This window comes from Oncorhynchus tshawytscha, linkage group LG21, assembly GCF_018296145.1.
Source record: "Oncorhynchus tshawytscha isolate Ot180627B linkage group LG21, Otsh_v2.0, whole genome shotgun sequence".
Lineage (NCBI taxonomy): Eukaryota > Metazoa > Chordata > Actinopteri > Salmoniformes > Salmonidae > Oncorhynchus > Oncorhynchus tshawytscha.
In genome coordinates this window covers 25,367,007-25,439,095 of record NC_056449.1, presented here as the reverse complement: position 1 = coordinate 25,439,095, position 72,089 = coordinate 25,367,007, and the positions used below count along the sequence as shown (strand labels likewise).

Here is a 72,089-nt window from a genome sequence, read left to right as displayed (position 1 = left end):
AAACTGACTATCCTACCGATCCTCGACTTCGGCGATGTCATCTACAAAATTGCTTCCAACACTCTACTCAGCAAACTGGATGCAGCTTATCACAGTGCCATCCGTTTTGTCACTAAAGCACCTTATACCACCCACCACTCCGACTTGTATGCTCTAGTCGGCTGGCCCTCGCTACATATTTGTCGCCAGACCCACTGGCTCCAGGTCATCTACAAGTCCATGCTAGGTAAAGCTCCGCCTTATCTCAGTTCACTGGTCACGATGGCAACACCCATCCGTAGCACGCGCTCCAGCAGGTGTATCTCACTGATCATCCCTAAAGCCAACACCTCATTTGGCCGCCTTTCGTTCCAGTTCTCTGCTGCCTGTGACTGGAACGAATTGCAAAAATCGCTGAAGTTGGAGACTTTTATCTCCCTCACCAACTTCAAACATCTGCTATCTGAGCAGTTAACTGATCGCTGCAGCTGTACATAGTCTATCGGTAAATAGCCCACCCATTTTTACGTACCTCATCCCCATACTGTTTTTATTTATTTACTTTTCTGCTCTTTTGCACACCAATATCTCTACCTGTACATGTGATCATTTATCACTCCAGTGTTATTAATCTACAAAATTGTAATTATTCGCCTACCTCCTCATGCCTTTTGCACACAATGTATATAGACTCCCCTTTTTTTCTACTGTGTTATTGACTTGTTAATTGTTTACTCCATGTGTAACTCTGTGTTGTCTGTTCACACTGCTATGCTTTATCTTGGCCAGGTCGCAGTTGCAAATGAGAACTTGTTCTCAACTAGCCTACCTGGTTAAATAAAGGTGAAATAAAATAAATAAAAATAAATAAAATAAAATGATTGATGCCAGGTGTGCGTAATAATGGATCCCAGGACCGGTGTTATGTATACCAGCGACGGCGAACACAGGAGTAGACGTGACAGAAAGAGCTTAGTCCATGACTAGGCTTAATCTACATTCGGAAACTATTCAGACCCCTTGACTTTTATTCCATTCTAAAAATGGATTAAATAGTTTTTCCCCCTCATCAATCTACACACAATACCCCATAATGACAAAGCAAAAACAGGTTTTCAGACATTTTTGCAGATGTATAAAAAATGTAAAAGTATTCAGACCTTGTACTCAGTACTTTGTAGAAGCACCTTTTGCAGCGATTACAGCCTTGAGTCTTCTTGGTACGACGCTACAACCTTGTCACACCTGTATTTGGGGAGTTTCTCCCACTCTTCTCTACATATCCTCCCAAGCGTTGTCAGGTTGGATGACGAGCGTTGCTGCATAGCTATTTTCAGGTCTCCCAGAGATGTTCCATCAGGTTCAAGTCTTGGTCCTGGCTGGGCCATTCAAGGACATTCAGAGACTTGTCACGAAGCCACTCCTGCGTTTTCTTGTCTGTGTGCTTAGGGTCGTTGTCCTGTTGGAAGGTAAACCTTAACCCCAGTCTGAGATCCTGAGGGCTCTGGAGCAGGTTTTCATCAAGGATCTCTCTTTACTTTGCTCCTTTCATCTTTACCTCAAACCTGACCAGTCTATCAGTCCCTGCTGCTGAAAAACATCACCACAGCACGATGGTGCTACCACCGTGCTTCATTGTAGGGATGGTGCCAGGTTTCCTCCAGACTTGACAATTGGCATTCAGGCCAAAGAGTTCAGTCTTGGTTTCATCAGACCAGAGAATCTTGTTTCTCATGATCTGAGAGTCTTTAGGTGCCTTTTGGCAAACTCCAAGCAGGCTGTCTTTTGCCTTTTACTGAGGAGTGGCTGCATAGAGGAGAAGGTATGGTGGGATTCTAAATGTTCGGTAATCTGTATGTTAACTTGGCTTTCAAAGATCTTTGAAAAGCAGGGTAGAATAGATATAGGTCTGTAGCCGTTTGGGTATAGAGTGTCTCACCCTTTAAAGAAGGGGATGACCACGGCAGCTTTACAGTCTGTGGGAACCACAGATGATACGAAAGAGAGGTTGAACATTTTAGTAATAGGGGCTGCAACAATTTCGGCAGATATTGTTAAGAAAGAGTGGGTCCAGATTGTCTAGCCCGGCTGATTTGTAGGGGTCAATATTTTGCAGCTCTTTCAGAGCATCAGCTGTCTGGATTTGGGTGAAGGAGAAGTGGGAGAGGCTTAGGCGAGTTGCTGTGGGGGGTGAAGGGCTTTTGATCGGGGTAGGGATAGCCAGGTGGAAAGCATGGCCAGCCGTAGAAAAATTATTATTGAAATTCTCAATTATAGTGGATTTATTGGTGGTGACTGTGTTGCCCAGCCTCAGTGCAGTGGGCAGCTGGGAGGAGGTGCTCTTATTCTCCATGGACTTTACAGTGTCCCAGAACTTTTTTGAGTTTGTGATACTGGATGCAAATTTCTGCTTGAAAAAGTTAGCCTTTGCTTTCCTAACTGCCTGTGAATATTTGTTCCTAACTTCCCTGAAAAATTGCATATCACAGGGGCTGTTCAATGCTAATGCAGAATGCCACAGGATGTTTTTGTGCTGGATAAGGGCAGTCAGGTCTGGAGAGAATCAAGACCTATATCTGTTCCTGGTTCTACAGTTTTTGAACAGGGCACGCTTATTTAAGATGGTGAGGAAGGCACTTTTGAAGAATAACCAGGCATCCTGTACTGACGGAATGAGGACAATATCCTTCCAGGATATCCGGGCCAGGTCGATTAGAAAGGCCTGCTCGCTGAAGTGTTTCAGGTAGTGTTTGACAGTGATGAGGGGTGATCATTTGACCGCAGACCCATTACAGATGCAGGGAATGAGGCAGTGATCGCTGAGATCTTGTTTGAAAACAGAAGAGGTGTATTTGGAGGACAAGTTGGTTAGGATGATATCTATGAGGGTGCCCGTGTTTACGGATTTGGGGTTGTACCTGGTGGATTCATTGATAATTTGTGTGAGATTGAGGGCATCAATCTTAGTTTGTAGCATGGCCAGGGTGTTAAGCATGTCACAGTTTAGTTCACCTAGCAGCATGAGCTCTGAAGATAGATGGGGGGCAATCAATTCACGTATGGGGTCCAGGGCACAGCTGGGGGCAGAGGATGGTCTATAGCAAGCGGCAACGATGAGAGACTTGTTTCTGGAAAGGTGGATTTTTAAAAGTAGAAGCCCGAATTGTTTGGGTACAGACCTGTATAGTAAGACAGAACTACTGCATGCTATCTCTGCAGTAAATTGCAACACCGCCCCCTTTGGCAGTTCTATCTTGTCGGAAAATGTTAATGTTAGGGATGGAATTTTCTGGGGTTTTGGTGGTATTCCTAATCCAGGATTCAGACATAGCTAGAACATCAGGGTTGGCAGAGTGTGCTAAAGCAGTGAATAAAACAAACTTGGGGAGGAGGCTTATAATGTTAACATGCATGAAACCAAGGCTTTTACAGTTAAAGAAGTTTAAAAATGAGAGCACCTGAGGAGTAGGAGTGGAGCTGCAGGGCCTGGATTAACCTCTGCATCACCATCATCAACAGAGGAGGAGTAGGATAAGGGTACGGCTAAAGGCTATCAGGACTGGTCGTCTAGTGCGTTCAGAGCAGAGAGTAAAAGGAGCAGGATAGACCCGTCTTCAATTTGATCGATTATTAACATTTAAAAATGTGATTTTCATATAATTTTATTTGAATTTGCCGCGCTGCATTTTCCCTGGCTTTTGGCCAAGCTACTTTTCAAGTCTTGGCCAACTCTCAACAGCGTTACCCTTTTCCAGGATGGCCCTACTTCTTCATTGCACAAATGAATAACCTCAACCAAATTCCAAAGACTGGTGACATCCAGTGGAAGCGGTAGGAACTGAAAACAAGTTTCTAAGAAATATTGTTTGCAAATGAGAACTCACTGCACAGACAGAGACCTAAAATAAAAAATCTGAATGGTTAGTCTTCGGGGTTTTGCCTGCTACATAAGTTCTGTTATACTCACAGACATGGTTCAAACAATTTTAGAAACTTCAGTGTTTTCTATCCAAATCGACTAATATGCATATCTTATATTCTTGGCAGGAGTAGCAGGAAGTTGAAATTGGGCACGCTATTCATCCAAAAGTGAAAATGCTGCCCCCTATACCTTAAGAAGTTAAGCAATGCCACTGTATATAATGTTTACATACACTACATTACTCATCTCATCTACTGCATCTTTCCTATGCCTTTCGGCCATCGCTCATTAATATATTTATATGTACATATTCTTATTCATTCCTTTACACTTGTGTGTATAAGGTAATTGTTGTGAAATTGTTAGATTACTTGTTAGATATTACTGCACGGTCGGAACTAGAAGCACAAGCATTTCGCTACACTTGCATTAACATCTGCTAACCATGTGTATGTGACCAATAAAATTAGATTTGATTTGATTAATCAGAAATTTGGTGCCCAACAATTGGCAATATTATAGACCTCCCCTTTACAATGTTCACATTCTGGCTCTGTATTTCTGTTGCAGATGATAATGATCACAATCACACAGACACACAAACTTATGTCACTCCCAGTGCAATGACTACAGGATGTGCCGGCACTGATGTTTTATATTATACAAAATAAAATAATTAAATATTGATGATATAGTTTTAACAGGGCAATCCAGGATTAGAAAAAAAAACAAATCAACCACCCCACCACCACTTATGTTGATAAACTGTAAGTTTATCATGTAAGCCGGAGTGCATAAAAAGCCTTGGTTACGAAATGATCATTAGACCAGAAAAGCATGGAGCAGTCACTACACTTGAAATTGTTGGAACTTTGAAACTCGACACGAGGGGAAGAAAATTAACCCACCTACTACACCAGGAAACATGACGCGGAGAACTACATGTTTGAAATGGTTGAAACTTTGAACGACAACACGAGGTGAAAAAGATAACCTCACCATTTGGACCAGGACATTGCCAGTCTGCAGCTGCTTGTGTAAAGTGGTTTGGAACTTTGAATACCAACACAAGGTGGAAGAAGAAAACTCCCCTCTCAGATAATCACTGGTACAGCTAAGTAGATGTTCTGAGGAAACACCCCATTGGAGACCGGACAACAAAGAGGAAGGACATTGTGACCTCTGGTGGACAATCAGAACATGTACAAGTGGGCCACGGAAAGGCCCAACAAAACCCTTTCAAAAAAGGCTTGGTGCCGACAGAGATTAATGGTGAACAAAGGCATTCACACCTAAATACTTACTCCAAATTTCTTACTCCAAATGGCCGGTGGTTCATGTGCAAAGTATTATGATTACTGTGAGGGTAGTTCCCAAATGTATCAATGATAAGTGTTTCTTTCCCTCCCCTGCCCTCTCTCTCTACCCCTCCCTCTTTTGGTAACAAGCCATCATATTTTGTCAGACCACTAGGGACCGTTGTCTCATGTAGAGACATGTAGAGACATGTAGAGGTGTATGCTTATTCTGTGTTATTACTTAGTTAGCTAGTCAATAAAGAATTAAACCAATTTGTGTAGTACTGAATTATGAGCAAGGCTGGGGATTTTGCAGATCCAAGAAGGTTACGACTGGTCAGAATGATGATATGATAAGATGTCACGATTAATATGTTGACTGTTTTATGGATGTTATACTATTGTTATATAAATATTAATTTGGGAGATGGTAACTCTTTAAACAACTTATTCTGTGGTGCCCCAAATCTAAATTTGGGGTTAATTGTTACATTGTTTATTTTATCGGGTAACAATTAAACATAGTTAGTGGATTAAATAAATACAGTCATAAGAATAATGAAAGTAAAGTCACAACACCATATTTTGAGTCTAAGAAGTGTGTGTTTACAATAACACTATTTACAAACAATGGAGTAAAACAAGCTCATGTTACTTCTATAAGCTACAAAATGTTATTTAATAATCCATTTCTATATATCATTAACTTGAATTGAATTCCAGACTGTCCCCTTTAACACAATGTGTTTCTGTATGCTATAAGCACTCTCCTACATGAGACATAATTATTTGAATATAACAACTCACAATATAATATTCAGGAACTACCAATATCCATTTTTTTTCCTTTGCCAAACAGGATCTCTGTGGAAACAGTTAAACATGTCCTATTCCATTTCCAACTAATAAGCAGTTAGCGCAATCAAAAGACCAGTGATGTGTATCTGGGCCAACAGTTATATAATGTTTCCCAGTCTGTCTGTTGAATGCTTTAGGCCTACTAATTGATAAATTATTATCTATTCGACCGATACATATCTCTATTTGACCATAATGCCCTTTACATGGTTTACTAGACCTACCTCTATGAGGAGTAGCCCACTCATCCTAGTTGCCTCTCCACAGTAAGAGTTTAGCATAATCTCATATGTAAATTGACTTCATAGAGTTAAATTATTACCTTAAAGAGATATTATACAAAAATATGAATGTACATGATGGTACAAAAATGCTTCTTATGACTTGAAAAGCTTGAATAATCATGAATGAAATGGTTATGTCCATAATTTAACTATGACAGACAGTAAGAATTTGACCTCTTGTGAAATGAATAACAAACCAAAGACACTATACTAGAAATATTCAGTGATATTAAATGACAATGATAATTCTACAACATTCATTTATTGCTATAATTAGATACGTGATAATGTATGGAACAAAAACTATTCTGCACATATCAACCCAATATGATATTGTTCCATTCGACATTTTACACAATGTTATGAACATATGTGCAAAGGTTTCATCAAAGCAAAGGGTGGCTATTTGAAGAATCTCAAATCTCAAATATATTTTGATTTGTTTAACACTTCTTTGTTTACTACATGATTCCATATGCTTTATTTCATAGTTTTGATGACTTCACTATTATTCTACAATGTAAAATGTTATTTTACAAATAAAGTCAAACCCTTGAATGAGTAAGTTTCTAAAACTTTTTACCAATAGTGTACATAGACATTTAAAGATGAAAACCCAGCTAGCTCAGAATAAGTTGACCACTCCAGAAGATATTTTGAGCAGAAACATGGTTGTAATTCCATTGTCTATGGTATTGTATTTGGATATTGTATTGTACTATTGTGAAAGTTAATCCGAAAGCAATGTCCTGCGATTGTTTTACCAAAACGCTTAAATTGTGTCTAAATAGAGACACTTGACTGAGATAATTTTGTCAATGCTGTATCTGAAACAAAGTTCAATCCCAGTCTGAGGACCTGACATCAGAGTACACACTCTCCTGTGGTGTCTCTCTCTTCTTTCTTCCTCTTTTAGTTTTCTTCTCAGAGAAATGCAATGCAGCATAATTCAAAATATCTGTGTTTGGCACCTAAGGAATAGAGTACAGTAAATAATAACTCCACTGTGCACAACAACAGAGAAGTCAAATAATAACATTAACGATAATACGGTAAGGGGAATGTTCATGCGGAAGCTAGGATTCAAATCTTAGCAGAGGGCGCAGGACTGCCAACACTGCAGCTTTTAAAGTCATTTTCTCTGAGATTTAAGGATATCGCATTCATGGTAAACACTCCAGATGTCAGCTCAGAAACTATTATTTTTTAATTTCAAGCTTGCTATAACACGGATCTAACTTGGATCAGATTGAATCGTGGTCTTAGTGTCAGATTTTTTCATACTAGTTCATTTCAGGCTACGGCATTAAAGACAAATGAAACAAAAACATTTCTAAATCATTTACTTTGTAATAACCAAAACCTAAACTGATGTTCAAAGCATGTTGAAATTGTTAAATATAATATTTACACTACAGATTTACACTACAGATTTCTGAACAATAAATAAGCTAGCGGATATGAGGGTAATTTAATATCTTAAAGCCCGACATCTAAAATGTAACTAAACATTTTATTAAAACTATCAACAACATTTTTGATCAACTGAGAGCTTGCCAAATTATAGCTGCAGGTTATAATTAACTATATTTAAATACAGGTTTTCTCTATGACAAACAACTCTGACGCAACATCTCATGGGGTACTGCTGTACTTAGTGATTTATTCACAAATATACACATATACACTAATATACACACTCCTGTGTAACAGGCAATGTACCTCTTGTTTCACACATTGGATAATATAGATGTTACATACCTGACCACTTGACTGCTCTGATGAGAGGTTTTCATCATGGTGAATATGCTGAGAGACACTTGCTGTATGAACATATAGAAACCCAAGCATGAAAATGGAGACGGAATATACAGTATACCATTCAACGGTGTCAGCCCATGAGGTGAGATTTTACTTTTAAATGATCATTGCTAGCACATTTGACACAAAACAATAGATATGTTCTGCATGTCTAAAATGACTTACCTTTACAATTATCACATGTTTGTCTCTTGTTTTTGGTACAAGCGAGAATAAAAATGACAATCACACACACAGCCACTGCTGCTCCCAAGCTGAGGACAATGGGGTCCACTGTGTTTCCTGGTATTAAAATACATTCAACATGCTTGCTATGTTTTATGTTAAGGATGCATAGTTGACAACACATTTTTTTCTACTAAATAATCATATCATTAAAATATGCTTAAATGTTTAGATAAAGAAGTGTAAGGTGCTTTATCAATTTAACAAGAAGTTGTACCTTTAATGGTGTTAAGTTTGGTTCCGTCTCCAAACAGGATCTCTCTGCATGTGACCACAGCACAGTAGTAAATCCCAGCATCAGAAGGGCTGAGGTTGTTCTTGGATAGGCTGTAGACACAGCTCTGTGTAGGAGAGGGAGTCTCAGGGCTCTTCTCACACTCATCACTCCTGTTCCCAGGGGTGTAAATTACTCCTGGATGAGATTCTCCTGATCCAGCTCTGAACCAGTACACATTGTGTTCTCCTGTACAGGTCTCAGAGAGTACAGTACACTGCAGAGTCACAGAGTCTCCTGGATGGACTGGGTCAGACTCTGGCTGCTGTTCCACTATCTGGTTGTCAGACCTCTGACCGTTTCCTAAATTAATCAGAACATAGAGTAATTATCAGACATTCAAATAATTTCAGATTAACATATTTTTCTGCGCTAATTTTTTTGTCTTATTACTTATTAAAAAGTTATTGTCCAATTGACATAACTTAAAAATAGAAAGTACAATTACTTTACCTTTTAAAGACAGAAATGTGCCATCTCTAAACTTCACAGTCATCACTCTTCCAATTGCACAATAGTACATGGCTTCATCTTCTGGGATCGACTTCATGATAGTAAGGCGAAACATCCTTTGAGCCAAAGTTACGCTGAAGTGTGAATTGTTAAATCCAGAGTGAAACACAGGCTCTGTTAAATATTTATGCATCGATGAGACAAGTTGTGGAATACCTCCCATAGTTTGCTTGTACCAGTGCATTTGCTCATCGTTGAATTCCTCTTCTGGGAAAACACATAGCAGGGTTACAGGATCACCAAGTTGAACAGTGGTTATTGGACTTAGCAGGTTAACATGGTCAACATCTAAATCAAATGGAAACAGAAACACAAGCATACTGTAGTCATCACACAGACAAGGACAAATGTTAAGAGAAAACAAGTCTGTGAAAATATTTCAAATAATTGAAAATCAAGTTGTGAAAATCATTCCAGATGTTTTACTTTTCTTCTGCTTACTTTGTTTATAATTTATTTTTAGATGGTATGTGTGTTGTTGAACGTTCTAAATGTCAATTTATCCTACCCTTCAAGAAGCTTGAACTATATTGAATTGCACAGCACAGGAAAAACAATATTTTTAATGTATTATGATGAAGTGATGAAATTGTACTTACACACTGCACTGAGAATAATCACAGCAACCCCTAATCTGACCATCATGGTATGTATCCTCTAGACTGGTAGTGTTGATTTGGTCTGTGCTTAAATGAGAACCCAAGACCAAGTATTCAAACTTGAAAACATACCTCATTGGCTGGAACATAGTGTTTAATACTTCCTGTAAAATGTTCCAACCTGTGACCCATTTCTTCTGTGAACCTGACATGTCTGTTATGTCATAAGGTCACAACCTTAGCTTTCATGTTACTGTATACTACAGTGCCTCATATGTTGTATGTTTTGAACTGTTTAATTGTCCTTTTATCCACTGTACTTTTTTGTTGTATGAATACATGTGTATAGATGCCGTAATGTGCTATAGATGTTGCTTGTACCATGTTTGACCATGATTGTTTTTAGTATCTCAAATGTGGTCTCAATGTGATTTGCAAAATCTGAATTGTGCATTATTGTATTATTGTGGACAGACACAAATACATTTGTCTAACTAACTATATCAATGCATTTCTGTCTGCACAGTACAATTGCTATATTTTGCCTGTCCTTTTTACTTGTCCTGTTTCATTTAATTATTTTTGGCATGAAAAGATCTCACTGAAAATGCACTTAGACTTTAACATTACGTTTTTGTTAACCTTACGAGTCTAAGCTCTATCTAAACTGTGGAGTGGGGCTAAGTAGTACCAAGCCTTATGGCATATTTTTAAGACCCTTTGAAGTATCCCAAAATATGTTTAAAAAAATATATATATATATATATATATATTTGATGAAAATTTATTTTTGGCCTCTGCTATTAGCCCATACAAATGCATTGAAAGGTGTTTATCCTACATCTGAGGGATATAAGAACGCTTTATACATTGATTTTACCCCTTGTTCTTGTCCATAAACAGTCTCCTCCACAGGAGGTTGGTGGCTCCTTAATAACTGGGGAAGATGGACTCGTGGAGAGGAAGCAGTGGAATGGTATCAAATATATCAAACACATGGTTTGATGCCCTTCCAGTCGCTCCATTCCAGCCATTTAAATGAGCCGTCCTCCCTCAGCACCCTCCACTGGTCTCAACATATAGTTCCATACATTTTTTCAAATGGTACCAGGGAAGCTTCAGACAAGTCTTGTGAGGCCTGTAGGCATCCTATAGCAAAACAACTGAATTGTATGAGTTCGTGAGAGTCTTATCTTTAAACAGAGGGGTCAAACCAGTATGTAGCCCAAACTACAGACAGAAGTTGTCAGATCGGCTGTACTGACTTCAGACAAGTCCCCAGATGCTTGTGGGGGTCGTAGAGCAAAACGGAGAACACCATAGTGTTTGTGAGAATCTCATCATTTCATAATAGTTAATATAGGCCAAACCGTTCGGATGCTACAGACAATTTTGTGAGAAGATGAATTTGCGGGATGTCTCGTGGTCTGACAAACACTGCTGTAGCTCTGTCACCTTTCACTGTAGATGCTGAAGTATTACATAGGCGGATGCGGTGGATTGAGATGCATTCAGTACAAAAAAAAAATATCTCTAGCTTAAATTGACAGATTTTTATGGGAACATTTTTATTGAGTTAATTAGATTTCCGTGAGGGCATGGACATCGTCCTTAGGATATTTTTGTTAAGTGGTTCTGTGAGGTCACGTAACAAAGGGGTCTGGGATCATTTACGTAGACTCGGTTGATTTTTTAAAGATCTCAAGTGCCAGGGTGAACAGGTAGTAACCAGGGGACTGCTCAGGAAACCACTCTCGAGACCATTTCTTAAACTTTTTTGTGATTATAAATACAGCATCGAGAAAGTTTAAGAAATGAGTAATTGACTACCAAGAGGAAATTCTCTCCCAGTGACCACCATGTACAGTAGGCAACAGGTAATACGTCCTCCATGTAGTACCCAAGTTAAGAAAAAATAGTTTGTGATTATAAATACAGTATATTGTCATAACTTGCGACCCACCTCTGACATGCCCAGCGCCCACTTTGGGTCCAGGCCTAAAGTTTAAGAAATCCTGCATTTGACCAAGAGGAAATTCTCTCCTATTCTGAGGGTGACATTGGGTTTAACAGATGCAGGCCTGTTCATCCACCATGTACAGTAGGCAACAGGTAATACGTTCCTCCTCCATGTACAGTAGGCTACAGGCAATACGTTCCTCCTCCATGTATAGTAGACTACAGGTAATACGTTCCTCCTCCATGTACAGTAGACTACAGGTAATACGTTCCTCCTCCATGTATAGTAGACTACAGGCAATACGTTCCTCCTCCATGTACAGTAGACTACAGGTAATATATTCCTCCTCCATGTACAGTAGGCTACAGGCAATACGTTCCTCCTCCATGTATAGTAGGCTACAGGCAATACGTTCCTCCTCCATGTACAGTAGACTACAGGTAATACATTCCTCCTCCATGTACAGTAGACTACAGGTAATACGTTCCTCCTCCATGTACAGTAGACTACAGGTAATATATTCCTCCTCCATGTACAGTAGACTACAGGCAATACGTTCCTCCTCCATGTACAGTAGACTACAGGTAATACGTTCCTCCTCCATGTACAGTAGGCAACAGACAATATATTCCTTAATCATGTACAGTAGGCTACAGGCAATATATTCCTTAATCATGTACAGTAGGCAACAGGCAATGTACAGTAGGCTCTATGTAGTTGGCTTGCTACGTGGCCAGCATTTGCTTGGGTATTCTAAACCTAATCATCTATCTAATCAGCTAGCTTTAACAGGTGATACATTTATTCCATCCATTTTTTATTATAAAGTGGCTAGAGATTTATATGGGAACAGCAAACTTGGATAGGGATTGATTGAATATGTCCGTAAACACACCAGCCAGCTGTTCTGCGCATGCTCTGGGGACGCGGCTAGGGATGCCGTCTGGGCGGCAGCCTTGCGAGGGTTAACATGTTTAAATATGCACTACCAAAATATGCACTATATATAAAAATGTAGGTGGAAAACCCTTAAAATTAGTGGATTCAGCTATTTCAGCCACACCCGTTGCTGACAAGTGTGTAAATAACGCACACAGCCATGCTATCTCCATAGACAAACATTGGCAGTAAAATGGCTTTACTGAAGAGCTCAGTGACTTTCAACATGGCACTGTCATAGGATTTCTGCCCTGCTAGAGCTGCCCCGGTAAACTGTAAGTGCTGTCATTTTAAAGTGGAAACGTCAAAGAACAACGGCTTAGCCTGCGAAATGGTAGGCTACACAAGGTCACAGAACGGGGCGCCGAGTGCTGAAGTGCATAGCGTAAAAATCGTCTTTCCTCGGTTGCAACACTGACTACCAAGTTCCAAACTGGATCTGGAAGCAATGTCAGCACTGTTAGTCGGGAGCTTCATGAAATGGGTTTCTATGGCCGAGCAGTCACACACAAGCCTAAGATCACCATGCGCAAAGCCAAGCGTCGGCTGGAGTGGTGTAAATCTCGCCACAATTGGACTCTAGCAGAGTGGAAACATGTTCTATGAAGTGATGAATCACGCTTCACCATCTTGCAGTCCGACAGACAAATCTGGGTTTGGGGGATAGCAAGACAATGCTACCTGCCCCAATGCGTAGTGCCAACTGTAAAGTTTGGTGGAAGAGGAATAATGGTCTGGGGCTGTTTTTCATGGTTTGGGCTGAGCCCATTAGTTCTAGTGATGGGAAGTCTTAACATTACTGCATACAATGGCATTCTAGACAATTCTGTGCTTCCAAACTTTGTGGCAACAGTTTGGGGAAGTCTCTTTCCTGTTTCAGCATGACAATTTCTTTATTTTTTATTTCACCTTTATTTAACCAGGTAAGCTAGTTGAGAACAAGTTCTCATTTACAACTGCGACCTGGCCAAGATAAAGCAAAGCAGTGCGACAGAAATAACACAGTTCCTACCGCTTCCACTGGATGTCGCCAGTCTTTGGAATATGGTTGAGGTTATTCCTTTGTGCTATGAATAAGTAGGCCAACTTGGAACTGGGGACACTTTTGTAAGTTGCGCAAGACGTGAAAAGCAATGCTGGTTTCTTATCTTTCCTGTATTGAATACAGATTGCCCCGTCTACAATTTGATTGATTATTAACGTTTAAAAATACCTAACGTTGTATTACAAAAGTAGTTTGAAATATTTTGGCAAAGTTTATAGGCATCTTCTGAAATATTTTGTAGTGACGTTGCGTTTTTGTAAGCTGTTTTTCTCTGGATCAAACGCGCTTTATAAATGGACATTTTTACATATATATGGATGGAATTAATTGAACAAAAGGACCAATTGTGATGTTTATGGGACATATTGGAGTGCCAACAAAAGAAGCTCGTCCAAGGTAATGCATATTTTATATTTTATTTCAGCGTTTTGTGTAGCGCCTGCTATTTTAGCTCCTTTGTTTACTGCTGGTGCAGATGATGCAGGCTATCAGATAATAGCTTCTTATGCCGAAAAGCAGTTAAAAAATCTGACATGTTGGCTGGATTCACAACGAGTGTAGCTTTAATTTAGTATCTTACATGTGTGATTTAATGAAAGTTTGAATTTTATAGCATTTTATTTGAAATCTGGCGCTCTGCATTTCCCCCAGCAATTGGCCAGTTGAGACGCTAGCGTCTCCCCTATCCATACGAGGTTAAATACATTTGTCTGACTCTAACTATATCAATTAAGCTTATTTCTCTCATATTTTGTACACAATATTTTTTCCATCCCTGTTAGTGAGCTTAATCTCCTTCGCCAAGATAATCCATCCACGTGACAGGTGTGGCATATCAAGATGCTTATGAAACAGCATGATCATTAAACAGGTGCACCTTATGCTGGGGACCAGAAAAGGCCATTCTAAAATGTGCAGTTTTGTCACACAACACAATGCCGCACATCTCAAGTTTGAGAGAGCGCACAATTGGCATGCTGACCGAAGGAATGTCCACGAGAGCTTTTGCCAGAGACTTGAATGTTCATTTCTCTACCATAAGCTGCCTCCAGTGCCGTTTTAGAGAATTTGGCAATACGTCCAACCGGCCTCACAACAAATCAAATCAAATGTATTTATATAGCCCTTCGTACATCAGCTGATATCTCAAAGTGCTGTACAGAAACCCAGCCTAAAACCCCAAACAGCAAGCAATGCAGGTGTAGAAGCACGGTGGCTAGGAAAAACTCCCTAGAAAGGTAAAACCTAGGAAGAAACCTAGAGAGGAACCAGGCTATGAGGGGTGGCCAGTCCTCTTCTGGCTGTGCCGGGTGGAGATCACAGTGGTTGTAGAGGGTGCAACAGGACAGCACCTCAAGAGTAAAAATGAACAGTTTAGGGTTCCATAGCCGCAGGCAGAACAGTTGAAACTGGAACAGCGGCAAGGCCAGGTGGAATGGGGACAGCAAGGAGTCATCATGTCAGGTAGTCCTGACGCATGGTCCTAGGGCTCAGGTCCTCCGAGAGAGAGAAAGAGAGAATTAGAGAGAGCATACTTAAATTCACAAAGGAAACCGGATAAGACTCACATTCGGAGTCAGTGTCACTGTGAAAGAAAATGTTCAGTTAGAATAGTTTCACATATGAGCCCTGTATCAACAGGTATAATAAACATAAATATAGAGAGAGTAAATGGAACATAAGGTTGAATATATTATTATGACCTGCTAGATCTACTGTCTCTTTTATATTATGACATTTCAGCTAGATCTACTGTCTCTATATTATATTTTGACAGACGAGCTAGATCTACTGTCTTTATTATATTACAACAGACCAGCTGTATCTACTGTCTCCATTTCACTTTGGCCATTGATGTGGTCCTGACCTCTCCTCAACAGCCTCAAATAGGCTATTTCATGTGGTTTGGGGTGGGGCGGCAGACACACGCATCTCACATTTCATGACAATACATGCTTATATATTGCTTCTAAAAAAAAAATTAAATCACAAATAATATTTTAGATTTTTAATTTCAAACAAGGGCATTAGCATGAGAAGAACTTACCAGTCCAAAACAATGTCCTCTCCCGTTCAAAAAATATTTCTCCACAATCGCTAAATGAATCGTCCTACAACAATCTCTGTCTCACCTTCCCAATCAATTTTTTCTAAAATTCTGTGTACATCTGTACATCTAGACTTAGATTTAGCTTTCCCTGACTTAGTCGCCATAATGATTGATATATAAAACAGCTGAATCTGCGCGTTCACCAAACAATGCAGTGCATAATATGTGCTTCTCCTTCCGGTATGAAACTTCAATAGCGAATGACTCACATTACGCTGGAGCTTACTACATGGGTTGGTCTTGCAACACATAAACATGGCGTATTGCCGTTTAGCTCAGCTCATTGGCTATCTACCCAGCTAGATTTCAAGACGATCAGTGGTCATTGGGTTAAAAGACAGTCAATCAACGAAACAGCGGGCAAATCATTGGTGCAAATCAATGATGTCATGACTTGTTGTCTTCAAATCGGTTTCTTTCAGTCAATACGTCCCACGAAATCGCCCATCAGGTTTGATTGTGTTACAAACGAACCAGTTGATGTAAGTGAAACAAAACATGACTGTAAAAGTCACGTTCTGTGTGGGTTATTTGCCTGGAATGTGTCGTCGAAAATGGAATGAGACGGAATTCACGACACAAGCGGTTCACAAAATGTTTCGTGTTAGGCTATAAAAATGGATTTTATCAAACAAAAGATCATTCATTATGTAACAATGAGCATTGGAATTGCAAACGGACGAAGATCATCAAAGGTAAACAATTTATTTTAATGCTGTTTGTGATTATGTTACGCCTGTGCTGGTTAAAATTGTTTTTTTTATGGGGCTCTATGCTCAGATAATCGCATCGTATTCTTTCGCAGTAAATCCTTTTTTAAATCTGAACGCAGTTGGATTAGCAAGATTCTAGGCTTTCGATACATGTGAGACACTTGTATTTTCATGAATGTTTAATATGACTATTTATGTAGCGATCACCGTATGTTGTGGAATTTCAGCCCACTAGCAGGTTCCGTGCGCAGGGGGGTTAACTTCTCGACCCTACCCATCCCTTAAGCGGGATGATTGTCATCAGCAAACGCTGAATAGCATAGCGCCACAGTCAAATAATATTACTAAAAAATATTCATATTCATGAAATCACAAGTGCAATATTGCAAAACACAGCTTAGCCTTTTGTTAAGTTATAAAACCGACCCAACTCCCCCTCCCCTCTCCTGTGGGAGACTGGGGGTTTGGGCTATCTGTCCGCCATGTGCCAATCTGATCTGGCACCTTTGAACCTCAACAAGGAGAGAGAGTCACGACACTAGCATACAAAAAATATGTGACTACTATTCAATTCAATTCAAGGGGCTTTATTGGCATGGTTAACATGTGTTAACATTGCCAAAGCAAGTGAGGTAGATAATATACAAAAGATATAGCATATACTATCTTACTTAATGATCAACATCAATGCTTTATTTTTCACTGAGACCAGCAATTTCAGATGTCTGCTATGCCACTCTGCTATTCTGTTACAAAGACTTGTGGAAAGGATTCGCTCATCTTGTGAATTGTTTTTTTTTCTCTCCATGTTTCTTCTCAGGGATTCAGTGGTGACTGGCCTCAATACACTGGAGTGACCTTTACCACCAAGACAACTGGAACCAGGAGAAAGAAATGAAAGAACGGGGAGCATCCAGTCAGTCAACCATTTTAAGTTGCAACCTGACAGAAACAAGCAATCTTTTTTATAGGCATCGATTACGGTTTGTCTTCTACAGTTTAAAGGTGTGCAATTTCCAGAGATACTAACCAATCCTATATACTGTATATTGTTTGGTTTGTGCTTTTTTATTTCTTTGATGATTTCTGAAATTAAGTGTGAATGCATGTGCAGTATGTTTATTTACTAGTCCATTTCAAAGAGTTGAACTTTGAGGACAGTTGTGTGAATCATCCTATGTACCATTATTAAAAGCTACATTTTAAATAATGTGATGAATCAGACAATGTTTTATTAATTTTTTTGGTTTGATGATTCGACACAGCCCTACTGGTACATGCTGGTACATTATAGCTATAATTACAGTACGCTGTTTGGAGAACGTAATAAACCTACATTATATACAATGTTTAAGAAGTCATGCTATCTTATTGGTGGTTTCATGGGTTACAATAAATACCACACCAATAATACATTTAGCAAAAATTATTTAAAAAAAATATTTTTTAACCATACTGCAATTATACATGATTGAAAATAGAGTAAAATTAATTATTGTCTGAGAAAAATGCCTCATAGTGGCAGGAGCCTATCTCCCGATTCTATAGCGTTATGCAGCTTGATGTACAAGTACACCTCCTGGATAGGATACTTAACCCAATCCATCTCCTTTATACTGAGTGCAAGGCAGAGAGGCATCCAGTCCCATTTTTAGAGTAATTGGTGTGACTCAACCAGGGATCAAACCCTCAACCATCTTATCTCAGGGAGGAAGGACACTAGCACAAGGCCAATGAGTTGTCTCACAGTTAAACAGTATGTCTAAACAATGGACTGAGATACAAGAGATACGATACAAGAGGAGGACTTAGAATCACTAAGCAAGTCTAAAATAACAATACACAGATTAAAGGTCAAACTTTTCAGGAGTGATTTAAAGACCTCAATGGTATTTGGCCCTCTACCTGACAGGACAAGCCGTCCCATAACCGTGTTGCTCTGATCAGCTAGATGCAGGCAAAAGTGTGCAATGTGTCCCTGTCTGTCCATGTGTCACTGTCTGTCACCTCAAATCTTTCTCTCGACCTGTGTGCACCTATATTGTAAACTTTCATTCATAGGCTAGGTTGTGGCAACCTCATGATGGGTATAGTGAAAATTTTGCCACTGTCTTACTTGATAGAAAATATCACTGTATCAGTAAGGCTAAAATGTCATGACTGTTTAAACACATTGTACAGTATATTAAGAACAGTTTATTTACCAAACTACATCCATTCCTCTGCACATAAACAATGTTCAGTCTCAATCTGAGTACCTGACATTAGAGCACACACTCTCCTGTTGTGTCTCTCTCTTCTTTGTTCCTCTTTTAGTTTTCCTCTCAGAGAAATGCAATGCAGCATAATTCAGAGTCTCTGGGTCTTGTTCCTGTGATTAATCATCATGGTGTTGGTTTTTGATACAAATGTAGTCATAATAATAGCCAGATAATTAGAGTATCTAGTATCATATTGGATATCACCTACCAACAGGCCAGTACTATAACAATTGTATTTATTTACCTGATCACATTCGGTGGTTGAGTTGTCATGTCCAATATGCTGAGCAACACTCACTGCTAACATGAATAAAAACAAGCATGAACATGACAAGTCAAGATAGGTAATAGACAGAGATATTTTACATTATAAAATAAGTATTGTGCAAAATGTATTAGGTGTTCATCTACAGTTTGTAATACCAGAGAGCTCACCTTTATAATGTTCACAAATTGTCTTTTTATTTCTGCTGAAAACGAGTATAATGATCACAATCACACAGAAAACTGATGTCACTCCCAGTCCAATGACAACATGATCCAGAGATCTTCCTAAAAGGAAGAAAAAATGTAATAAATAGAGTCGACATATTCCTTATATTAAAATAAAATGGTAGGACAGATATACAACCCTTATATTAAAATAATATAGTAAGGGAGATGTACCACCCTTATATTAAAATAAAATAGTAAGCAACATATATACCACACTTATATTAAAGTAAAAACATTTTTTTAAATATACCACCCGTACATTAAAATAACACATTAAGAGAGATATTTATACCACCTGTATATCAAAATAAAATAATAAGAGAGATATATACCACCATTATATTAAAATAAAATTGTAAAATAGATATACCACCCGTATATTAAAATAAAATATGAAGAAATATGTACTATCCTTATATTAAAATAAAATAGTAAGAGAGATATATACCACCCTTATATTAAAATAAAACAGTAAGAGGGATATATACCACCATGTATATTACAATAAAATAGTAAGAAATATATACATATATTCGTTTCTGGCTGCTGGCTGCTGGAGAGAGAGGTCATTAGCAGATGAGCTCCCGCATTTTTCAGCATGTTTTTACAAAAATATTTTATTTAGAGTTAGATAAACTTTGTCCTGCTAGGTGACCTAAGCTGGGACATGCTTAAACCACCTGACCAAGGCCTAAAGATGTGGGACTCCCTAAACCTTTCTCAGATTATCACCAATCCCACAAGGTATGACTCCAAACACCCAGAAAAGGCTTCTCTTATTGATGTTAACCTCACAAATAATCCTGATAGGTGTCAGTCTGGTGTTTTCGTGATCACTGTTTTACAGCCTTGTGTTCGTAATGGCTGCTCAGTAAAACGACCTGTCCTGATTTGTCATAGACGCTTGCTAAAAACATTTAATGAGCAAGCCTTCCTTCATGAACTGGCCTCTGTAAAATGGTATAGAATCAGCTTGATCCTCTCCATCAAAGACGCTTGGACCTTCTTTTTTTATATTTTCAGTGGTATTGTTAACAAACACAACCCCATAAAGAAAATAAATTAGAATTAAAAACTGTTTCAGCCACTGGTTCGACCGTGATCTTGCAGAGTTACTCCACCTCAAGAATTACATTTGGCGAAAGGCTCGACACATGCATACTCAGGCTGACTGGCTCTCGTTCAGGCAAATGAGAAATAAGTGCACTCAGGCTAGGTAGGCCAAAGTTAGTTACTTTAAGGAGCAGTTCTCTCTCTGTGGGTCTAACCCCAAGAAGTTCTGGAAAAAGGTTAAAGACCTGGAGAATAAACCCTCCTCCTCACAGCTGCCCATGTCCCTTAATATGGATAGGGGAGACGCTAGCATCTCAACTGGCCAATTGCCAGGGGAAATGCATAGCGCCAGATTCAAATAAAATGCTATAAAATTCAAACTTTCATTAAATCACACATGTAAGATACTCAATTAAAGCTACACTAGTTATGAATCCAGCTAACATGTCAGATTTAAAAAATGCTTTTCGGCGAAAGCATAAGAAGCTATTATCTGATAGCATGCATCGTCTGCACCAGCAGTAAACAAAGGAGCTAGCGTAGCAGGCGCTACACAAAACGCTGAAATGAAATGTAAAATATGCATTACCTTTGACGAGCTTCTTTTGTTGGCACTCCAATATGTCCCATAAACATCACAATTGGTTATTTTGTTCGATTAATTCTGTCCATATATATTGAAAATGTCCATTTATAAAGCGCGTTTGATCCAGAAAAAAACAGCTTACCAAAACACGTCACTACAAAATATTTCAAAAGTTGCCTATAAACTTTGCCAAAATATTTCTAACTACTTTTGTAATACAACGTTAGGTATTTTTAAACGTTAATAATCGATCAAATTGTAGACGGGCAATCTGTATTCAATACAGGAATGAAACCAAACCTGCACTGCTGTTCACGTCTTGCGCAACTCACAAATGTGTCCCCAGTTCCGGGTTGACCTACTTATTCAATGCACAAAGGAATAACCTCAACCATATTCCGAAGACTGGCGACATCGTGTGGAAGCGGTAGGAACTGAAAATGGGTGCCTATTAAATATCCAATGGCAAAGACAATGTTGTCAACAGAGAATGGAAAAAAATCTGAACAGTTAGTCCTCGGGGTTTTGCCTGCTACATAGGTTATGTTATACTCACAGACATGATTCAAACATATTTAGAAACTTCAGAGTGTTTTCTATCCAAATCTACTAATAATATGCATATAGAATATTCTTGGCATGAGTAGCAGGAAGTTGAAATTGGGCACGCTATGTATCCAAAAGTGAAAATTCTGCCCCCTATCCCCAAGAGGTTTTAAAGTTGATGATGTGGTTGTTACTGACAAGAAGCACATGGCTGAGCTCTTTAATCACCACGTCATTAACGTCTTTGGGACTGAAGGGCAGTATTGAGTAGCTTGGAAAAAAAGGTGCCCAGGGTAAACTGCCTGCTACTCAGTCCTAAAAGCCCAGAAGCTAAGATATGCATATACTTAGTAGAGATGGATAGAAAACACTCTGATGTTTCTAAAACTGTTTGAATGATGTCTGTGAGTATAACAGAACTCATATGGCAGGCAAAAACCTGAGAAAAAATCCAACCAGGAAGTGGGAAATCTGAGGTTTGTAGTTTTTCAAGTCAATGCCTATCGAATATATAGTGTCTATAGGGTCATATTGCACTTTCTAAGGTGCGTTTGATCCTAGGCTTCCACTAGATCCTTTTTTGATGCTTCTAATGTGAAGGAGGGGGGAACGAGAGCTGAATGCGTCATGGGTCTGGCAGAGTGGCATGAGCTGATCACGTGCGCTCACGTGAGAGTTAGCTGCGTTCCATCGTATTTCTACATACAAAGGAATTCTCCGGTTGAAACATTATTGAAGATTTATTTTAAAAACATCCTAAAGATTGATTCTATACTTCATTTGACATGTTTCTACGAACTGTAATATGATTTTTTGTCTGAACTTTCGCCTGGACTTGCCCACGCATTGTGAGTTTGGATTGTGTACTAAACGCGTGAACGAAAAGGAGGTATTTGGACATAAATGACGGACGTTATCAAACAAATCAAAAATGTATTGTGGAACTGGGATTCCTGGGAGTGCATTCTGATGAAGATCAAGCGTGTTCAGCCCAGTAATCCATCCTCATGAGGTGCGAGCACGACGGCCAGACAAAAACTCGAAAAGTTCCGTTACAGGTCGTAGAAACATTAAAAACGATGTATGCAATCAATCTTTAGGGTGTTTTTAACATAAATCATCAATAAGGCTCCAAACGGAGAATTCCATTGTCTGTAGAAAAGCACTGGAACGACAGCTAACTCTGTCGGGACCACACGTCACGAGCCTGAGACACTCTGCCAGACCCATGACTCATTCAGCTCCCATTCCCCCCTCCTTTATAGCAGAAGCCTGAAACAAGTTTCTATAGATGGTTGACATCTAGTGGAAGCCTTAGGAAGTGCAACTTGACCCCATAGACACTGTGTATTCAGTAGGCCAAGCTTTGAAAAACTACAAAACTCAGACATCAGGTTTTCGCCTGTCATATGAGTTCTGTTATTCTCAAAGACATCGTTCAAACTGTTTTAGAAGCTTCAGATTGTTTCTATGAAATGCTAATAATAATATGCATATATTAGCATCTGGGTCTGAGTAGGAGGCAGTTCACTCTGGGCACGCTATTTCATCCAAAAAATGCTGCCCCCTATCCCAAACAAGTTTTAAGTCAGGATTCCAATTTGAGTCTCCCACCCCTTCTAATGTGACTATCCCTGATGCTTCTCCCTATTTTTCCTCTGCCCCGCTACAAGGTTTCTCCCTGCAGGCAGTCACTGAGTCCGAGGTGCTTAATGCAAAAAAAACTGTACGGGAAAAACAAACCATGCAATAATCGGAAACGGTGCTCAAAAAATAAATAACATTTTCCACCATGTTGGAGTCAACAGAAACCACAAGTAACATTATGAATTTTCCCTTACCTTTGATGATCTTCATCAGAATGCTCTCCCAGGAATCCTAGTGCCACAATAAATGCTTGTTTATGTTCGATAATGTCCATTATTTATGTTCAAGTAGCTACTTTTGTTAGCGCGTTAGGTACACAAATCCAAACGCTCGTGCAGGTCCCGCATAACTTCGGACAAAAACTTCAGAAAGTTATATTACAGGCCGAAGTAACATTTCAAACTAACTATAGAATCAATCTTTAGGGTGTTGTTATGAATTTTTTTTATAAAGTTCCAACCGGAGAGTTCCTGTGTGCCTAGAAAAGCAATGGAACGTAGGTCGATATCATGTGAAATGCCCGTGACCAGGAAATGGCTCTCTGCCAGTAACCTGACTCATTCAGCTCTTATTCAGGCCCACAACACAGTAGAAGCCTCATTAAAGTTTTTAAAGATGCTTGACATCTAGTGGAAGCCCTAGAAAGTGCAACTTCATCCATATCCCACTGTGAATTCAATAGGGCCTGGGTTGAAAATCGACCAACCTCAGATTTCTCACTTCCTGTTTGGATTATGAGTTATGTTATACTCACCAACAACATTCAAACAGTTTTAGAAACTCCAGAGTGTTTTCCATCCAATACTAATAATAATATGCATATATTAGCAACTGAGACTGAGGAGCAGGCCGTTTACTCTAGGCACCTCTGGGCACCTTTCATCCAAGCTTCTCAATACTGCCCCTGCAGCCATAAGAAGTTAAATGCTCTACAACAAAGCTTTCTTAGTGTCCAACAAGCTTTCTCTACATTTAAACTTGTTCTGAACACCTCCAAAACAAAAGTAATGTGGTTTGGTAAGAAGAATACCCCTCTCCCCACAGGTGTGATTGCTACCTCTGAGGGTTTAGAGCTTCAGATAGTCACCTCATACAAGTACTTGGGAGTATGGCTAGACGGTACACTGTTCTTCTCTCAGCACATATCGAAGCTGCAGGCTAAAGTTAGAGGAATCCAATTCTAGATTTATCGTAATCGCTCCTCTTTCACCCCAGCTGCCAAACTAAGCCTGATTCAGATGACCATCCTACCCATGCTAGTTTACGGATACTAGATCCTACCCATGCTAGATTAGATCGCCAGGTAAGGGTGCTCTCGAGCAGCTAGGGCCATCAGATTTGCCACCATTGCTCCTTATAGGACACATCACTGCACTTTATTCTCCTCTGTAAACTGGTCACTCACATCCCCGGGTTGCTCGTCTTTTCAGTTCACTGCAGCTAGCGACTGGAATGAGCTGCAACAAACACTCAAACTGGACAGTTTTATCTCTTCTCTTCATTCAAAGACTCAATCATGGACACTCTTGCTGACAGTTGTGGCTGCTTTGCGTGATGTATTGTTGTCTCTGCCTTCTTGCCCTTTGTGCTGTTGTCTGTGCCCAATAATGTTTTGTGCTGCTACTGTGTTGTGCTGCTACCATGATGTTGTCATGTTGTGTTGCTACCATACTGTGTTGTCATGTGTTGCTGCCTAGCTATGTTATTGTCTTAGGTCTTTCTTTATGTAGTGTTGTGTTGTCTCTCTAAATCGTAATGTGTGTTTTGTCCTATATTTATATCTATATACATTATATATATATATATATATATTAAATATTTTTATTTGTCCCCGCAGGAGGCCTTTTGCCTTTTGGTAAGCCGTCATTGTAAGTCATTTTTTCTTAACTGACTTGCCTAATTAAATAAAGGTTAAACAAAAAATATTAAAATAAAAATATTAAAATAAGAAGAGCGTCTGGAAATCATAGAGGAGGATCAGGGACTGTTCCTGGCAACTGTTGATTTCTGGTGACTTTTCCTGCCCTTTCAGTAGCCGTGGCATCAACCAGGTGGTTGCTAAATTTTTGGTAATGTACGACCAGTACCTACAGAAAGGAGCGGCTTCTATGAAGGAATTGAATGCAGGAAAAGCAGCTGTAGTGCTATGATGAGGGGCTCTCTCTTTCGTCTCTATCCTGCCTTTTCAACCCAAACTTCCTCAACTCCCTTTCCTTAGTATGTCTAGAGACATTCAATATCCTTCTCCATCATCTCAATTCACATTTGTTGTGTTTGTCATTTTGTTTTGCTTTTTAAAGCGTTGAGATGATTTATTATCTAAGAATTTACAGCTGAATTTACAGCTCATTCATTTCTGGTCAATGATGTGAATATTGTTATTGGAAAAGGCACATAGACCTCAACCACTGTGCTGTACACTGACTGTACAAAACATTGTCCATGACAGACTGACCAGGTGAATCCAGGTGAACGCTATGATCCCTTGTTGATGTCACTTGCTTAATACACCAGTGTATATGAAGGGGAGGAGACAGGTTATAGAAGGATTTTTAAGCCTTGAGACAATTGAGACATGGATTGTGTATGTGTGACATTCAGAGGGTTAATGAACAAGACAAAATATTTAAGTGCCTTTGAACGGGGTATGGTAGTAGGTGCCAGGCGTACTGGTTTTAGTGTGTCAAGAACTGCAACGTAGCTGGGGTTTTCACGCTCAACAGTTTCACATGTGTATCAAGAATGGTCCACCACCCAAAGGACATCCAGACAACTCGACACAACTGTGGGAAGCATTGGAATCAACATGGGCCAGCATCCCTATGGAATGCTTTCGACACCTTGTATAGTTCATGCCCCAATGAATTGAGGCTGTTCTGGGGCAAAAGGGGGTGCAACTCAATATTAGGGAAATGTTCTTAATGTGTTGTACACTCTGTATACGCACCACATAAATATTACTAAACCTTCTATAATTTATACACTATAACACATAATATTCATTACTTACCAATATTTAGGTTTGTTCCATTGCCAAACAGGATCTCCCCACATGTGGCCACAGCACAGTAGTAAGTCCCAGCATCAGAGAGACTGAGGTTGTTCTTGGAGAGGCTGTAGACACAGCTCTGTGTAGGAGAGGGAGTCTCGGGGTTCTTCTTACACGCATCACTCCTGTTCCCAGGGGTGTAAATAACTCCTGGATGGGATTCTCCTGATCCGGCTCTGAACCAGTACACACTGCGTTCTCCTGTACAGGTCTGAGAGAGTACTGTACACTGTAGAATCACAGAGTCTCCTGGATGGACTGGATCAGAAACTAGTTGCTGCACCAATGTAGGGTGATTGTGTCCTATAATGTGTAATTGTATTTAGAAAATGATTCATATGCTTGTAAAGTGGAGATGTCATAGAATTTTAAATAGTAAACATTCTTTTAGGCACACGGCAGTTTTGGAAGCAGTGCTTTGCTTGCTAGAAAATAGTGATGCGGTTGCTAATTAACTGTAAACCTTTTTTTTATTTGTCAGTAATTATTCAAATGTATTCACCCCACAGTCAGCCAAGATGCTTAGCTAGGCATCTTAAGAGTTGTTTACAGTAAAAGTTAGTTAGCTACCGTTTCTACACTCTTTTGCTAGCTATACCGTAACATTGTCATTTCAAAAACCTGTCAAAAATGACAAGTGTCTTTACATTTGACCATTATGACACGCATCCATGAATATCCACTTTCTATGCATACTCCAGCAAGATTGTTAATACTTTCTCGGAACATCAACAGTATAAAGCAGTGTACATCTACTGTATGTATAACAATACACAAAAACCTTTGGTGAATATTGAAATATGTAATTTAAATCAAATTACCCTTCACAGCCAAAAATGTTGCATATCCATAGTTCATCCCATATATTGTCCCAATTCCACAAAAGTATGTTGCCTCATCTAATGTGCTGATATTTCTGATAATGAGATTATACACATATTCAGATTCCTCCACTTTGAAACGTGGGTTCTTAAACTCTCCTTTAAGTACAGGTTCTGATGCATAGGACACAGATGCGACAAGATGGGGCAGTTGGCCAACAGTTTGTCTGTACCAGTACAGGAATTGTTCAGATTCTGCTTTAGGACATGGCAAAGATATATTGTCTCCAAATAGACGAGTAGTCACTGGTATTGGTTGAGGAGCATCTTCAGTCTGAATCAGGTCTGCCAAAATGTGAATGTAATCAGATGTCAATTTTAAATGGAAATGGACCATGTTATACCTTTGAATAACAGTGTATATTCTAGATTAAGTCATCAAACTACTGCAATTCAAATTGTCTGAAGATATATCGGTCACATTGCTGTCCAAACTGAATATATTTAATTACCTTTAGATATGACTTTCCAATATGATATTGTTATTCTTTTAGATTTTCAATTTTACTGTTCAGTAAAGTACCATGTGAGATTAGGACATGCATTTACACACTTGAGAGAGAAGTCCCCAAAGAAGGCAGATTCTGATCATCCTGATATGGACTAACTGTAGCTTTAACTGTTTTTCTTTGTTACTATGAATGACTGACTGACAAAATGAAAAGAATTGTGGGATGTTTAAGATCTCAGAAATACTTGATTGGTTAGGGGAAAGACATGCATCACTTTCTGTGCAACATTTTCACCCATTTTCAGCCATGTTCTGTATGCAATGTAAAGATTTATGTTGTGCATAATTTTTGGGGGCCTATATAGAGCTATATAGTCCAGGACTAATCTGTGTCTGGAAAACAAATTCACGCTAAATTTAGCCACCGATAGCTAACTATCAATGGAAGTGATAAGTCAATTGTGCAGTGTTTTTTTATGGAACGATCACTTTTAAGTAACATCAAACCAAATATAGAGTTTTTTGGGGAATGAGAATTGCATGATTGCCCCTATCATTCCCATAGATTTTTAGATAGCTGTGGCTAAAGTTAGCTGAAGTCTGTAGTTCCTGTTTAGAGAAAACCGACCAATGGATTACATTTTGTCTTGGCTACTTTCACGGTGAGGAACCATCTTACATGAAGTTGTTAAATGCTGAGCTTCCCCTTTAATGCTGAGTGTGAAGCACACTGTGTAAGGTTGACCCAAAAAAAGAAAAGGTTTTAATATGCATTTTAATATTTTGCAACATTATAGGGTCAAATAAAATGCAGATTGTTTACAGTTTACTGACAAATGCGTGAGACACTTACCATATGCAAGAACAAAAAATAAATCATAATAATACATTGAGAACTACCAAATATTTGACCAAATATACATATTCACAGTGGTGGAAAAAGTATTCAATTGTTGTACTTGAGTAAATGTAAAGATTCCTTAGATTCCTTAGAAAATTACTCGAGTGTAATGAGTACGTTTGGGTGTCAGAGAAAATGTATGGAATAAAAAGTACATTATTATCTTTAGGAATGTAGTGAAGTAAATGTAAAGGTTGTCAAAAATATAAATAGTAAAGTAAAGTGCAGATACTAAAAAAACTACTTATGTAATACTTTAAAGTATTTTACTTAAGTGCTTTACACCACTGCATATTCACATATTTATGAAGTGTGTTCATTCTATGATACAAGTTCAAATTAAACTTAATGAACTAGAGTTATGAGTCTCTGTTTTTCAGTTAAAAACTCTATTTGAAATGGAAATAAGTTGTTATAAATGGTATATCAACAAAGTATTATAAAAAGAGACGAATTAACTCGATTATTAATTCTTCTGAACAGTACTGACACATACAGTTACTTTGTAAAGTATTCTGACCCATTCACTTTCTCCACATTTTGTTAGCTTACAGCCTTATTCTAAAATAGATTCAATGTTTTTTCCCTCATCAATCTTCACACAATGCTCCATAATGACAAAGCAAAAACAGGTTGTTTCTTTTTAGAAATGTTAGCAAATTTATTTACATAAGTATTCAGACACTTTGCTATGAGACTAGAAATTGAGCTCAGGTGCATTCTGTTTCCATTGATTGATTGATTCATTGATTCATCCTCGAGATGTTTCTACAACTTGATTGGAGTCCACCTTTGGTAAATTCAATTAATTAGACATGATTTGGAAAGGCAAAAACCTGTCTATATAAAGTCCCACAGTTTACAGTGCATGTCAGAGCAAAAACCAAGTCATGAGGTAAACGGAATTGTCCTTATAGCTCCATGATTTTGTCAAGGCACAGATCTGGGGAAGGGTACCAAACAAAAGTTTGTAACCACCAAGAACCTTCTTAAAGCTGTCTGCCCAGCCAAACTGAGCAATCAGGCCTTGGTCACTGACAGAGTTCCTCTGTGGAGATGGGAGAACCTTCCAGAAGGACAACCATTTCTGCATCACTCTACCAATCAGGCCTTTATGGTAGAGTGGCCAGACGGAAGCCAGTCCTCAGTAAAAGGCACATGACAGCCCGCTTGGACTTTGCCAAAAGGCACCTAAAGGACTCTCAGACCTTGAGAAACCAGATTCTCTGGTCTGATGAATCCAAGATTGAACTATTTGGCCTGAATGTCAAACGTCACATCTTGAGGAAACCTAGCACCATCCCTACGGTGAAGCATGGTTGTTGGAGCATCATGCTGTGGGAATATTTTTCAGTGGCAGGGACTGGGAGACTAGTCAGGATCGAGGGAAAGATGAACGGAGCAAAGTACTGTGATATCCTTGATGAAAACCTGCTCCAGATCGCTCAGGACCTCAGACTGGGGCAAAGGTTCACATTCCTACAGGACAACGACCATAAGCACACAGCCAAGACAATGCAGGAGTGGCTTCGGTACAAGTCTCTGAGTCTCCTTGCCATAGCCCGGACATGAACCCGAACGATCATCTCTGGAGAGACCTGAAAATATCTTTGCAGTGACGATCCCCATTCTACCTGACAGAGCTTGCAGAGAGGAATGGGAGAAAGTCGCCAAATACAGGTGCCACACCCAAGAAGACTCAAGGATGTAATCGCTGACAAAGGTACTTCAACAAAGTACTAAGTAAAGCATCTGAACACTTATTAAATGGTTGCTTTTTGATTTTTTAAAACAACTTCTACACATCTGTTTTTTCTTTGTCATTATGGGGTATTGTGTGTAGATTGATGAGGGGGGAAACTATTAAATCGATTATAGAATAAGGCTGTAACATAACACAATGTGGAAAAAGTCAAGAGGTCTGAATACTTTCTGAATGCACTGTACGTGGACATTTAAAGACTAATTCCCTACTGCTACTTGTTGACATCAGCTAGCTCAAAGTAAGTGGACCACTCCAGAAGACATTTTGAGCAGAAACATGGATGTAATTCCATTGTCTATGGTATTGCATCAGGATATTGTATTGTAATATTGTAAAAGTTCATTCGAAAGCAATGTCCTGAGATTATTTAACCAAAACGCTTACATTTTGTCAAAATAGAGATGCTTGACTGAGATAATTTTGTCTATGTTGTATCTGAAATGAAGTTCTCTCCAAATCAAATCAAATCAAATTTTATTTGTCACATACACATGGTTAGCAGATGTTAATGCGAGTGTAGCGAAATGCTTGTGCTTCTAGTTCCGACAATGCAGTAATAACGAACAAGTAATCTAACTAACAATTCCAAAAAACTACTGTCTTATACACAGTGTAAGGGGATAAAGAATATATACATAAGGATATATGAATGAGTGATGGTACAGAGCAGCATAGGCAAGATACAGTAGATGATATCGAGTACAGTATATACATATGAGATGAGTATGTAAACCAAGTGGCATAGTTAAAGTGGCTAGTGATACATGTATTACATAAGGATGCAGTCGATGATATAGAGTACAGTATCTACGTATGCATATGAGATGAATAATGTAGGGTAAGTAACATTATATAAGGTAGCATTGTTTAAAGTGGCTAGTGATATATTTACATCATTTCCCATCAATTCCCATTATTAAAGTGGCTGGAGTAGAGTCAGTGTCATTGACAGTGTGTTGGCAGTAGCCACTCAATGTTAGTGGTGGCTGTTTAACAGTCTGATGGCCTTGAGATAGAAGCTGTTTTTCAGTCTCTCGGTCCCAGCTTTGATGCACCTGTACTGACCTCGCCTTCTGGATGACAGCAGGGTGAACAGGCAGTGGCTCGGGTGGTTGATGTCCTTGATGATCTTTATGGCCTTCCTGTAGCATCGGGTGGTGTAGGTGTCCTGGAGGGCAGGTAGTTTGCCCCCGGTGATGCGTTGTGCAGACCTCACTACCCTCTGGAGAGCCTTACGGTTGAGGGCGGTGCAGTTGCCATACCAGGCGGTGATACAGCCCGCCAGGATGCTCTTGATTGTGCATCTGTAGAAGTTTGTGAGTGCTTTTGGTGACAAGCCAAATTTCTTCAGCCTCCTGAGGTTGAAGAGGCGCTGCTGCGCCTTCCTCACGATGCTGTCTGTGTGAGTGGACCAATTCAGTTTGTCTGTGATGTGTATGCCGAGGAACTTAAAACTTGCTACCCTCTCCACTACTGTTCCATCGATGTGGATGGGGGGGTGTTCCCTCTGCTGTTTCCTGAAGTCCACAATCATCTCCTTAGTTTTGTTGACGTTGAGTGTGAGGTTATTTTCCTGACACCACACTCCGAGGGCCCTCACCTCCTCCCTGTAGGCCGTCTCGTCGTTGTTGGTAATCAAGCCTACCACTGTTGTGTCGTCCGCAAACTTGATGATTGAGTTGGAGGCGTGCGTGGCCACGCAGTCGTGGGTGAACAGGGAGTACAGGAGAGGGCTCAGAACGCACCCTTGTGGGGCCCCAGTGTTGAGGATCAGCGGGGAGGAGATGTTGTTGCCTACCCTCACCACCTGGGGGCGGCCCGTCAGGAAGTCCAGTACCCAGTTGCACAGGGTGGGGTCGAGACCCAGGGTCTCGAGCTTGATGACGAGCTTGGAGGGTACTATGGTGTTGAATGCCGAGCTGTAGTCGATGAACAGCATTCTCACATAGGTATTCCTCTTGTCCAGATGGGTTAGGGCAGTGTGCAGTGTGGTTGAGATTGCATCGTCTGTGGACCTATTTGGGCGGTAAGCAAATTGGAGTGGGTCTAGGGTGTCAGGTAGGGTGGAGGTGATATGGTCCTTGACTAGTCTCTCAAAGCACTTCATGATGACGGATGTGAGTGCTACGGGGCAGTAGTCGTTTAGCTCAGTTACCTTAGCTTTCTTGGGAACAGGAACAATGGTGGCCCTCTTGAAGCATGTGGGAACAGCAGACTGGTATAGGGATTGATTGAATATGTCCGTAAACACACCGGCCAGCTGGTCTGCGCATGCTCTGAGGGCGCGGCTGGGGATGCCGTCTGGGCCTGCAGCCTTGCGAGGGTTAACACGTTTAAATGTCTTACTCACTTCGGCTGCAGTGAAGGAGAGACCGCATGTTATCGTTGCAGGCCGTGTCAGTGGCACTGTATTGTCCTCAAAGCGGGCAAAAAGTTATTTAGTCTGCCTGGGAGCAAGACATCCTGGTCCGTGACTGGGCTGGGTTTCTTCCTGTAGTCCGTGATTGACTGTAGACCCTGCCACATGCCTCTTGTGTCTGAGCCGTTGAATTGAGATTCTACTTTGTCTCTGTACTGGCGCTTAGCTTGTTTGATAGCCTTGCGGAGGGAATAGCTGCACTGTTTGTATTCAGTCATGTTACCAGACACCTTGCCCTGATTAAAAGCAGTGGTTCGCGCCTTCAGTTTCACACGAATGCTGCCATCAATCCACGGTTTCTGGTTAGGGAATGTTTTAATCGTTGCTATGGGAACGACATCTTCAACGCACGTTCTAATGAACTCGCACACCGAATCAGCGTATTCGTCAATGTTGTTGTCTGACGCAATACGAAACATCTCCCAGTCCACGTGATGGAAGCAGTCTTGGAGTGTGGAGTCAGCTTGGTCGGACCAGCGTTGGACAGACCTCAGCGTGGGAGCCTCTTGTTTTAGTTTCTGTCTGTAGTCAGGGATCAACAAAATGGAGTCGTGGTCAGCTTTTCCGAAAGGGGGGCGGGGCAGGGCCTTATATGCGTCGCGGAAGTTAGAGTAACAATGATCCAGGGTCTTTCCACCCCTGGTTGGGCAAACGATATGCTGATACAATTTAGGGAGTCTTGTTTTCAGATTAGCCTTGTTAAAATCCCCAGCTACAATGAATGCAGCCTCCGGATAAATCGTTTCCAGTTTGCAGAGAGTTAAATAAAGTTCGTTCACAGCCATCGATGTGTCTGCTTGGGGGGGGATATATACGGCTGTGATTATAATCGAAGAGAATTCTCTTGGTAGATAATGCGGTCTACATTTGATTGTGAGGAATTCTAAATCAGGTGAACAGAAGGATTTGAGTTCCTGTATGTTTCTTTCATCACACCATGTCACGTTGGCCATGAGGCATACGCCCCCGCCCCTCTTCTTACCAGAAAGATGTTTGTTTCTGTCGGCGCGATGCGTGGAGAAACCCGCTGGCTGCACCGCTTCGGATAGCGTCTCTCCAGTTAGCCATGTTTCCGTGAAGCAGAGAACGTTACAGTCTCTGATGTCCCTCTGGAATGCTACCCTTGCTCGGATTTCATCAACCTTGTTGTCAAGAGACTGGACATTGGCAAGAAGAATGCTAGGGAGTGGTGCACGGTGTGCCCGTCTCCGGAGTCTGACCAGAAGACCGCTTCGTTTCCCTCTTTTTCTGAGTCGTTTTTTTGGGTCGCTGCATGTAATCCACTCCGTTGTCCTGGTTGTAAGGCAGAACACAGGATCCGCGTCGCGAAAAACATATTCTTGGTCGTACTGATGGTGAGTTGACGCTGATCTTATATTCAGTAGTTCTTCTCGGCTGTATGTAATGAAACCTAAGATGACCTGGGGTACTAGTGTAAGAAATAACACGTAAAAAAAACTAAAAACTGCATAGTTTCCTAGGAACGCGAAGCGAGGCGGCCATCTCTGTCGGCGCCGGAAGTGTACTCTGATGTCAGGTACTGATGTCTCAGTACCTGACATCAGAGTACACACTCTCCTGTGGTGTCTCTCTCTTCTTTCTTCCTCTTTTAGTTTTCTTCTCAGAGAAATACAATGCAGCGTAATTTAACATATCTGTGTTTGGCACCTAAGTAAGAGAGTACAGTAAATAAAAACTCAATTGTGCACAATAACAGAAAAGTCTAAATAATAACATTATCAATAATATGTTCAAAGGAAATGTGCATTCTGAGTCTAAGATTCAATTACCTACATAGGGAGCTGGACTGCCAACAATGTAGCTTTTAGAGTTATTTTCCCTGACATTTGAGGATATCGCTTTCACGGTGAACACTGCAGACGTCAGCTCAGAAATTATCTTTGAAATTTCAAGCGTGCTATAACACCGATCTAACGTGGATCTGAGTGAATCCCGGTCGTAGTGTTATATTTTTTCTTACTAGTTAATGACAGGCTATGGCTATGCAAATTAATGTTTAACTAGCAATACAAGCAAATTGCCATAGCTAGCTAAAGTTAACCAATTGGTTCAATATTAGCTAGCTAACATTAGGCTATAACTAACAACGCAAAATGGCATTCTGAGAGAACATCACTAACGTTACACACACCTCATACACATAAGTTAACGTTAACTAGCAAGCCAGCCACCTAACATCAGATAATGTTATCTAGCTAACAATAAACTTTAACTTGGGATCTTTTTTTGTGCCTTCGTTTATGTTTTTTCAGGGCCTCCCCACTACACGAGGATCAGGAAGTGTTTTGCTGTTAGGGGTAAGTTTCTCAAAAACATGTGATATCACAAAAAGGTGTCTGGACCTTTCTGTAACATGCCATTTACATCAAAAATATAGATATGGTTTAAAAAAAGAAAACCTCTCCTTTAACAATCAGACTCTCTTGGGCCAAGGAGAGCAATTGGGCTGACAAGTCTCAGGCAGGGTTACCTCATCAGAGGACAAGATTCTAAATCGCCTCCGATACACCTGGAATCTACTTTAAAGTTCTCTTTGGAAGGCACTTCATTTGTATTTCTAAGATGACATGTAATGACATGTAGCAAAGTGTGGCCTCACCTGGGGAACCCTATCCAAGAAGGTAGCAAACTGGAAGAAGTAGTGCTCTCTTGTGGATATCTTATCTGCCTCAAAGCACGAAGAGGATTAAGTAAGTAAGTTCAGTAGCAAAATTGGCTTTCCATCTTGTTCATGTACAGCACCCCGGCTGACTGGGTGTTACCAGTAGCTTTTCTAGCATGTATGATGATTAGCTAGGTATTTTTTCACATGAAAGCAGCCAGATATAGCCTCTTTTGTCGTGCTAGGTATCTAGCATTAGCTTACGTTATCTAAATGTAATCACCTGTCTAATCAGCTAGCTAGAAATGTACCAATCAAAATTATTCTGTGACTTACTCAGAAAATGCATTGCAGAAATAGCTACCAAAGGGGACTCGATTCAGGGAACTAGGCATATGACCCACATCACTACTTCACAGGAGAGGCATTTGAATGTAATGCTTTTTTTCCCCAGAAATGCCTTCTGGAATAAGTGAACGTTCATGTGCCTTAATAACTAACTTGTATACCACCTGTAAATACAAATAAAATGGTTGTATTACGTTGGTTTAGCCACGTAAAAAGTCCAGAACGTTGCCGCTACCCATGATTGGCTGAGATAATGGATAGGTTGGACATGCCGAGAGACGAGTTTGGATTGGTCTACCATGTTGCATGCTTCTGTCTATAACATGAGCGGCTCAGTATATGATAGATAATCCTTTTTACTATGGCTTTTTTGAAAGATATCATGATGAACTCCAAAAGTGTTGCTACTGCTATCGACTTTCTGGAGAACGATTGTGCCATGCTGACTCTGAAAATGTGTTATTGACTTGTTAATTGTTCACTCCATGTGTAACTCTGTGTTGTCTGTTCACACTGCTATGCTTTATCTTGGCCAGGTTGCAGTTGCAAATGAGAACTTGTTCTCAACTAGTCTACCTGGTTAAATAAAGGTGAAATAAAAAATAGCTGCCATTTGATTGTAAATATGCAGAGGGAGTCTAAAAGAGAACATAGAAGGCTGTTGTATAAAACACCTGTCTCCGGATTACAGCTTCAAACTAAGGGCAACCATGGCGTCCGTGACAGAGAGGGACAAGCATTTATCCATGTATACAGGTAAGAGGCTAGCTAGGTACATTTTCAGATATTATAATTCTAATTTAGTCAGGAAGTCGCTCTCATAGCAAGCTATTGCGTATTGTTAGCTGTGTAGTACTATTATTCGTATCTCAGAAAGCCATTTGCATTGCTAGTTCTAGCCTAAAGTGAAGGGCTCCCGAGTGGCACAGTGGTCTAAGGTACTGCATCTCAGTGCTAGAGGTGTCACTACAGGCCCTGGTTCGATTCCAGGCTGTATCACAACTGGCCATGATTGGGAGTCCCATAGGGCGGTGCACAATTGGCTTAGCGTTGTCTATGTTAGAGTTTGGCCCATGTATGCAGTCATTGTAAATTAGAATGTGTTCTTAACTGGCTTGCCTAGTTAAATAAAAGTTTAAAAAATGATACCTAGTTGGTTAGCTTTAGCTACCTGCAGATTCATGCATGGTAGCTAGCTATGACAATTAATTTGGGTTGGCATTATTGCCGCATTGAAAAGAATTGGGAACTCGGGAAATCTTCCGACTTCAGTGCTTTCAAGACATCTGAAAACTGAAAAAACCTCTCTCTGACTGGCAAAATATGTTTGAACAGTCATCCAACTCGGAATTCCAACTTGGGAACACAGGCCTCTTTCTAGAGCACTGATTTTCTGACCTGAAGTGCACTGACATCATGACTTGGCCTCGTATTTTTCCAAGTTTCCAGTTGTCTTGGAGGCACCATTAGCTTCAGCTAAACAATTAACTTTTTTTCCAAAAGGTGGGGTTACAAGTTAATCAACTTTCAAAGCAGAATTAATTTCTCGTTGTTCCTAAACTGTAATGTATGATATACCATTTTTCTAGCTCTGAGTGTTTACTTTTATCCAATGTAAAAAACAACATTTCAAATGTTGCTACATATGACCAAATCGAGCTGATTGATCTACCTTTGTTGTCTATTGGCTATTGCCATGTTGTCAAGTACCTCAGTACACATTTTGGTCATGTACCCTACATAATTGATACATTGACATGTACAGTTGCTTTAACACTAAAAAATATTGACCTAAAGGAAACACTGTGTGTTTAGCACCAGATCGAAATTTACTGGGGGGTAGAGGTTTCGAAAATAGGGGAGGGTTGTCAAACTTTTTTTTTTGCTTTGGGGAGGGTCGTGGGTTTTTTGGAGGAGCACAGGGGAGGGTAGTGTGTTTTTTCTCTGGTTTACATTTGCTCTTCTGCTCGTTTTTTCCTTATAAACAATGGCTTGACTTACTTTTGAGATCACCCTAATAAAGTTTAGAATCGTTTGTGATGGTTTGGTATGGTGTGGCTATTATTAAGCTTTCGCTACTGCAGCCCTATGATATGAAGGCAGTGTGCCCCGATGCCCCAACTGTCTCCGACAGTTGAACTTGAGGTGAGGAAAACTGCCTACCAGCATTACTCCTATAATCTAACAATATAATGCTTATCTTTATACAAAATATTCTGATCGGAAATTTACAAATGACCCTCCCTCTGTATGTTTATATCTGTATAGCAGATACAGTAGCCATTTGACATAAAGAAATGCATGTCTGTGTCGTAGGATGCCACCAGCATATCTCTATATCTCTGAGGTTAGGCCAAAGCTTCTCTTCCTTTCATATATATATATATATATATATATATATATATATTACTCAAATCTCTGACAGCAGAACCGTTAGGTGGATCTGAATGCATATGGATGTCCATACAATTTATCAAGCAACCTCTGACATGGCATATTGTTTTTATGAAGATTTTAGAATATTCACTGAAAAATGAGGGAGTAAGAGCAGTCTGAATGAGTGGACCCTGCCGTGTCACAGAGCTTTTTCATGTACATGACCGAGAGAGTGCCTTTCTTGTTTACCTTTTATATTGACAACGTTATTGTCCGTTTGAAATATGATCAATTATTTAGGCTAAACACAACCTGATGGTTGAATATAAACATTGTTTGACATGTTTCTATGAACTTTACAGATACAATTTGGATTTGTTTTGTCTGCCTGTTGTGACTGCTGGATTACTGAAGGAAACGCACAAACAAAACGGAGATTTTCGGATATAAAGAGAGACTTTAAAAGAACAAAAGGAACATTTATTGAATAAATGAATGTCTTCTGAGTGCAAACATAGGAAGATCATCAAAGGTAAGTGATTCATTGTATCTCTATTTCTGAATTGTGTAACTCCTCTACTTGGCTGGTTACTGTTTGTAATGATTTGTCTGCTGGGCTATGTTCTCAAATAATTGTAAGGTATGCTTTCACCATAATGCATTTTTTAAATCTGACACCGTGGTTGAATTCACAAGAAGTGAATCTTTAAACCTATGTAAAATAGTTGTATCTTTTCTGAATTTTTCTAATGAGTATTTCTGTATTTGAAAATGGAGCTCTGCAATCTCACTGGATGTTGGCCAGGTGGGACCGAGTGTGCTCCGAGTGCACTCTGGGAGTTCATGAACTCAGAGCGTTGTCAAATTGTCCATTTGTAAATTCGGAGCTAGCTAACAGTATACTTTAACTTGAAATGAAAACGACTTTCTGACTAAATTAGAAACATGTAATATCTGAAAATGTAGCTAGCTACACTCTCTTACCTGTATACATGGATTGACGCTTCTCCCTCTCTATCACGGATGCCATGGTTACGCTTAATTTGAAGATGTAATCCGGAGACAGGTATTTTATACAACAGCTGTTCTCTCTTTCACTCCGTCAGCATATTTGCAATCAAAAGCCAGAATTTTCTCCAGAAAAGCCATTAGAAAGGATTACCCACACATACTAACCAGGTAATGTTATAGACAGAAGCATGCTACATGGCAGATCAATCCAAACTCATCTCTCATTATGTTCAGCCCACTCATTATCTCAGCCAATCATGGCTAGGGGGGACGTTCTGGTCTTTTTCTGTTGCTGAACCAACTAGACTAGTAATTTAACAATTGTATTCATATTTTCAGTTGACATACACGGTTCTTATTAATAACCACTTCCGGTTGCTTCAGGAAGCTTAGAATTGACACAGGTAGACCTCATAGTGGTCTGATGGACTGTCATAGAAGACAGGTTCATAAGGCATTCATAACCCACATAGGCTTCAGGATGAATTTAGGGGTGCAGGCAATGTATTCCTATGGAGAGAGAAGTCAATGCAAATTGTTTGATGTAAACACCTTCTTTTAACTGTTAAGGGTTAATGCCACACGGTCAAGGTTAGGCTTGCACGGATCGGGAGGACCTCAGGAACGTACCTGAGGTCGAATTGTGCTTCTCATCCTAACAGTTCTCTCACTGTCACCAAAAGCAAATGACATTTAGGGCCAGGCTTCATTTTGGGCCTTCTCTTTTTCAAGGTCGATGCACTCAGAGCGAGCTACGGTCAAGCGGGGCGTCTCGTTGAACTCGGCACAGTCTGGAGACTATAGTGATGCCATTTTGGTGATGGTCCCTCTCCGTTTAAACATATTGCAAATGTACAAAAGTCACCTAGCAGGTCAGTGTCCTTCAGTCAATTAGATGTCATTCTGACACCAAACTGATACCAATTGACACCAAACCCACTTTTTCCAACTCATTTAGAAGCCAACTATCACATATTTCAAAGCAGGCCCATAATTCACAGCGCCTTCAGTTTAAAACATAATAAAAACATAAAACACATAGTTACGTTCTAGCTGCGGGTCCAGTTCGGACATTATGTGTAGGCCTATGTGAGGCGACCCCAAATCCCGAGTTTCAGCTCGATAGGTCATTCGGTGCCCGAGCAAGGCCCTAATTGGTGCTGAAAATCCACTTTTTTCCATTCCTTGCTACGGGGTCCTTGAATGAGCTATCGGACAGGAACATTGGGGTCCGTCTCTCTGGGCCGAGCCAGTTTCAATGCACCTAGTCTTGCGTCTCTGAGACTTTTCTAAATGTCGTCATTTTCGTAATGGTCAAAATGAATTGAAGTCATTGCAAATGTACGAGGCCACGCACTATCAACCTGAGGTCTAGAACAGTTTTCTAAAGTTTCAGAACTCTAGGTCTGACGGTTCTTTTTTAGCTCGAACAAAGGTAACTATTGCAGGCACTGTCTGTCTTTACGCACCCCAATGGGTCCCTCCTGCCAAGCTGTGTGTGTGTGATTTAGTTTTTCTTTGAAATGTTATGGGAATCATGACTGATTTACAGTTCATGGGGGTTGCCTAATCACACATATGAAGCTTTGAAAAGGTCTGACCATTTTAACCCTTCAAAACAGCCACTATGACACCATTTAAGGCACTTCCGGTTGGCACAGGAAGCTATAAATAAACTCATATCCTGATTGGGGTATGCCTTTACAGAATCCTGAGTTTTAAGTCTTTAGGTTAAGAACTGAGTTATTTACGGAGGGTTTAGTGAATGTGTGTTATTTCAGAAAATCACAGAAATCTCGCAGAGCTCCGCAGCACACTTTAAAAAGATTTGTATGAACACCCTGCAACTGAATCTGTAACTGTTTTTTTTAAACACCTATTTTTGAACATCACCAATTTGACATTGTACGATTTCTCTTAAATGATGATAGATAAATGGCTGGTTCTTTTTTTATTGACACCGGAGGCTCCTTGACTTTGACGTGAAAGGGAAACATTATTGCTCTATTTTCATTTTGGACCTTTAATCCCAGAAAAATGGCCATAACTCAAAAACCGTTGAGGCCTAGACGCCATCTTGTTCGGGGCCAACTGCCCATTATGCCAAACCTATGCTCACCAATTTTCGGCTTCGAAATATTTTCCATTTAGGAAATAAGGCCACGTCGTGATTCGTGATGTTTTGTACATTTGCAATATGATTGCTTATGCCCTCTTATGGGATTTACCGGGACAGCGGAAAAATGACCAAAATTGGATTATTTTATAAAACGGAAACCGAATGTCCGAGAGAGTTCGTTTGATGACTTCCCGGTAGGACCGGCCCAAATTTTACAAACGTTTTCGGACGTCTGGTAAGGGGCCGTACATTTGCAATATGGACTTTCTCACTAACCATATTGCAAATGTCAAAATGTTCCCTTAATGTATGGTAAGCCTACAATGTAGGAAGGGATGTATTTTCTATTTGTCTAGTTATTGTGGTGTTGAAACTGCAAACCATGATATAGAAGTGACTGAAGTCGGTATGCTTTGTTTATTGGTTGTGTGGTGCATTGGCACAGAAACCTTTTGGTGGAAAATGTATTGCATGTGTTATTTGTGGTTGTAAACATTATTTTGAGTTAATTTTATGAAGATGGAGCATGTTGAATTTTTTTACAGTTGAAGGGGAGGGTCATGTGAAAATATTTTTAACTTTGGGGAGGGGGTGCTTTTTTTAATGACACTTTGAGTTGGACAAGTCCCTCCCCCCAATACATTAAGATCTGTCCCTTAAGTGTAGCATGATTTAGTTTTCTCCAGCCTATCAGATAGGTCTGTGAGTATAGACTTGCCATTTTTGCATTTCATGGGCAGAGGACAACTGCACCAGACGTGTAAGAGCTACTCACCAAGATGATCAAAATTGGAGTGATTGTGGTACTTCTCAGTTTGATGTGTACGTGAAATTCCAAACTTAACCTATTTTTTGAATAATTAATCATGAATCATCAATGGCTTATTTCCTAGACCCTAGTTCTGGACTAATAGTATTCTTAATGGAGATGGCCTAATCTGTGTCTAGGAAAGCAGCCGTTTATCATGTATTTCTAATATGCAGTTCATGATACTAATTGGAAGTCTTAAAGGATACATGTTGTATATGGATAAAGACTGTGAACGTTAAATAAATTGTTAAACGTTTCACCTCAAACACAATTCAAGGTGTTACAGAAAATAAATACATATTTTCCCATTTAAGTTGAGTGCTTCTTGTAAATGCATTGCATTATCACTTTATAACATAGGCAATAGTGGTATTTTAATTGGCATGGTTCTAAAATGTGTTTTTACAGATGTGACAAAATGCAATGATGTTCAGTATCAAACTCAAGTTCGGGAGTTTCATCCTGGGGACCCAGTGACACTATACTGTGTTTTTTCAAAGGAAGATTTCAATATGTTCTGGTACAAACAAATGGTGGGGCAAAAGCCTCAAACTATTGTAACAATGACAAAATATGATATGCCTGTATGGCACAAGGACTTTAACCATTCACGTGTCAATGTGGAGAAGGCTGATGCTGATGGGATGTATCGACTTGCTATTACAAACACGGACCTAACAGATGACGCCGTTTACTATTGTGCAGTGAGAACAGCCTATGAAGTCAACTTTATCAATGGGACTCTTTTACTATTAAAAGGTAATCATAGTGCCTAAATACTATTAACATTAGTACATTTACATGTTATTCACACAGCTCGCATCGTACCCACTGTAATGTTGATTTTTTTAAATGCCAGTAGTATCATACACATATGTGTTATTACAAAAGAAAAACCCTCATTAATGTATACAATTAGCTGACAAAACTGAACTCTTCGAATCTTTGTGAAGCATGTGATACATTAGAGAATCAAAACATATATATATCATTTAGGTAAGAATCACCAAAGGTCACACTACCATACCGTGGTGCAGAGGCCAGTGTCTGACCCAGTCCATCCAGGACACTCTGTGACTCTGCAGTGTACAGTACTCTCTGAGACCTGTACAGGAGAAAGCAGTGTGTACTGGTTCAGAGCCAGATCAGGAGAATCCCATCCAGGAGTCATTTACACCTCTGGGAACAAGAGTGATGAGTGTAAGAAGAGCCCTGAGACTCCCTCTCCTACACAGAGCTGTGTCTACAGCCTCTCCAAAAACAACCTCAGCCCCTCTGATGCTAGGACTTACTACTGTGCTGTGGCCACATGTGGTGAGATCCTGTTTGGCAATGGAACAAAACTGGATGTCAAAGGTAATTTTATGTATGTAAATGATCAGAAGGGAAGATGCCACATAACCTTAGAACTGATTAACATTGCACCATAATAGCAAACAGAGGTCAACAATCAATTAAAATGCCTACTAAGATATATGGAACTTAATATGCAGTCTTTTAAAAGTATGGACAAAGATGTTCCTGTTGTTCATTATTATTATTTTGTTTTTAGATCATAAAAAGCGTTTTTCATTGTATTGTTATGTTCACCATGTATTTGTAGTAGGGATGGACTGTAATGCACTGGTTCCTGTTGGTATTAGTCTGTGTGGAGCATTGATGTTGAATGCTGTGTTACTGTTCTTCATCCACTCAAGTCAAAAGGAAACAAACGGTGAGTATTAAACTGGTGCTGGAATTTAATAACTTTTGTCATAATTAAATAACTGGTGCTATAATTTGCCATTTTCTTGACTACATGAAACATTGAATTTTAAAAAATGAAATAATTTAATTATATTTATCCAAATCATCATGTTGGGAGGCTATTCAAAGTTGGACTTAAAAAAAAAAAATTATAATGTAGTTCCTATGTACACAATTTGGTTGGAAAAAATACTTACTTGTTTGAATATTTTCCTGTAGTCTAATCAATGTTAGTGTGATTTATTAGTGTTCTCAGCAACCAGTCTAGAGACAATAATCTCAGAGCAGCTATTCAAAGAGTGTGAGCTGGTTACAAGTCAAGTGCTCTAATTTCCTATTTATCTTTATATATCTCTGACATTGTGTCACAGTGTCAACTTGCTCACACACTCCCAACATGCTGGCAGGATACTGTTATGCAGGCACCATTCTTGGTATTTTTCTCTATCATGTGCACTTTTACTAATCCAGCTGTTACTGGAAAAATCACACTGTTGTTGCTGTTGTTTTTTCTAATGATTTTGTCATAATTTCAATGACTTATGCTGTGGAAACAGATGACACATCTCTACAAATCTGTGATGCCATTCTCAGTGCTGACCAGTTGGGTCAACAGGTACAAATCCTAGCTTTCAAAAAGTATGTCCTCCTCCGAGGGGGTGGTGGATGGGGTTAATACATTTTTTTTAAGTATGTGACTACTATCTTACTTAATGAATAACATCAATGCTATATTTTTTACTGAGGCCAGCAATTTGAGATGCCTGCTCTGCCACTCTACTATTCTGTAACAAAGCCTTGTGGAAGTGATTCACTCATCTCAGGAATTGTTTTTCTCTCCATGTTTCCTCTCAGGGATTCAGTGGTGACTGGCTACAATACACTGCAGTGACCTTTACGACCAAGACAACTGGAACCAGGAGAAAGAAATGAAAGAACAGGGGGAGCATCCAATCGGTCAACCAGTTGCAACCTGACAGAAACAAGCAATCTTTTTTTACAGACAGATTACAGTTTATTTTCTATAGTTTAAAGGGGTGTAAATCCCAGAGTTACTAACCAATCCTGCTTGTGCTTTCTTGTTTCTTTGATCATTTCTGAAATTAAGTGTGAATGCATGTGCAGTATGTTTAATTAGTCCATTTCAAAGAGTTGAACTTTGATGACAATTATGTAAATCAACTTTGTAATTTTATTAAAAGCTCCATTTTAAATAATGTGATGAATCAGACAATGTTTAAATATAAAGTGGTTTGATGATCATACACAGTCCTACTGGTACATGCTGGTGCATTATAGCTATACACATGCTGTTGGAACTCAAGAAATACTGTAGAACAGTACATTAAATACAATGTTTAAGAAGGTATGCTATCTTATTGTTTGTTTCATGGGTTACAGTAAATACCACAACAATAATACATTTAGGAAGAATTATTAAAACAATAAAAATAGAACTTTTATACAATTATGCATTATTGCAAATAGAGAAAAATGACTTCAAATGGGGAAAAAAAATGTGAAATACTTTTAAATTGCAACAAACTTTACTGTCAATAAAATAGTTAAGTAATCCTTGTCTGATCCAGAACGGCTCATAGGTTCAATATTTAATAATGGAATTCAGCTTGATGTACAAGATTACCTCCTCGACAGGATACTTAACCCAATCCATCTCCTTTATACTGAGTGCCAAGCAGAGAGGCATCCAGTCCCATTTTTAGAGTAATTGGAGTGACTTGACCAGGGATCAAACCCTCAACCTTCTAATCTCACGGTGAACAATAAGCACAAGGCAACTGAGTTGGCTCACAGTTAAACAGTATGTCTATACAAAAGGCTAAGACACAAGAGATATGATTACAAGAGAACATAGAATCACTAAAGATGTCTAAAATAACAATACAATCACAGATTAAGATTAAAGACCAGATTTTAGATTAAAGATAGATTTTACTGCATGATTTAAAGACCTCAATGGTTTCTGGCCCTCTACCTCACAGGACAAGCCATTCCATAATAGTGGTGCTCTGACAGAGAACACTCCTAGAATAACAAGTTTATTCTATGATACATTATAGTACCAGCGAGGCAAAAATGACACACACACACACACACACACACACACACACACACGAGTTTCTTGACCAAACTACACCCATTCCTCTGCACATGAACAAAGGTCAGTCCCAGTCTGAGTACCTGACATCAGAGTACACACTCTCCTGTGGTGTCTCTCTCTTCTTTCTTCCTCTTTTAGTTTTCCTCAGAGAAATGCAATGCAGCATAATTCAACGTAACTCCATCTTGATCCTGTGAACCTTCATGTTTTTTATAAATAAATGTAGTCATAATAATAGTAAGTCGGGCAACTGGAGTTTCTAGAATCATATTAAAAATCTTCCACAAACAGCCAAACCAAAAATGTCTACCAACAGGCCATTATTTATTTACCTGCTCACATTCTGGGCTTGAGTTGTCATGTCCAATATGCTGAGCAACACTCACTGCTAACATAAATAAAAACAAGCATCAACATGACAAAAGTCAAGAATGGTAAAAGACAAAGGTTTTATAGTTGACGGCAAATATTGTGTATTAATCATAAAATGTATTAGGTGATCAACTACAGTTTGTAATACCAAAGAGCTCAACTTTATAATCTTCACAAATTGTTTTTTGTTTTTCTGGTGAAGACGAGGATAATGATCACAATCACACAGAAAACAGATGTCACTCCCAGTCCAATGACGACATAATCCAGCGATCTTTCTAAAGGGAAGGAAAAATGTAACAGTAAGATGGCTGACTAAATACTTTTTTGCCCCACTGTATACTGTATATACCTCCCTTATATTAAAATATAATAAATAGTATAGAGATACTGTATATAGCACCCTTAAATAAAAAATACAATTGTAAGAGCGATATACCACCCTTATAATATTTTACTTTAATACAAGAGCTATCACCCTTAATTGAAATAAAACAATAAGAGAAATAGATACCACCCTCAAGATTGGCTCTTCCATATCGACTATGGTGCTATAAGGTCGCCTAGGTAGAGAGCTCTGTAAATATTGTACATATTTTCATTATTTTAAAGTGTTTTGTTTTTGCTTTTTTATTTTTTTATTAATGTTTTGGTTTTGAATGTTCTATGTTTGATCACTTATTTTTTTGTGGTCTTGACTAACAAGGTTACTGGACGGAGATGAAAAGTCTGTTCGGCTTCATAGCTAGCTGGTTGGAATGATACAGCAGCATCAGCTTATTTTGTTTAATCTGCCAGGAAAGATAACAAGGACATAAAAAAGTGTCTGGAGATGGCAGAGGAGATTCGGGGACTGTTCCTAACCACTGTTGATGTGTGAACGCATTTCCAGAAGACATGGCAGCACCCAGGTGGTTTCTACATTTTTGGTAATTGAGAACCAGTACCGACAGAGCGGCTTCTATGGAGCAACAATGCAGGAGAAGCAGGTGTGGTGCTCTGATGAAGAGCCACTGGCCTGTTTGTCAGACTGTCTATGTCTCTCTCTTTCTGTAACATCAATGCCCCCTCTGCTCAAACTATACTGCCTTTCCAACCCAAATTGACTCAACTCCCATTCCATCCTCCCCAGCTGACTTTTAATTTTATTTTACCTTTATTTAACTAGGCAAGTCAATTAAGAATTTTTATTTATTTTCAATGACAGCCTAGGAACAGTGGGTTAACTGCCTGTTCAGGGGCAGAACGATAGATTTGTACCTTGTCAGCTCGGGGGTTTGAACTTGCAACCTTTCGGTTACTAGTCCAAAACTCTAACCACTAGACTGCCTGCCATGTTCTTTGTTGTATTAAACGTACTACTGGCACCTGCTTCTCGACTCCCAGCATCTACGTTACAAAGGGAGGTTTACATTGGTGACCCTATGGCTCTGTGTTTTTTCAGAGAGAATATACCGTAGGAGGAACATGTTCTAGTTCAAACTAATTATTGGGCAAATTCCTCAAGTTGGTGCAAGCATGCAGAAATTTGAGTTTAATCCTATATTGTACAAGGAATTTAACAATTCAAACCTCATTGTGGAGAAAGCTGAAGCTGAAGGGATACATCGTCTCACAATGCAAAATAGGGAATCAATAGATGAAGCCATTTACTATTGGGTCTATAGGACAGACTATAAAGTCAACTTTATAAATGGAACTTTTTTTAGAATTAAAAGGTAATGAGAAGATCCGTTCTTACATCTACATATGACATGACACATGACATGACATGACACTCATTCAAGATGGCCCTACTTCTTTATTACACAAAGGAATAATCTCAACCAATTTCTAAAGACTGGTGACGTCCCTACCGCTTCCACTGGATAAGTCCCTTAGAAATCTAGTTTCCCAATGAAACCTCATTGAAAAGACAGCGACTGAAAAAAAAAAATAAAATCTGAATGCTTATGTTTCACCTGTTGGTCATCAATCATTTTGCTACCATTCTCCTTCCTGTATCCTTCTGACCATAGTATGTCAAGCTGTCATAAATGTAAGTATGGCCTTGGTTAACTTCTTAAGGTATAGAGGGCAGCATTTTCCCTTTTGGATAAATAGCGTGCCCAATTTCAACTTCCTGCTACTCCTGGGGTTGAATATGCCAAGAATATAAGATATGCATATTATTCGATTTGGATAGAAAACACGGAAGTTTCTAAAACCGTTTGAATCATGTCTGAGTAGAACAGAACTTATGTAGCAGGCAAAACCCTGAGGACTAACCATTCAGAATCTTCTTTTTTTTTAGGTCTCTGTCTTTTCAGTGATATCTCATTGGGACACTAGATTAATTAGGAGTTCATTTTCAGTTCCTACCGCTTCCACTAGATGTCACCAGTCTTTGGTTGAGGTTATTCCTTTGAGAAATGAAGAAGTACGGCCATCTTGGAAATGGGTAACACTGTTGAGAGTTGCGCAAGACTTGAAAAGTAGCGTTGTTTGTTGTCTTCCTGTATTGAACACAGATAGACCCGTCGTCAATGTTTAATTATTACAAAAATAGTTTGAAATGCTTTAGCAAAGTTTACAGGTAATATGAGATATTTTGTAGTGACTTTGCGCAAATTGGAAGTTTTTTCTGGATCAAACTCGCCAAATAAATTGACATTTTGGATATATATTAATTAAATCGAACAAAAGGGACCAATTGTGATGTTTATGGGACATAGAGTGCCAACAAAAGAAGCTCGTCAAAGGTAAGGCATGTTTTATATTTTATTTCATGCTTTTTGTGTAGCGCCTGCAGGGTTGAAATATGCTACTCTTTGTTTACCGTTGTGCTATCATCAGATAATAGCTTCTTATGCTTTCGCCGAAAAGCCTTTTTAAAATCTGACATGTTGGCTGGATACACAATGAGTGTAGCTTTTAATTTAGTATCTTATGTGTCATTTAATGAAAGTTAGATTTTTATATCATTTTATTTGAATTTTCTGCGCTGCATTTTCCCTGGTTATTGGCAAAGTGGGACGCAAGCGTCCCCTATCCTAGAGCGGTTAGTTACTCTTTGGCATGTTCCCTTTCAGAAATAGAGTATGGCCTGGGTGTCATCTTCACTTAATGTGCATGTCCTTGCTACTTCAGCATGACAACTACACCTATTTATATTTCATGCTTAGCTCCCACACTTACCGTTGCAATTTTTACAGACTTGCTCTTTTCTTCTGGTGTAGGCTAGAAAATTGATCCCAATGACACAACACCAACGCAACTACCAAACCAACAACCACTACAAGAGCCTTTTCTGAAACAAACATAAAAATGTATGTCATGAAGCATCTTATACAATTTTTACCCAAGAAAATGTATAAATAGGTTGGCAGATTTAGGTTCATATATTGGCACTAGAAAATAATTATGTGCTATAAATCATTAGGCCTACAGATGTAAGATCTTAATTTGATCACTATTATGTTGCTGAGAATTTTCCTGCACAGAAGGAAATGCAAACTTCTATTGCATTTGAGTTTTATATAGGCTTCTAAAGTTTGTAATTTCCACTTTGAAATGTCAGACTTTATTTGCCCTAACAAAAAATGTATCAACCCCTATAAAAAGTCCATTAATTAACCTTTCTAGCGCAGGCATTCCACTAACCCCTCGACAACATTCCGCTGAAAAGGCAGCGTGCTAAATTCAAAAATACTTTAGAAATTGTCACGCCCTGGTCTTAGTATTTTGTGTTTTCTTTATTTATTTGGCCAGGCCAGGGGTTTATTTTGTGTTGTGTTCATGTATGGGTTTTTTTTGTAGGTTTTGGGATTGTGGCTTAGTGGGGTTTTCTAGCATAGTCTATGGTTGCCTGAGGCGGTTCTCAATCAGAGGCAGGTGATTCTCGTTGTCTCTGATTGGGAACCATATTTAGGCAGCCATATTCTTTGAGTTTTTGGTGGGTGTTTGTTCCTGTCTCTGTGTTTTGTTATCACCAGATAGGCTGTATAGGTTTTCACAATCCGTTTGTTGTTTTGTATCGTTCGTGTTCATCTTCATTAAAGATGTGTATTATTAACCACGCTGCATTTTGGTCCGACTCTCCTTCGACGGAAGAAAACCGTAACAGATTCACCCACCACTACAGGACCAAGCAGCGTGGTGACAGGCAGCGGCAGCAGGAGCTACGAAGTGTGGAATATACGACTTGGGAGGAAATAGACAGGTGGGCGGTCGACCCAGGGAGAGTGCCGGAGCCCGCCTGGGATTCGCTGGAGCAGTGCGAAGAGGGCTATAGAAGAATGGAGTCGAAGAGACAAGCACGGTGACGCAGAAGGAAGCCTGAGAGTCAGCCCCAAAAATGTATTGGGGGCTCAGGGAGAGTGTGGCAGAGTCAGGGTTCAGACCTGAGCCAACTCCCCCTGTTCATCGTGAGGAGCAGCGATCACAGGACTTCTGGACTTGGGAGGAGATATTGGACGGAAAAGGACCCTGGGCACAGCCTGGAGAATATCGACGCCCCAAAGAAGAACTGGAGGCGGCGAAAGCGGAGAGGCGCTGGTATGAAGAGGCAGCACGGCGACGCGGATGGAAGCCCAGAGTCAGCCCCAAAAATGTATTGGGGGGCTCAGGGAGAGTGTGGCAGAGTCAGGGTTCAGACCTGAGCCAACTCCCCCTGTTTATCGTGAGGAGCCAAGGAGGAGACCAGAACCAGAGCCGGTGTTGGAGGTGAGTGAAGCAGTTAATGGGGAAAGTGGAGGAGAGAGTTATGAGGGAGTTGCTAGGTTGTGGCTTCAGGTACGATATTCACCCGACGGAGCTTGTCGGGGATTTGATGGCACCTGGGTCAGCGCTCCATACTCGTCCTGAGGTGCGTGTTAGTCGGCTGGTGAAGATTGTGCCAGCCTCACGCACTAGGCCTCCTGTGTACCTACCTAGCCTTGCACGTCTTGTGCCAGTCCTGCTCTCAGGCTCTCCAGTACAAATAAAAAACGGTCCGGTCCATCCTGTGCCACCTTCACACACCAGTCCTCCGGTGGCAGCTCCCCGCACCAGGCTTCCTGTGCGTGTCCTCGGCCCAGTACCACCAGTGCCAGCACCACGCACCAGGCCTTCAGTGCGCCTCGCCTGTTCAGCGCTGCCAGAGCCTTCCTCCTCTCCAGCGCTGCCGGAGTCTCCCGCCTGTCTAGCGCTTTCAGAGCCTTCCTCCTCTCCAGCGCTGCCGGAGTCTCCCGCCTGTCTAGCGCTTTCAGAGCCTTCCTCCTCTCCAGCGCTGCCGGAGTCTCCCGCCTGTTTAGCGCTGCCAGAGCCTTCCAGCGCAGCCAGAGCCTTCCTCCTCTCCAGCGCAGCCAGAGCAGCCAGTCTGCATGGAGCAGCCAGAGCAGCCGGAGCTGCATGGAGCTGCATGGAGCAGCCGGAGCTGCATGGAGCAGCCAGAGCTGCATGGAGCAGCCAGAGCTGTCGGTCTGCATGGAGCAGCCAGAGCAGCTAGATCCGCCAGTCAGCCAGGATCTTCCAGATCCGCCAGTCAGCCAGGATCTTCCAGAACCGCCAGTCAGCCAGGATCTTCCAGAACCGCCAGAACCGCCAGCTAGCCAGGATCTGCCAGAGCCAACTACCTGCCCGAGCTTCTACCTCAGTCCCGAGCTTCTACCTCAGTCCCGAGCTTCTACCTCAGTCCCGAGCTTCTACCTCAGTCCCGAGCTTCTACCTCAGTCCCGAGCTTCTACCTCGGTCCCGAGCTTCTACCTCGGTCCCGAGCTTCTACCTCGGTCCCGAGCTTCTACCTCGGTCCCGAGCTTCTACCTCGGTCCCGAGCTTCTACCTCGGTCCCGAGCTTCTACCTCGGTCCCGAGCTTCTACCTCGGTCCCGAGCTTCTACCTCGGGACCTTGGTGAGGGTTATTAGGCCAAGGTCGGCGGCGGGGGTCGCCAATCAAAGGACGCGTTACAGGGGGACTAAGACTTGGTTGGAGTGGGGTCCACGTCCCGAGCCGGAGCCGCCACCGTGGACAGACGCCCACCCGGACCCTCCCCTATGGGTTTAGGTGTGCGGCCGGGAGTCCGCACCTTGGGGGGGGTGTTCTGTCATGCCCTGGTCTTAGTATTTTGTGTTCTCTTTATTTAGCCAGGCCAGGGTGTGATATGGGTTTATTTTGTGTTGTGTTTATGTATGGGGGTTTTTCGTAGGTTTTGGGATTGTGGCTTAGTGGGGTTTTCTAGCATTGTCCATGGTTGCCTGAGGCGGTTCTCAGAGTCAGGTGATTCTCGTTGTCTCTGATTGGGAACCATATTTAGGCAGCCATATTCTTTGTGTTTCGTGGGTGATTGTTCCTGTCTCTGTGTTTGTTGTTCACCAGATAGGCTGTATAGGTTCACATTCCGTTTGTTGTTTTTGTATTGTTCGCTTTTCTTCATTATTAAATATGTATGTAAATTACCACGCTGCACTTTGGTCCGACTCTCCTTCGACGGAAGAAAACCATAACAGAAATATGTAACTTTCACACATTAACAAGTCCAATACAGCAAATGAAAGATAAACGTCTTGTTAATCTACCCACCGTGTCCGATTTAAAAAATGCTTTACAGCAAAAGCACAACATATGATTGTGTTAGATCACCGCCAAGTCAAAAAAAAACAGCCATTTTTCCACCCAAAGATAGGAGCCACAAAAAGCTGAAATTGATCAAATGAATCACTAACCTTTGATGATCTTCATCAGATGACACTCATAGGACAAAATACTTGTGTTTTGTTCGACAATGTGCATATTTATTTCCAAAATCTCCATTGGCACGTTTACGTCCAGTAATGTTTTGATTCTAAAGCATCCGGGGATTCTGCAAAAATACTCATAATAAACATTGATAAAAGATACAAGTGTTATTCACAGAATTAAAGAAAGACTTCTCCTTAAACTTGTTATGGCTGCAATCCCACTATCGGGATAAGTGTCATCAACAACCGCTGAATAGCATAGCTCTACATACAATAAATATGTATATTTATGAAATCACAAGTGCAGTATAGGAAAACAGTTTAGCCTTTTGTTAATCCACCTGTCGTATCAGATTTTGAAATTATGCTTTACAGCGAAAGCAATCCAAGCGTTTGTAGAAGTTTATTGATCGCACGATAAAACATTAAGTACACTTAGCATCAGGTAGCTCGGTCACAAAAATCAGAAAAGCAATCAAATTAATCGTTTACCTTTGATCTTCAGATGTTTTCACTCACGAGACTCCCAGTTAGACAACAAATGTTCCTTTTGTTCCATAAAGATTATTTTTATATCCAAAATACCTCAGTTAGTATGGCGCGTTATGTTGAGAAATCCACAGGAAAGAGCGGTCACGACAACGCAGACGAAAATTCAAAATAGTTTCATTAATGTCCACAGAAACACATCAAGCGTTTTTATTATCAATCCTCGGGTTGTTTTTAAAATCGATCATATATCAACTGCAAATGTCTTTCACAGTAGGAGAGGGAAAAGCAATACCTTTCCAAACTCTGTTGCGCGAGCAAAACTCACGTGATCACTTGCCGCAATGTTTTCGTTCTGGCTCATTTTTCAAAATAAAAGCCTGAAACTATGTCTGAAGACTGTTGACACCTTGAGGTTCATATCCCTTTAAATGGAGCAAAGGGAGGCTATGGAACATGGAGATTTCAAAATAGAAGCCACTTCCGGTTTTGATTTTCCTGCAATATCAGTTCTGTTATACTCACAGACAATATTTTGACAGTTTTGGAAACTTTAGTGTTTTCTATCCAATACTAATATGCATATATTAGCAACTGAGACTGAGGATGGGCACCTTTTCATCCAAGCTACTCAATACTGCCCCTTTAGCCATAAAAAGTTAATGCAACCGCTGTGTCAGATTTCATCCAATACTAATAATAATATGCAGATGTTAGCATCTGGGACAGAGTAGGAGGCAGTTCACTCTGGGCACGCTATTCATCCAAAAGTGAAAATGCTGCACCCTATCCCAAAAAGGTTAAAGTTGCGCGAATCTATTCATTCCAACATGACATAAACATGCTGTTTGAACTCAAGAAATACAGTAGAATGTAATTAACTTAAGTTATGCCATCTTATTGTATGTTTCATGGGTTACAGTAAATACCACAACAATCATACATTAAGGAAAAATTATTAAAACAATAAAATTAGAACCATAATACAATTGTACATTATTGTTAACCCAATCCATCTCCTTTATGCTGAGTGCCAAGCAGAGAGGCCTTCGTTCCCATTTTTAGAATAATTGGTATTACTCGACCGGGGATCAAACCCTCAACCTTCTAATCTCATGGTAGACAATAAGCACAAGGCCACTAAATTGGCTCACAGTTAAACAGTGTATCTAAACAAATGGCTAAGATACAATAGATATGATACAAGAGAAGAACATAGAATCACTAAAGTCTAAAATAACAATACAATCACAGATTAAGATTAAAGGCCAAACTAAAAAGGTGGATTGTCCGGCATGATTTAAAGACCTCAATGGTTTCTGGCCCTCTAACTCACAGGACAAGCCGCTCCATAACAGTGGTGCTCTGATAGAGAACACTCCTAGAAGAACAAGCTTATTCTATGATACATTATAGTGTATCAAATGTCATGACTGTCTGAATACATTATATACTGTACATCTATATTAACAAGAGTTTCTTGACCAAACTACATCCATTCCTCTGCTCATAAACAACATTCAGTCCCAGTCTGAGTACCTGACATCAGAGTACACAGTCTCCTGTGGTGTCTGGTTCCTCTCTAGGTTTCTTCCTAGGTTTTGGCCTTTCTAGGGAGTTTCCTAGCCACCGTGCTTCTACACCTGCATTGCTTGCTGTTTGGGGTTTTAGGCTGGGTTTCTGTACAGCACTTTGAGATATCAGCTGATGTACGAAGGGCTATATAAATAAATTTGATTTGATTTGATTTGTCTCTTTCTTCCTCTTTAAGTTTTCCTCTTAGAGAAATTCAATGCAGCACAGTTTAACGTAACTCCATCTTTATCCTGTGAATCATCATGTTTTTTTTTAGAAATAAATGTAGTCATAATAATACTTGTCAGGTAACTGGAGTGTCTAGTATCATATTAAACATATTCTACAAACAGGCCAAAATTATAACAATTGCATTTATATACCTGATCACATTCGGTAGTTGTGTTGTCAAGTCCAATATGCTGTGCAAAACTCACTGTTAACGTGAATAAAAACAGCATCAACATGACAGAAGTCAAGATTGGTAGAAGACAGAGGCACAATAGTTGGTGACAAGTATTAATCTTTAAATTTTTTAGGTGTTCATCTACAGTTTGTAATACCAAAGAACTCACCTTGATAATGTTCAAAATGTCTTTGTATTTCTGGTGAAGATGAGGATAATGATTACAATCACACAGAAAACTGATGTCAATCCCAGTCCAATGACTACATGATCCATCAATCTTCCTAAAAGGAAGAAACAATATAATAAAGAGTCAATATATACCCTTATATTCAAATAAAACATTGAGAGATTCATATCACCTTTATATTCAAATAAAATAGTAAGAGAGATATACCAAATTTATATTAAAATAAAATAGTAAGAGAGATACAGTTGGGAGAACAAGTATTTGATACATTGCCAATTTTGCAGGTTTTCCTACCTACAAAGCATGTAGAGGTCTGTAATTTTTATCATAGGTACACTTCAACTGTGAGAGATGGAATCTAAAACAAAAATCCAGAAGATCACATTGTATGATTTTTAAGTAATTCATTTGCATTTTATTGCATGACATAAGTATTTGATCACCTACCAACCAGTAAGAATTCCGTCTCTCACAGAACTGTTCGTTTTTCTTTAAGGAGCCCTCCTGTTCTCCACTCATTACCTGCATTAACTGCACCTATTTGAACTCGTTACCTGTATAAAAGACACCTGTCCACACACACTCAAAACAGACTCCAACCTCTCCACAATGGCCAAGACCAGAGAGCTGTGTAAGAACATCAGGGCTAAAATTGTAGACCTGCACAAGGCTGGGATGGGCTACAGGACAATAGGCAAGCAGCTTGGTGAGAAGGCAACAACTGTTGGCGCAATTATTAGAAAATGGAAGATGTTCAAGATGACGGTCAATCACCCTCGGTCTGGGGCTCCATGCAATATCTCACCTAGTGGGGCATCAATGATCATGAGGAAGGTGAGGGATCAGCACAGAACTACACAGCAGGACCTGGTCAATTACCTGAAGAGAGCTGGGACCACAGTCTCAAAGAAAACCATTAGTAACACACTACGCCGTCATGGATTAAAATCCTGCAGCGCACGCAATGTCCCCCTGCTTAAGCCAGCGCATGTCCAGGCCCGTCTGAAGTTTGCCAATGACCATCTGGATGATCCAGAGGAGGAATGGGAGATGGTCATGTGGTCTGATGAGACAAAAATAGAGCTTTTTGGTCTAAACTCCACTCACCGTGTTTGGAGGAAGACGAAGGACGAGTACAACCCCAAGAATACCATCCCAACCGTGAAGCATGGAAGTGGAAACATAATTCTTTGGGGATGCTTTTCTGCAAAGGGGACGGGACAACTGCACCGTATTGAGGGGAGGATGTATGGGGCCATGTATCACGAGATCTTGGCCAACAACCTCCTTCCCTCAGTAAGAGCATTGAAGATGAGTCTTCCAGCATGACAACGACCCGAAACACACAGCCAGGGCAACTAAGGAGTGGCTCCGTAAGAAGCCTCTCAAGGTCCTGGAGTGGCCTAGCCAGTCTCCAGACCTGAACCCAATAAAAAAATCTTTGGAGGGAGCTGGAAGTCCGTATTGCCCAGCGACAGCCCCGAAACCTGAAGGATCTGGAGAAGGTCTGTTTGGAGAAGTGGGCCAAAATCCCTGCTGCAGTGTGTGCAAACCTGGTCAAGAACTACAGGAAGCGTATGATCTCTGTAATTGCAAACAAAGGTTTCTGTACCAAATATTAAGATTTGCTTTTCTGATGTATCAAATACTTATGTCATGCAATAAAATGCAAATAAATTACTTAAAAAGCATACAATGTGATTTTCTGGATTTCTGTCTCTATATATACACACACCTTATATTAACATACAGAGTAAGAGACATACCACCCATATATTAAAATAAAATAGTTAGTACGATATATATAGCACCCTCAAAATTAGTCTCCTCCATATCGACTATGGCGTCATGAGGTTGTCTAGGCATAGAGCTCTGTAAATATTGTACATATTTTCTTTATTTTAAAGTGTTTTCTTGTTGTATTGTTTTAAATAAAGTTTTGGTTTTGAATGTTCTGTTATTTTCTTATTAATTATTTTGCCTTTATTTAGCAAGTCAGTTAAGGAGAAATTCTTATTTACAATGACGGCCTACCAAAAGATAACAAGGACTGAAATCCGTGTCTGGAGATGGCAGAAGAGGATCAGGGACTGTTCCTAACCACCGTTGATGTTTGGTGGCATTTCCAGCACTTTTCAGCAGCCATGGCATCACCCAGGTGGTTGCTACATTTTTTGTAATGAGAACCAGTACCGACAGAAAGGAGCGGCTTCTATGGAGGAACTGAATGCAGGAGAAGCAGGTGTGGTGCTCCGATGAAGAGCTACTGGCCTGTTTGTCAGACTGTCTATGTCTCTCTTTCTGTACCATCGATGCCCCCTCTGCTCAAACTATACTGCCTTTCCAACCCAAACTGACTCAACTCCCATTCCACCCTCCCCAGCTAACTATAGACATTCAATCGCCATCCCTATCATCTCAATTTAAATTTGTTGTGTTGAATATGTTTGATTACAAGCTAAATATATGATTATTATCATATTATATACATTGCTTGACTGAAGCCACATATTGAAGGAGATATTTGATTAAATAGCTTGTGTTTGAAGTTAGGTTTAACTATCAATAGCTTGTATTTTGTTTTTAGCATTTTTTTAGTATATACTGTAGTTGTACATTCATTTCTGGTCGATGAGAATATTGTCATAGCAAAATGTACTTCAACTCCTGTGCTATATGCACCACTTAAATATTACTTTTTTCTACATTACAACCCATAATATTCATTACCTACCAATATTTGGGTTTGTTCCGTCGCCAAACAGGATCTCCCCACATGTGGCCACTGTTACGGCTTTCTTTCGTCGAAGGAGAGTCGGACCAAAATGCAGCGTGGTTAGTTCGATACATGTTTAATGAAAGAAATAAACACGACAAATACAAAAACGGACCGTGAAAACCTATACAGCCTATCTGGTGAATACAAACACACTGAGACAGGAACAATCACCCACAAAACACACAGTGAAACCCAGGCTACCTAAATATGGTTCCCAATCAGAGACAACGAGAATCACCTGACTCTGATTGAGAACGCCTCAGGCAGCCATAGACTATGCTAGACACCCCTACTCAGCCACAATCCCAATACCTACTAAAACCCCAATACCAAAACACAACACAAAATAAACCCATGTCACACCCTGGCCTGACCAAAATAATATATAAACACAAAATACTAAGACCAGTGCGTGACAGCCACAGCACAGTAGTTAGTCCCAGCATCAGAGAAACTGAGGTTGTTCATGGAGAGGCTGTAGACACGGCTCTGTGTGGGAGAGGGCCTCAGGGCTCTTCTCACACTCATCTCTCCTGTTCCCATGGGTGTAAATGACTCCTGGATGAGATTCTCCTGATCCGGCTCTGAACCAGTACACACTATGTTCTCCTGTACAGGTCTCAGAGAGTACTGTATACTGTAGAGTCACAGAGTCTTCTGGTTGGACTGGGTCAGACACTGGCTGTTGCTCTACAGTCTGGTAGTGTGACCTTTTCTGACTGAGACCTAATTGATGTTGTTTTCATGAAAGAAATGTCAGTGTCACGTGAATACAAAATTATTGCAGTTTGGCTCTCTAGAATCATATGTATGTAGCACTCTCAGCATCTATAACTATGGATAACTTAACAAACAAAACTGTTGTGATAAACATTGAGATAAGAGTCTCCTGGATGGACTGGGTCAGACTCTGGCTGCTGGTCCACTGTCTTGTAGTCAGACTTCTAACCATTTCCTAAATTAATCAGAACATAATGAGCAATTATCAGACTTTATAATAGTATAAGATAAACATATTTTACTGCAATCTTTCTGTAGGCTGAGAAATTACAAATGTACCGAGCAAATATTTTGTTTAATTACTGAACAAATTGTTGTCCAATTAACATAACTTATAAATATAGATTAAAATGATTTTACGTTTCAAAGACAGAAATGTGCCATCTCAAAATTCCACTGTCATCTCTCTTCCAATTGCACAATAGTACATGGCTTCATCTTCTGGGATCGACTTCATGATAGTAAGGCAAAACATAATCTGATCCAATTTTACATTGAAGTGTGAATTATTATTATTAAATCCAAAGTGAAACACAGGCTCTGTAAAATATTTCTGCATTCATGCGACAAGTTGTGGAATACCTCCTACAGTTTGCTTGTACCAGTGCATTTGCTCATCAATGAATTCTTCTACTGGGAAAACACATAGCAGTGTTACAGGATCACCAAGTTGAACAGTGGTCACTGGACTTAGCAGGTTAACATGGTCAACATCTAAATCAAATGGAAACAGAAACACAAGGATACTGTAGTTGTCACACAGACAAGGACAAATGTTAAACAAGAGAAAACACTAGTCTGTGAAAATCATTCCAGATGAAATACATTTATTTTTCTTTCTTTGTTTATTTGCACTGACTCAAGTTATAATTTCTTTTTAGATGGTATGTGTGTTGTTGAACGTTCTAAATGTCAATTTATCCTACCCTTCAAGAAGCTTGAATTGTATTGAATTGCACGGCACCACAACAAAACTATTTTAATATTCTACCAGTGATGAAATTTTACTTACACACTGCACTGAGAATAATCACAGCAACCCCTAATCTAAACATCATGGTATGTAACATTTGGGGGGGTGGTGTTTGTTTGGTCGGTGCTTAAATGACAACCAAAGATCAAATATTCAAACTTGAAAACATACCTCATTGGCTGGAACATAGTGTTCAATACTTCCTGTAAAGTTGTCCAACCCGTGACCCATTTCTTCTGTGAACCTGACATGCCTTATGTCATAAGGTCCCCACCGTAGCTTACATGTTACTGTATACTATGGTGTCTCATATATAGTTTATTTTTAAGTGCCTAATTGTCCTATCCACAGTACTTTTTGTTGTTGTATGGATACATGTGTATAGATTATGTCATGTATTTTGGTGATGCCTGTACCATTTTTGACCGTGATTGTTTTTATTGTCTCAAATGTGGTCTCAATGTGGTTTTAAAAATATCTGTATTTTGTATAATTGTATCATTGTGGTTTGAAACTTAAATACATTTGTCTAACTAACTATATCAATGAATTTCTTATTTTTTCTGTCTGTCTGCACAGTACATTTGCTATAAATTTCCAGCCTTTTAACTTGTCCTGTTTCATTGAATTGTTTTTGTCATGAAAACATCTGACTGAAAATGCACTTGTTTCCCTTGTAGGTGTTTTGACTACAACCCTGTGAAGTCCTATATCGAAGTGGTTTGGGATCATTTAAGGTAGACTGGGTTGATTACCTGAAAGCTCTCAAGTGTCAGGCTAAACAGGCAGTAACCAGTGGACCACTCAGGAACGTCTTAAAGGATACAAGCATTTACAAGCATTGCGCTACACCCACAACAACATCTGTTAAATATGTGTATGTGACCTATACAATTTGATTTGGTTTGATATTTATTTTGTACAACCAAATGTCTATTTTTGATGTAAAGGGCATGTTATAGAAGGGTCCAGACACCTTTTGTCATTTCAAATATTTAGAAACTTACCTCAAATAGCAAATCACTTCCTCATTACTGTGTGGTACAGAGGCCCTGAAAAAAACATGAACAAAGGCTCCAAAAACACCCAAATATGTCATTTTAGAAATGTCAAAGCTCTCAGTGTAGGGATGCATGTCTTAAGATGTTGTACACATGAGATTGTGTAATTACAAACTTTATCCACAATGTTATATTCCCTTTTGTGTGACTCGAGACATTTCCCCTAACCAGCTGTTCCAGTGTTCATGGAACCAGCTGCCACATACACACAGTCAACTTAGTATATGTTAACTTCTGACCCACTGGAATTGTGATACAGTGAATTATACGTGAAATAATCTATCTGTAAACAATTGTTTGGAAAATGACTTGTGTCATGCACAATGTAGATGTCCTTATCGACTTGCCAAAACTATAATTTGTTAACAAGAAATGTATGGAGTGGTTGAAAAATGAGTTTTAATGACTCCAACCTAAGTGTATGTAAACTTCCGAATTGAACTGTATGTACTGTATACAAATATGAATATCATGGTGGAAACCTAAGACTTTGTATGCAATGCCCTGATACATTTAGTGCTCAAATCTCTGACAACTGAACAATGAGGTGGGCACAAGGAATAGTGTTTTGTAATTTGTTACAAGTTGTTTTTAATTAAGGACACGTAAATGTGGCTCATTTTGACCAATATCCCTAATTTATTGATGACGCTGGTTACGCCAGGTTGGATCTGAATGCATATGGATGTCAATTTAAAAAATCATATGGCATATTGTTTTTATGAAGATTGTAAAATATTCACATGAAAATCTGTCACTAATTGGATGGAAACCTAGCTAAAGACACCCTAAAGACTCTGGCAAGTGGGCTAGTCCAGTGTCACTTTGATTATGCCTGCACATCATGGTTCACCAGCAGCCACAAACATCTAAGGATTATGCTTCCAGCCAAATAAACGTGTAAGAATTGTACCTGTACTCCCCCCTCATCTGAAGGTTGAGCATTTTTTGTCTCTATCTCTGTAATGTGTCTGTTTCTATGTAATTGTAGATGTATTTACGTACAAAATAGGGACCACAATGGAAATAGGTCACCGACTTTATTGTCCAATACACAAAAAAAATGTATATTTTTTATTGACAAATAAGGTCAATCAATCAATCAATCCAAACTGTGCAACAGCCAATTGATGAATGGAAAGAGACATCTGAAACAAAACACCAAAAAGTTTAATGACATTCAGAGATTGTTAAGCAAAGCCTTCGATACTTGGTGAGTCTACAAGGTAGGGAGGGATGTATTTTCTGTTTGTTGCCATAGTCTAGTTATTGTGGTGTTGAAACTGAAAACCATGATAATGAAGTGCCCGAAGTCAGTAAGCTTTGTTTATTGGTTGTGTGGTGCATTGGCACATAAACTTGTCGGTGGAACATCCATTGCATATATTTTATATAATTTATAATATAATTTATATAATAATACAGCATCAAAATGTAGAAAATCTGATTCCCTCTAGCTGATCATTGTTTGCAGCTGGCTCTGATCGTAGTGTAATGAAACAGGCAGGGAGAGTGAGCACATCTGCAATGGTCGGTGAACCCTCAACCTTCGGGCCCATAGCCCTGCGTGGCATCGACTGTGCCACAAAAGCAAGCTAAAGTGGCAAAGTCAATATCCACATTTATAAACACAGTTATTGTTATTTGTGGTTGTAAACATTATTTTGAGTAAATTCTATAAGGGGGAGAGTGTTCAGTCTATTTTACAGTAGAACAGGAGGGTCATTTGAAAATATTTGTAACTTTGGTGAGGGGGGTGCTTTTTTATGACACTTTGAGTTGGACCAGCCCCTCCCCCCAATAAATGTATATCTGTCCCTTAGATAATCAACCAGGTTGTTGGTGGAAAAATCTAACAGGAAGTGTAGCATGATTTAGTTTTCTCCAGCCTATCAGATAGGTCTGTGAGTATAGACTTGCCATTTTTGCATTTCATGGGCAGAGGACAACTGCACCAGACGTGTAAGAGCTACTCACCAAGATGATCAAAATTGGAGTGATTGTGGTACTTCTCAGTTTGATGTGTAAGTGAAATTCCAACCTTAACCTATTTTTCAATAATGAATGGCTTAATTCCAAGACCCTAGTTTTGGACTAAAACTATTCTTAATGGAGATTGTGAAAAGCATTCTAAATGGAGATTGTCTATTCTGTGTCTGGGAAAGCAGTCGCTTATCATGTATTTCTAATATGTAGTTCATTAAACTAATCTGAAATGTTAAAGGAAACATGGTGCATATGGATAAAAACGGTGGACATGTTTCACCTCAAACACAATTCAAGGTGTTACAGAAAATAAATACATATTTTCCCATTTAAGTTGAGTGCTTCTTGTAAATGCATTGCATTATCACTTTATAACATAGGCAATAGTGGTATTTTAATAGGCATGGTTATAAAATGTGTTTTTACAGATGTGACAAAATGCAATGATGTTCAGTATCAAACTCAAGTTCGGGAGGTTCATCCTGGGGACCCAGTGACACTATACTGTGTTTTTTCAAAGGAAGATTTCAATATGTTCTGGTACAAACAAATGGTGGGGCAAAAGCCTCAAACTATTGTAACAATGACAAAATATGATATGCCTGTATGGCACAAGGACTTTAACCATTCACGTGTCAATGTGGAGAAGGCTGATGCTGATGGGATGTATCGACTTGCTATTACAAACACGGACCTAACAGATGAAGCCGTTTACTATTGTGCAGTGAGAACAGCCTATGAAGTCAACTTTATCAATGGGACTCTTTTACTATTAAAAGGTAATCATGGTATCTAAATACTATTAACATTAGTACATTTACATGTTATTCACACAGCTCGCATCGTACCCACTGTGATGTTGATTTTTTTAAATGCCAGTAGTATCATACACATATGTGTTATTACAAAAGAAAAACCCTCATTAATGTATACAATTAGCTGACAAAACTGAACTCTTCGACTCTTTGTGAAGCATGTGATACATTAGAGAATCAAAACATCTATCCCATTTAGGTAAGAATCACCAGAGGTCACACTACCATACCGTGGTGCAGAGGCCAGTGTCTGACCCAGTCCATCCAGGACACTCTGTGACTCTGCTGTGTACAGTACTCTCTGAGACCTGTACAGGAGAAAGCAGTGTGTACTGGTTCAGAGCCAGATCAGGAGAATCCCATCCAGGAGTCATTTACACCTCTGCGAACAAGAGTGATGAGTGTAAGAAGAGCCCAGAGACTCCTTCTCCTACACAGAGCTGTGTCTACAGCCTCTCCAAGAACAACCTCAGTCTCTCTGATGCTGGGACTTACTACTGTGCTGTGGCCACATGTGGGGAGATCCTGTTTGGCAATGGAACAATCCTGAATATTAGTAGGTAGTATATATGTATATATCTAAAATCTAAAACATTCTTAACTGAAGCCATGATTAAAGGTTGAATAGTATCAGTTATTGTGGTTTAACACTTAAAAAAGCATCTATATAACTGTATTTCACATAAGTATGAATGTCAGAACTATGATTTTGTTTTACATTTCTAGAAAAAGCAACAGATCCTGTAATCATTGCTCTGGGAGTGACCTCGGCCGTCTGTGTGATTGGGATCATTATCCTCATCTGCACCAGACATACTAGACCAGTTTGTGAACATTGTAAAGGTCAACTATTTAACTTTGCAAATTGTTATTTAAGGATTATCTAAAACGGTTTTGCAAATTTCCCTTTGAAAGTCTAGTAATTTTGATGCTTTGTTTTTATTAATGGAAACAGTGGGTGCTTCTCAGCATATCGGACATGACAACTTAACTAGAGAATCAAGCAGCAAGGTAAACACAGCAAAGTTGTCTAAACAATATTGTCTAGAAATGTAACATGGCGTTACTTTTCTCACCTTATTATTTTAAAACTACATATCCTGTTAGGGTTTAATATTGTATAATAGTTTGATGAAAATATGACTATTCACAGGATCAAGATGCAGATACCCTGAATTATGCTGCATTGCATTTCTCTGAGAGGAAAACTAAAAGAGGAAGAAAGAAGAGAGAGACACCACAGGAGAGTGTGTACTCTGATGTCAGGTGTTCAGACTGGGACTGAACGACAGTGCAGAGGAATACATTTGTCAAAAATCTATTTTTTAATTGCTATTATATACTTTGTCAAGACAAAAAGCAACACTCTTTTTGTATCATAGAGCTTCAGGGTTTTTCTCATCTCTGCAACCAAGAACCAAATCTCATTTCTAGACTAATGTGAGTAGCAGAATCTAGACAGTCTCTTTCCTGTACTTTTATTGTTCATGTTTTCACTTAATTCACAAATTGATCCCAATTGTTGTGGTAATGTTTAAATTAACCTTGTGATATTTACCACAGCATTTCTTGAGTTCAAATTTGAATTTATGAATCTGTTGATGTAAAGTATATTTTGCTTTATTACATTACAAAATGTACCATTGCACATTAAAACACATTTCACCAGAAAATATTGTTTCCATGTGAACCCAGTGCGGTCTCTCAAAGTTATATTAACAATGTCATAATGAAATCATGACAAACCACCATACCGCTTCCCGGTGGTGATCTGGGCACCCTTTCCAACCATGTACATACTGTATGTCCACATGGTACCGTCTCCATTCAAGGAATTGACAACACCCCCTCTTACAATTCCTACAAGATACCCACACTGCAGTTTCACTTATACCCTGTTCACACCGCTAAACTGAGCTTTACTGCACTGCCCTGGTTGTCTGGCAAGCATAAAGATGTAGGATCCTAATAAATAGAAAGATAACACGAGGAATAAATACACAACTAGTAAGATTAACTCGGCTATATACACAGGGTACGAGTACAGAGTCATTGTGAGGGGGTACGAGGTAACTGAGGTAGATATGTACGTTTAGGTAGGGTAAAGTGACTAGGCAACAAGCTAGATAATTAACAGTAGCAGCAGCATATGTGAGTCAAAAGACTTAGTGCAAACAGGATCAATACAGATAGTCTGGTGTCATGAACCAGCTCGAAGCCCGTAACAAAAGGGAGACAACGTGGAGATAAGGAATAACAAAATATATTCATTAACTAAGGTAACCTAAATGCAATTAATCTTACAGCTCCCCCCACTTTGTGCAATTTCCGCCTGAAGACATACCCAAATCTAACAGCCTGTAGCTCAGGCACAGAACCAAGGATATGCATATTCTTGGTACCATTTGAAAGACAACACTCTGAAGTTTGTGTACATGAGAATTGAATGGAGATTATAACACAATAGATCTGGTATAGATAAAACAATGAAAAAAAACATACGTTTTTTATTTTTTATTTTTGTATCATCATCTTTAAAATGAACAAGATAAAACAAACATTCAGATAGGATGATGGGGACAATTTCAGTGAAAAATATAAGAGGGCAACAGTACTTGTGCAAAGTTTCAGAATGATAACTTCCAAAATGAGTGTGCTACATGACATTTATCATGAAGTCGCCCAGGTGTCCCACACAAGTAGCTCAAATCTACCCAAGTGGCCAAATTGGTGAAGGCATACATTTTGAAACAAATAACTATATACAAAATAACAAAATGGTATTCTAACACACCCCCCCCCCCCAAAAAAAAGAGGGGGAAAAAAATGGGGGGAAAAAAGGAAAAAAAAAATTATTGATTAAAAAATATATGAAAAAATATATATATATACATTTACAAAATAACATGGGCAACTATTTACACACTTTCAATATTTGGAAGACCCTCAGTCCTCTATCAAATCAAATCTATTTATATAGCCCCAGCATAAAACCCCAAACAGCAAGCAATGCAGGTGTAGAAGCACAGTGGCTAGGAAAAACTCCCTAGAAAGGCAAGGAAGAAACCTAGAGAAGAACCAGGCTATGAGGGGTGGCCAGTCCTCTTCTGGCTGTGCCGGGTGGAGATCACAATGGTTGTAGAGGGTGCAACAGGACTGCACCATAAGAGTAAAAATGAACAGTTTAGGGTTCCATAGCCGCAGGCAGAACAGTTGAAACTGGAACAGCGGCAAGGCCAGGTGGACTGGGGACAGCAAGGAGTCATCATGCCAGGTAGTCCTGATGCATGGTCCTAGGGCTCAGGTCCTCCGAGAGAGAGAAAGAGAGAATTAGAGAGAGTATACTTAAATTCACACAGGACACCGGATGAGACTCCCATTCGGAGTCAGTGTCACTGTGAAAGAAAATGTTCAGTTAGAATAGTTTCACATATGAGCCCTGTATCAACAGGTATAATAAACAGATATATATAGAGAGTTGAAGGTTGAAGGTTGAATATATTAGGTTGAATATATTATTATATTATTATTACCTGCTAGATCTTCTGTCTCTTTTATATTATGACATTTCAGCTAGATCTACTGTCTCTATTATATTATGACAGACCAGCTAGATCTACTGTCTTTATTATATTACAACAGACTAGCTGTATCTACTGTCTCCATTTCACTTTGGCCATTGATGTGGTCCTGCCCTCTCCTCAACAGCCTCAAATAGGCTATTTCATGTGGTTTGGGGTGGGGCGGCAGACACACGTGACATTACATGTTTATATATTGCTTCTAAAATTTGAAAAAAATCACAAATAATATTTTATATTATTAATTTCAAACAAGGGCATTAGCATGATAAGAACTTACCAGTCCAAAACAATGTCCTCTCCCGTTCAAAAAATATTCCTCCACAATCGCTAAATGAAGCTTCCTACAACAATCTCTGTCTCACCTTCCCAATCAATTTATTCTAAAATTGTGTCTACATCTGTATATCTAGACTTAGATTTAGCTTTCCCTGACTTAGTTGCCATAATGATTGATATATAAACAGCTGAATCTGCACGTTTACCAAACAATGCAGTGCGTAATATGTGCTTCTCCTTCCGGTATGAAACTTCAATAGCGAATTACTCACTTTACGCCAGGGCTTATTTCATGGGTTGGTCTTGCAACACATAAACATGGGGTATTGCCATTTAGCTCAGCTCATTGGCTATCTACCCAGCTAGATTTCAAGACATTGGGTTGAAAGACAGTCAATCAACGAAACAGCAGGCAAATCATTGGTGCACAATGAAGTCATGACTTGTTGTTTTCAAATCGGTTTCTTTCAGTCAATACGTCCCGCGAAATGGCCCATCAGGTTTGATTGTGTTACAAACAAACCAGTTGATTGCAGTGAAACCAAACATGACTGGAAAAGTCACGTTCTGTGTGGGTTATTTACCTGGAATGTGTCGTCGAAAATGGAATGAGACGGAATTCACAACACAAGCGGCTCACAAAATGTTTCGTGTTAGGCTGAAAAATGGATTTTATCAAACAAAAGATCATTCATTGTGTAACAATGAGCATTGGAATTGCAAACAGACAAAGATCGTCAAAGATAAACAATTTATTTAAATGTAGTTTGTGATTATGTTACGCCTGTGCTGGTTTAAAAAAAAAATTATGGGGCTCTATGCTCAGATAATAACATCGTATTCTTCCACAGTAAATCATTTTTAATTAAAATCTGACAACACAGTTGGATTAGCAAGATTCTAGGCTTTTGATACATGTGAGACACTTGTATTTTCATGAATGTTTAATATGACTATTTATGTAGCGATCACCGTATGTTGTGGAATTTGAGCCCGCTAGCGGGTTCTGTGCACAGAGAGGTTAACAATGGCATGTGTAATCAGTAATCAGTAGTGTAAGTGAGTGTTTTGCATGCATAAATGTGATAATGCGGGGTGTTCAAAGGTGCCAAAGCAAACAGTCAAAAGGCCACAAAAATACCGCAACAAAATCTATGAAGGTGTCTGCATGGAGAGAGTCTTCCCAATGAATCTGGAAGAGGTCTATTTATCCTGGGACACACCTGGGCCCAGGTGTTTCCCATGTAGCTGACGACCCTCCCAACTCCGCCCACCGGTATCCTAATAAGGAAACAAGAACAAAGAGAGAATACGGCAGACCCCCCCCTTATAAAACCGGGGACCAACAAGGACCCCGGAACAACATACCCTGCCCCTGCCAACCTCACCCTCAGACCTCAGCAACCTATGCGCACAGGAAGCAACTTTTAAGAGGAAAGAAGAAAACAAGACCAGGAGGGAACAGACAGGAAAGAGAGAACATGACAGTACCAAACAATGGTCAGTCACGTAAACATTCAGGAACAGGGCGCACGAGAGAGTGCATCAGCAATCAAGTTATCAGTCCCCCGGAAATGCTGCACATCGAGATGGAATGATTGTAATAATAAACACCATCTCATTATCCTCTGATTAGGACACATCATGGACCTCAAAAAAGTGAGAGGGTTATGGTCGGTGTAGACCACAATAGGTACTACTCCCGACCAGACATACATGTCGAAGTTTTGTAGCGCCCAAATGAGTGCTAGGGCTTCTTTTTCAATGACCGAATAGTTCAACTGATAATGGTTCAACTTTTTGGAAAAGAAACTAACAGGCCTCTCAACCCCAGCCACATCTGCTTGCAGCAAAACTGCACCTGCCACCACATGACTAGCATCCACCTGCAAGGTAAATGACAAATCCACGCAAGGAGCGGCCAACACCGGAGTTGAGGTAAGCAACCTCTTTGCATCTTCAAAAGCCTGTTGACAACAAGTAGACCATGCGTAAAAAGCCTTAGCTTTCAGCATCTGTCAAGGGAGTGACCACAGTAGAGAATTCTTTACAAAAACTATGGTAATAACCAATCATGCCCAAGAAACGCACCAGTTACTTTTTAGTATTTGGTGGTGGAAAATCATCAATAGCTATCACTTTAGCCAGAACAGGACGCACTTCACCCTGCCCAAAAACATTCCCAAGGTTTGTAACAGTCGCCTGAGCAAACTCACATTTAACCAGATTGATCGTGAGGCGACCCGCAGCCAGACGTTCAAACAAGGCTTGAATACGGGACAGATGTTCCTCCTAAGTATCTGCATATATCACTGCATCGTCCATATAAACAGGGCACCCGGCCAGACCAGCGATAACCCTGTTCATGAGTCGCTGAAAAGTGGCAGGTGCATTACGCAGACCGAAACTCATAACCGAATACGAGCACAGACCAGAGGGTGTAATAAAGGCAGAGATTTCACGTGCCCTACTCGTCAGTGGCACCTGCCAATAGCCCTTTAACAGGTCAAATTTGCTCACAAACTTAGTTGCGCCGACTTGATCAACGCAGTCCTCCATCCGAGGAAGAGGAAATCAATCTGGTTTAGTGACACTGTTTACCTTACGGTAGTCCGTACAAAATATGTTTGTTCCATCCGGTTTACTGACGAAGATACAGGGAGAAGCCCAACTGGAGAAAGAAGGCTCTGCTATCTTACTCTCCAGCATGTACCTGACCTCAACATCCAGACAAAGCAGTTTCTCTGAAGAAACTCTATAGAACCGCTGACGAATGGAGTCAGCATCTCCAATGTCAATATCATGTTCTATTAAGTTTGTACGTGTAGGTGTATTAGAAAACAAACCTGGAAATCTCTGAATCAGACCAACCATCTCTTTCCGCCCATCAAAAGGTAGATGAGTGAGAAGGCTGTCTAAAATATCCAGTGTCTCTGAATTTTTCAATCTACCCTGCAGTATGCAATTGTCGGGACCAGGAACATCTTCCTCCTCATGCACAGATCTAGCATGACAAGAACCCAAGGAATAACGGTACCAGTCAAAATAACAGGTTTACCGTCCTCTGTAGACTCCCACTGTTCAGTTTCAGAGGAACGTGCATAATAGGGTTTTAACACATTTACATGGTACAGTTGGTGTGCTTTCCTCCGTTCTGGAGTGGCAACTAGATCATTTTGCTCAGTGTACTGCCGCACCACTGTATATGGACCTTGAAACTTGGCTTGAAAAGGAGAACAAACAATTGGCAGCAGAGCAAGGACCTGGTCACCCGGACTAAAGAGACGAGGCTCAGTTCGGGGATCATAATGCCCTTCATCATCTCCTGTGAAGATGATAGCTTCTCTTTAGCCATTTCACCAGCGGCATACAAGCGTCGCCGGAAATCACAAACATACGATAACCGGGACTGAGGAGGCTCGGGAGACTTCCAGTCATCTTGGAGAACAGATAGAAGTCCACGCACCCTATGTCCAAAAACAAGATCATTTGGACTGAACCCCGTACTCTCCTGTGAAACCTCCCTAGCGGCTAACAGTAACCAAGGCAACCCCTCCTCCCAATCCTTATCCACAATAAGCTCTCAACAAAGACTTAAGTGTTTGATGGAAACGTTCCAGTTCTCCTTGAATTTGCGCATGATAGGCGCTAGACAAATTGTGTTTAATATTGAGCTGGTACAACAACCTAATCACCTCCCCCAGAAAACAACTACCATGAGACACCCACTTTCTCATCAGGACATCCTCTTGGAGAAAATAGCCACGACATCTCCCAACTGTTCCACAGGCACAATTTGGTCACACAACTCTTCTAATGTGGGATCAGTCCGTTGCACATTGATTAGATCTGAGTGGGTTACAGATAACAGGATAACAGGGAAAGTAGTGACATACTTGCGTTATTCTCATTAGTCGGCGCAGTGACCAGTTCGCCACGGCTCATAGAACGCATCACTGCACACGCAGAGAACACCTCTGGGAAACTCTGTACACTCATCAGGAATCCCAACAAATGACGGCTTAGTGGAAACCACTAGAGATGGAAACACGACAGGCCACACACGCTCACCAGCCAAGTTATTCCCAAGGATAATGTCGATACCCTCAATAGGCAATGAAAGACACACCTCCACAACAACATCACCTTTCACCAGTCCACAATCCAACATCAGTTTATGCAATGGAACTGACAGAGTGTTCAAACCTATTCCGCTAATTAGAACACTATTCCCCAAATCAGTCTCAGCAGAAAAGGGTAACACAGACTCCAACATAAACGATTCAGAGGCACCTGTGTCTCTCAAGATCTTCACTGGCACTAGGTCCTTACTTCCTAACATAGACACAAAACCCTC

At 39.9% G+C, this 72,089-nt stretch overlaps 3 protein-coding genes and 1 pseudogene across 5 annotated transcripts; 1 reads left to right on the top strand and 3 right to left on the bottom strand.

Moving 5' to 3' along the window:
* Positions 1-5,751: 5,751 nt before the first annotated feature.
* LOC112220662 lies at positions 5,752-10,158 on the bottom strand. Its single transcript, XM_024382494.2, has 6 exons — positions 9,774-10,158; positions 9,115-9,462; positions 8,605-8,964; positions 8,328-8,444; positions 8,103-8,164; positions 5,752-7,312 (listed from the first exon to the last, which is right to left on the bottom strand). Exons 1-6 carry the CDS (start codon positions 9,817-9,819, stop codon positions 7,181-7,183), a joined length of 1,065 nt encoding a protein of 354 aa, XP_024238262.1. The 5' UTR covers positions 9,820-10,158; the 3' UTR covers positions 5,752-7,180.
* Positions 10,159-18,785: 8,627 nt separating this feature from the next.
* Positions 18,786-27,671, bottom strand: LOC112220661. Its single transcript, XM_024382493.1, has 6 exons — positions 27,608-27,671; positions 26,999-27,343; positions 26,139-26,480; positions 19,237-19,353; positions 19,046-19,101; positions 18,786-18,911 (listed from the first exon to the last, which is right to left on the bottom strand). The coding sequence occupies exons 1-6, from the start codon at positions 27,648-27,650 to the stop codon at positions 18,786-18,788; spliced, it is 1,029 nt and encodes a 342-aa protein (XP_024238261.1). The 5' UTR covers positions 27,651-27,671.
* Positions 27,672-45,811: 18,140 nt separating this feature from the next.
* Positions 45,812-60,261, bottom strand: LOC112220542 (annotated as a pseudogene).
* A 2,661-nt stretch (positions 60,262-62,922) lies between these two features.
* On the top strand, positions 62,923-65,530 carry LOC112220513. Of its 3 annotated transcripts, none has more exons than XR_006079502.1 (6): positions 62,923-63,095; positions 63,486-63,836; positions 64,072-64,432; positions 64,599-64,715; positions 64,828-64,883; positions 65,026-65,105. XR_006079502.1 is itself a non-coding variant. In XM_024382376.2 (6 exons), the coding sequence occupies exons 1-6, from the start codon at positions 63,053-63,055 to the stop codon at positions 65,155-65,157; spliced, it is 1,056 nt and encodes a 351-aa protein (XP_024238144.2). In that variant the 5' UTR covers positions 62,923-63,052; the 3' UTR covers positions 65,158-65,530. The 3 variants fall into 3 exon arrangements, 2 of the variants coding, with proteins under 2 accessions (XP_024238144.2, XP_042158790.1); XM_024382376.2 differs by having other exon boundaries at positions 64,072-64,428; positions 65,026-65,530; XM_042302856.1 differs by lacking the exons at positions 64,828-64,883; positions 65,026-65,105 and having other exon boundaries at positions 64,599-64,802.
* The last annotated feature ends 6,559 nt before the right edge of the window (positions 65,531-72,089 follow it).

What these genes read in the sequence shown, in the direction of transcription:
- LOC112220513 (XM_024382376.2), top strand. Translation starts at nt 63,053, where the DNA reads ATGATCAAAATTGGAGTGATTGTGGTACTTCTCAGTTTGATGT. An exon ending in GACTCTTTTACTATTAAAAG is followed by an intron (nt 63,837 to 64,071) that starts GTAATCATGGTA and finishes TATCCCATTTAG; the next exon opens with GTAAGAATCACCAGAGGTCA. An exon ending in CTAGAGAATCAAGCAGCAAG is followed by an intron (nt 64,884 to 65,025) that starts GTAAACACAGCA and finishes GACTATTCACAG; the next exon opens with GATCAAGATGCAGATACCCT.
- LOC112220662 (XM_024382494.2), bottom strand. Translation starts at nt 9,819, where the DNA reads ATGATGGTCAGATTAGGGGTTGCTGTGATTATTCTCAGTGCAGTGT. An exon ending in AACATGTGATAATTGTAAAG is followed by an intron (nt 8,165 to 8,327) that starts GTAAGTCATTTT and finishes ATGTTCATACAG; the next exon opens with CAAGTGTCTCTCAGCATATT. An exon ending in CAGAGCAGTCAAGTGGTCAG is followed by an intron (nt 7,313 to 8,102) that starts GTATGTAACATC and finishes TCTATTCCTTAG; the next exon opens with GTGCCAAACACAGATATTTT.
- LOC112220661 (XM_024382493.1), bottom strand. Translation starts at nt 27,650, where the DNA reads ATGATCAGAATCTGCCTTCTTTGGGGACTTCTCTCTCAAGTGT. An exon ending in GGGACTTCTCTCTCAAGTGT is followed by an intron (nt 27,344 to 27,607) that starts GTAAATGCATGT and finishes ACATTTTGGCAG; the next exon opens with ACCTGATTCAGACTGAAGAT. An exon ending in AATTTGTGAACATTATAAAG is followed by an intron (nt 19,102 to 19,236) that starts GTGAGCTCTCTG and finishes TATTCATGTTAG; the next exon opens with CAGTGAGTGTTGCTCAGCAT.